The sequence below is a fragment of the Elgaria multicarinata genome, chromosome 3 (genome assembly GCF_023053635.1).
Source record: "Elgaria multicarinata webbii isolate HBS135686 ecotype San Diego chromosome 3, rElgMul1.1.pri, whole genome shotgun sequence".
NCBI classification, from domain to species: Eukaryota; Metazoa; Chordata; class Lepidosauria; order Squamata; family Anguidae; genus Elgaria; species Elgaria multicarinata.
The window spans coordinates 822,452-885,534 of record NC_086173.1 but is presented as its reverse complement, the minus strand read 5'-3'; the positions used below and the strand labels follow the sequence as shown (position 1 = coordinate 885,534).

General features: G+C 41.6%; 1 protein-coding gene across 5 annotated transcripts; it reads left to right on the top strand.

Annotated features, from left to right (window-relative positions):
* Positions 1 to 15,470: 15,470 nt before the first annotated feature.
* POSTN (periostin) lies at positions 15,471 to 61,791 on the top strand. 5 transcript variants are annotated; one of them, XM_063118994.1, is made up of 25 exons: positions 15,471 to 15,625; positions 18,165 to 18,263; positions 24,241 to 24,305; positions 24,921 to 25,078; positions 26,940 to 27,104; positions 28,296 to 28,442; positions 29,271 to 29,412; positions 31,042 to 31,254; positions 31,479 to 31,613; positions 32,003 to 32,151; positions 33,306 to 33,442; positions 37,624 to 37,754; positions 39,092 to 39,222; positions 39,474 to 39,576; positions 40,665 to 40,732; positions 41,743 to 41,788; positions 43,124 to 43,204; positions 48,676 to 48,732; positions 50,708 to 50,803; positions 51,522 to 51,611; positions 52,340 to 52,420; positions 53,736 to 53,816; positions 57,066 to 57,152; positions 58,361 to 58,402; positions 59,731 to 61,791. In XM_063118994.1, the coding sequence occupies exons 1-25, from the start codon at positions 15,501 to 15,503 to the stop codon at positions 59,799 to 59,801; spliced, it is 2,700 nt and encodes an 899-aa protein (XP_062975064.1). In that variant the 5' UTR covers positions 15,471 to 15,500; the 3' UTR covers positions 59,802 to 61,791. The 5 variants fall into 5 exon arrangements, with proteins under 5 accessions (XP_062975064.1, XP_062975066.1, XP_062975065.1 ...); XM_063118996.1 differs by lacking the exon at positions 51,522 to 51,611; XM_063118995.1 differs by lacking the exon at positions 53,736 to 53,816.
* Positions 61,792 to 63,083: the final 1,292 nt, after the last annotated feature.

Genomic DNA, 63,083 nt, shown 5'->3' with positions numbered 1-63,083 from the left:
GAGACCCATTCCCCCCTTTTTTTGGCTTAGGTACCAATTATTTTTATTCACTCTTGCTCTCTTTTCTCCATTACAATATTTATTAATAATATTTTGCCAACTTTTTATCTCGGTTTCTGATATTTTTATAGGTAGCATCCTAAATACAAAATTAATTTTAGCTAATATCTTCATTTTTATCAAAGCTATTCTCCCAAACCAAGATAAATTTAATCTTTTATATTTCTCCAATTTCTCTAGTACCTCCTTCTTTAACCTCGTTAAATTTTCCCTTTCTAAATTCTCTAGATTTTTTGTAATTTTAATTCCCAAATATTTAATCTCGTTCTTAACTTTCAATTCCATTCCCTTAAATTCCCAATCCTTTTCTTCCTTCTTAGTATAGTTAAACAACATCATCTCTGATTTAGACCAATTTATTTTTAACCCTGTAATTTCCTCAAATTCCCTCAACTGATATTTAATTCTTTCTAATTTTCTTAATGGATTCTTAATGGTCAATAAAGTATCATCCGCAAACATGTTTAGCTTTATTTCCCTTACCTCTCCAATTCCTTCTAATTCTTTATCCTCCCTTAGTGCCTTCGCCAAAACTTCCATAACCATTACAAAAAGGACCGGCGAGAGCGGACATCCTTGTCTTGTTCCTCTGGCTAGTCGTATCTTTTCAGTAAGTCCGTCATTTACCACCACTACCGCCGTATTTTGGGAATATAGCTGTTCTATTACATTTTTAAATTTATTTCCAAATCCCAATTTATCTATAATACTCTTTAGTGCCTGCCAGCTCACACAATCAAAAGCTTTAAAAATATCTAATGCCATAATACCTGCCTTAATATTTGCTTTTTTTATTACATTTATTACATTTAAAACTCTACCCACTAAATTATGCATATGTCTTCCTACCACAAACCCACATTGATCTGCTCCTATATATTCTGCCAAAAATTTATTTAGTCGTTTGGCCATAATAGATGTAAAAATTTTAGCATCCTGATTTATTAAAGAAATAGGTCTATAAGAATCGGGATTAGTCAAATCTTTATCTGGTTTTGGGATCAGAATTATCACTGAATGTTCCCATGATTCAGGTATCTTCTCTCCTGATAATATCCTATTATAAAGTTCCATTAATTTTGGAACTAAACAATCTTTGAAGACCTTATAATATTCTGGACCCAAACCATCTGCTCCTGGTGATTTACCCACTTTTAACTTATCAATAACCTCTTCAACTTCTCTTTGAGTTATTACTGACTCCATTAACTCCTTATATTCTGATTTTATTTCCTTCTTTATAAACCTTCCAATATACTCCTCCACCTTTTCTTGTTGAATTTCTTTACCCTTGTACAATTCCTGATAAAATTCCTGAAAATTTTTTATTTTAGCTTTCATTGCATGACAATAATTCCCTCGGCTATCTTTCAACGTTTCTATCCCATTCCTCCCTTTTTCTTTTTGTGTGAGCTTGGCAAGCAACCTCGAGTTCTTATCACTGTTTTCAAAATATTCCCTTTTCATATACATTAAATTCTTTTGAATCTCTTCTATAAGGGCCATGCTCTGTTAATCAAACTAGGCTACATTGCTAATACAAGGTAAGGTGAATACAATTCATACATCACAGCTTACATTTGACACGGATTGGTTGAAAGTTTTTCCTTTCTTTTTGTTACCAGTTCCTGTACCACTGTGGCTAAGCCAGCACAGTCCAGAAACAGCCATAGGTGGTGTACCAGCTGAAGCTGGTAAAAGCCATTGGAGATTACCTGAGCCTCAAGTGACAAAGGTGAATCCCGGAGTGCCCCCAAAGTATGCACCTGTTACTTCAGGGAGAGTGCAACCCCATCCAGAACTGGCAACTGACCTATTTCCTGGACCTGTGACCCACTCACCTACCATGCTTCCTTTGTGCCAAGATTCAAACTCAGTTCACTGACCTTCATCCAGCCCAGCAGTGCATTCCAGCACTGGTCCAGAGCCTGCACACCCATACTTGATACATATGTTTTGGAGAAACAGAGCAGGGTGCTATCTGCATACTGATGACACCTCATTCCAAATCCCCAGGTGACTGCTACCATTGGTTTCACATAAATGTTGAATAGGGATGGCTGTACCTGCTTACCATGTGCAGTGAACATGTCCAATCCCTCACTGAGCTGCCATTTCATAAAAATGGTGGCTCTGTTGTGTCTCCATTTGGGATAGAGGAGGAAGGCTGAACAGCTGAGCCTGAGAGAGTTTGGGGAGGGGCCCATCACAGGAGCTAGCTGCAGTCCAATGCAGCTGGGCTCACTCAGGCATCAGCAGCACGATATAAGAAAAGCCTGAGATGCTGGGGGTTTGCTGACAGCTATTGTCATTTTGGTGTTCTGTCTCAGTCGTGTACCTGCCAGCTCCTTGATCTTGTTTGGACTGTATCTGACCCTGAAGCAACCTCAACTATTCTTCTGTGCGTTCCTGTAGCCAGTATTGTTTACCTTGGCTCCGGATGTATACTTTTGGCATACCGACCTTGGACTGTTTATTGACGATTCTAGCCACTGCTTATCTCGCAACTCCTGTGATTTGCAACAGGCTTATTTTTTTATGTAAAGGCCCATTTATGCAAATGGCAGCTGTAAAACACCATCTAGACAAATTTACAGGTGTAAAATTGGACTGTTTACACCTGTATTTTTGTGTAGCTAGCTCCTTTATGGCCCCATCTTGCATAAATGAGTCCTTACATAAAAGAACGAGCTGCCATTTTTATGCAAAATGATGGCACGGTGGACCAGTGGGGACCATCATGCTTGCATTATTCAGCACGTGCCATGACATCCCTAGTGTTGAATAGCACTGGGGATAAAATCGTGCCCGAAGTGTCAGGGGACCGGTTTGCACTCTCCCAACATTTCTCTCTGAGACCACCCTGTAGATAGGAAGTACAGTGCCCCCAATACTCACCCGTCAAAGCCAGTCTAAGAGGATACCAGGGCCGATGGTATCAAACGGCACAGAGAGATTGAGAAAGAGGAGCAAGGTAGCTCTCCTTCTATCCCTTCCTTGATGAAGGTCATCCAATGATTAAAGCTTATTTTCCCAGTTCTGATATATCAAGAAACTGGTTTTCCAGACATTTTGCATTCCAGTGCATGAGACAAGGGAGGAGGGAGCATGAAGGCCAATGCTGGTTCTCAGTCTAAGGCCACAGCTAGACCAAAGGTTTATCCTGGGATCATCCAGGGTTCGCCCCTGCCTGAGCACTGGATCCCCTGTGTGTCACCTAGATGAACAGGTTTGACCCCTGGATGATCCAGGGATAAACCTTAGGTCTAGCTATGGCCCAATAAACCATGGTTTATTAGACCAAGATCTTAACTAAAGAGTTAAGAAAGCAGCAGGATTATTACACCTGATATTGTCAGAGTGCCTCTTCTTTCACCTCCATTTGATAACAACAAAAGCAAAAACTAGAGAGAGTGGAAAAGCAATTCCACCTTATATGTGTTTTGTGGGCAGCTTTATTAAAGCCTTTCAAAGTACAATGGCTACACCTGAAAATCTCTAAAGGCTGAAAGAAATTCTTTGAGCTCTACACTTAAACAGAGAAAGCCAGAAGGTAAACATCTCCAGTCTCCTGCTTGAATCCCTTGCTCTACTCCCGCTAGAATTAATTGATTCTTTAGCTGTGTTACTGCTTCACTTGGGCTCAGAAAGGAACAGTAGTTGAGTCCTATAAGGACTTATGACGATAAGGAGCGACTTTCCCTCTGCAAGAGCATCACCTACTGTCAGTCTAAGAGGCAACATTTGCTTATAATTTTTTATGTTGGGATTATGACTAGTTTTTGCCCTGTACAAGGTTAGCACATACACAAAGATGATTAACTGAAACGACATGCTACTTTCTCGGCAAATGCAACAAACCCGAGCCTGCTGTCTTCTTTAGAAACCAGTTTTATCAAAAGCTATCATCAACACTTCATCAAAGCCAGAACTTTAGTTTGGTTTCTTCTTAGGCTAATCTCTCTCTTTTGTGATCTGCAATGCTACTCAGTAAATGTCGTTTTGTATCCAAATAACTGAAAGTATAATCTAATAGAAAGATGCTTAAGAACAATGTTTTCCAAAAAGAGAAACATGGAGGGGGGCAGACTTGGGTCTGTATGTGCAATATTTGCATACATGATTCTTGGCTGTGTGTAGCATGTTCATGCGTGTGTTTGCTTCTGCCGTGCTCCTTTTTGTTGCTATGAATGTCTAGGGGATGCAGAGGCCTAGTGCAAACACAGGCAGGGGGCAGGATCACTTACAAATAAATGCAGCAGCGTGCAAGATCATGCCACACACCAACACAAAGAGGAGAATACCATACACAAACACAAGAGTATGCCACTTGCAAACATACATAGCAGTACCCTGGTGTAATAATTAGGACGAGGGGCTAAGCACAGGGGGAATGCCTTTCCTTCATCACCAACAATGCAGTTTTTGCAGGGAGCATTCCAGGTAGATGACAAAGCAGGGTGCATTTGCATGGAGTGTTCTACTCCAATTCAAGTAGATGTGAGTAGAACTTGCTGCGAACTGAGGAAGCCGGGGTCAGGCTGTGCAGCTCCAAGCCCTTACTCAAGCACGTGTGTGCCCTTTGGGGGCTTAAATCAGTGCTATCTGCTGAAGTCCATGGCAGCAGTGACAAGGAATGCCTTTGATCACCAAAAGATGATACCCCCAGCACCAGCCCTATTTGGAACACTTAGACCAGTGGTTCCCAAAGTGGGCGGTACTGCCCCCTTGGGGGCGGTGGGATTGCATAGGGGGGCATTAAGAGGCAAGGGGTGGCAGGGGGCGCTAAGAGGCAAAGGGGCGGAAGGGGGGCGCTTGAGGTGGTCTTTTCCGAGAAGCGCCTCTCCAGAAGGTCTTAAAACCCAGGGACATTTTTATGGGAGAAGGTAGTTTGGTCCCAAGCCATATAGGGGAAGAATCCACACATGTATTAATACCGTTTAAGAAGAGCCCTTTTAATGGTGAATTGAAATGTTTCAAAAGCACCAAAACGCTAATGAAGAGACATACCTTGCTTGGTGTGCCCCGCCACGCTGGCTGCAAAACAGAGGCGTTGGCTTTCTTTTCCCTCTCTCCCTCAGCAAGCCTGTGGGGGTGCTTCAGATTTTGAATAAATATTCAATTAACTGTTACTGTTTTGAATTTTATTGTTATTATCTTCCTTAGTGGTTCGTTGAAAACGGCTATTCTGAATAATGATTTTTATAGTGTAGGGTAGGGGGCACTGGGCATGAGTTTGTGGAACCAAGAGGGCGGTGACCTGAAAAAGTTTGGGAACCACTGACTTAGACCAAACCATGGTCACTCTATGGACTCAAATTTCTTACAATTTGGTCTGCAAATTCCATGCTTGCCCAGCACCTGCAGATTCCATAGACATATAGCTTTCCCTCCAATTTCCAGTTTCTGAAATGTATTATTAGATAGTGGCAGGGGAGTGCTTGGATTGGCTGTGTGAGAGTGGGAGGAGCTAGAGAAATGTAGCTTTATATACAGACAGTTAAGGGAGTGAGAGAGGGTGTGGATAATGATTCTGTGAAGTGAAGGGTAGAAGTGGGATAGAGAGAAGTGGATGGTTATATGAGGGAAGAGTAGGATTATTTGAGAGAAGTGGATGATGATATGAGAATAAAGACAAACCTGTTCTACATAGCATCTTAATGTTAAAATAACTAAAATAAAGAACAAGTGAGACATTCAATGTATCTGAAATAAACTTCACTCACTCCTACTTTTGTAGCTTTTGCTGTACTGGCCGCCTTGAGGCCCAGTATTAGGCAAAAGGCGGGATACAAATATAATAATAATAATAATAATAATAATAATAATAATAATAATAATAATAATCTGTGTGATACAGTCTCCCCTTCCCTCAAATATCTTGTCTGACTGCATTTGCTGGAAGTGGATGCTGTTAATGGGGCTTGCTGCCAGCTGGCTGGCTTTTTAATTTTTAATTTTTAATTTTAAAATATATATTTTAAAAATTGTGTGGTTGTCACAAGTTTCTCTACTCTAACATTAGGGTGGGTGTTGTGGGTGGTGGACACTACCTCGCCCATTCACACTTTATTTATTTATTACTTTATTTATTTATTTAGTACTATCTTTAAAGTACAACTTAAACAAATGTTTACATCTGTGTAAGTTTTAAAGATAACGACATCAACATTGGCACAGTAATAGATATTAAGGAGAGCTTTAAGCATACCAAATTTGAAATGGATTGGGTCATCCGTTGATTTTTTAATGATTTTTTACATTTCCCCCCTTAAACCCTTTTCCTGGTATGCAAAGGATCTTAGGAGCGCTGCCGCCCGGGGTGTGATTTAGCTAACAACAATGACAGTTTTACACTGTAGGGGATAATTCAAGGGAAACAGGTACGTGGGATAAAGCCTTTAGAGAAAACAAAACTGACAGATTCGTCCATCCCTAACCTTACTTAAAAGAAGTTGAGCAAAAAAATATTTACAAGATTTTCCCCACTAGAGGTCACCAGAGAAATGCAAGTAGCAACTGGTGAAAATTAGTGAGGATAACACAAGACTTTTTAATCTTAGCACTGATCCAAAGATATTTTTACATCAGCTGTGTCATAGCGATTTGAGGGGGGAGGGTGAAAGGGAGCCCAAAAATTAGTGGTTAACAATCCTCATTAATTTTCAGAGGAAAGGGCTTGCTAGGAGCAGTGGTGGTCTCCCCTGTCCTTCTAGATTTCAAGAGCCAGTGTGGTGTAGTAGCTGAAGAGTCAGTAGATCTGGGTTCTAGTCCCCACTTGGCCATGGAAACCCACTCGGTGACTTTGGGCCAGTCACAGACTCTCAGCCCAACCTACCTCACAGGGTTGTTGTTGAGCCCCATCACACCAGCGGTTTAACACACTCTCGCCATGTCTGGTATCTGGTATTGCAGTGCAGGACTCACACGATGTTGTCCCTGTCCTACATCAATCTCGCCGCTTTTCTTCCATTTTGCATATTATTTTGGTGCAGAGAAAGTCTGGCTTATTTTCCCCAAGCAGATTTAATGTGTCCTTAAGCCTCCATGTATTGCTGTCCTCTCACTTTTTCCTTTGTTGGGGGCCTGTGCTTTGAGTGGAGCCTTGCTGATGAGAGAGAAGGGCAAGAAGGTTCTCCTCCTCCTCCTCCTCCTCCTCCTCCTCCTCTAGCATGCCATGTCACAAATGGACTTGTACTTAGTTGGTTGAATGGACTTTTTACTGCTCCAACCCCACCCTCATGGCTCGCAAAAAATGGAGCACAGCCAATGAAGTGTTAAATTAGTAGATCACTAAACAACAAAGCCAGAGCGACCGGGGGGGGGGGAGGAGGAGGAGGAAGGAGCCCACATCCCTGGGGACCCCAGCAGATCTCTATTTTATGAACTGGAATATTCGTGTGCTTTGCATGAACAAAGCACACGAATATAGATCCTCCACAAATTCAAACAGGTGGAATTTCGCATTGGTGGAGTATCAGGAGACTGGTTTGAAGGGATTTTTAAAAAAACAAATAATCTTTAAAATAGCTCCTTAAGAGCTATCACCATGCCAAGTTTCATCTCTTTATCTTATTTTTTTTATTATTATTATTTATTACATTTTTATACCGCCCAATAGCCGAAGCTCTCTGGGCGGTTCACAAAACATAATTTTTATCTTTAAAAATTATGCAAATGCTGGAAGTTTGGTTAGCCACAGATGTCAATATCAAAGCTACCCCTCACCCCACTCAGCCTCTTCCAAATATGGAGAGAGACTTACTTCTGAGTAAACACATATAGAACTGATTTTTAATAGTGTGGTCACTCAGAAGCTTTTTTTTTAAAGACTGAAACAGCAAACTGGAAAGAAGTGCTCTGCAATGCTATGCTTACTTCTAAGGTCTTATTTCTGTTCTGAGTAAACAGAAGTAAACTTCTAAGACTCTCTCTGTTCAATGGAGTTTACTCAAAGGTAAGCATGCATCAGATTTTAGTATGACTTGTATGTAAATGCAGTTGAAATCAATGGGAATTACTCTTAGGTAAGGGAATCAAGCCCAGGCAATAAATGAGCTCCATTGAACACACACAGACACACACACACCTCTGATTCTGCCTTAATCCACTCCTGCACAGAATCAAAGTGGTGTGTATGTGTGTTAATGGGTAGGAAAGACTGGGGGGGGGATTAAAAATTCCTTAAAAATCAAGAGATGAACTGATCTGGTTCAACCTTGGCATGCCTAATGCCCTACTTAAGAGCTATCATGGTCCCAAGTTTCATCTCCTTATCTTTAAAAATGAGGGAGCTGTAAGCATTTTGGTTAATTCCCATAGGAGTTCCAATGAGCATGGGGGAAGGCTGCCACTTGATCACAATGTCCATCAATAACAAGAACCTGTGAACTGGAGGGGGAAGGAGAAGGGGCGGGGTGGGGTGGGGCAGGCGCAATAGCAGCGGGAGAGCAAACAAGTGAAAAGAGAGTTCACCAGTATAGCTACGATTGTGAAAAGGAGGATTGCTTGCTGCGCTTATGAAACGGAAGTAAAAAATGTGGAGGCAAATCAGGGGGGGAAATACGTGTGATGGGGCTCATTGTGAGGATACAATGGAGAGGAGGAGGATTATGTACGCCTCCTTGGGTTCCCTGGAGGAAAAAAAGTGGCATATAAATGCAATAATAAATAAATTAGCTAAATAAATAGATAAATAAAAGGTTTTTAAAAACCTGGTAATTTAGCAGATGCTGCAAGCAGTGGTGATGACTGTCGTATTGTAAACTGTTTCCTGACATCTCCCATTGGTTACATCACAATGCTCAGCTCCCAATAGAAGCAGCAGCGCCAGTTAAATGACCATTAAAAATAAAAAAAGCCAGCTCCCCAAGTAAGCTCTCCCCCCACAAATAAATTAGACTTGCCATAAGAGCTCCGGCTATTGGGCGGTATAGAAATGTAATAAATAAATAATAAATAAATAAGTAAATAAATAAATATGTTTAGAAAGGGCAATGAAGTTATTTCAGCATGTTATGAAGTCTTGCTGAAGTAATTTCTGTGAAAGTTTAATTTTTTAAAAAATGCCATTCAAGGGGATCTTAAGGCAAAGATTAAAACAAATAAAGCTGTAATATTTAATTGCAGATGCGCGTAGGTTTGTAGTATAGGTTTGTAAATTAGTCGCCACTTGAGCGGTGGTGCTTCGACACTTGTTTCTTTAGAACTCTGCAGCATCGCAGTTGCAAGGTGAGCGCTGCAAGTCCCCACGGCCGGAAGGCGTGTGGGCTTTCCAGGTAGCGCCGGCAGCCATTGAGCTGTCCCCCTGCCCTCTGCCCGGCCTTCTTGCGCACCCCCTTGACCTACTGTGAAACGTCATCCACCCCCAGAATACCCCCAGCTTTGATGCGAAACATGGTCACCACCAACAGATGGCGGGAAGTTGGTGACCTCACAGGAAAAGGAAAAGCTGCAATAAGTTGCCGGGGGGGGGGGATTTATCCCTGGATCGTCGAGGGGTCAAACCTGTTCATCTAGGTGGCACACAGGGGATCCAGTGCTCAGGCAGGGGCGAACCCTGGATGGTCCCAGGATAAACCTTCGGTCTAGCTGTGGCCTTAGCCAGCAGCTATCCACACATCTCAACCACACAGTTTGTCTTTGGCCATGGCTAGACAAGGGGTAGTGGGAAAGGGGACAAAAGCACCAATGACAATAGAAGAAAAAAGGGAGATGTGTCCTCTGGTGCTAAGTAAGGTTTAAAATACTTAATAATGATTTCTTCAATAAAAAATGATATGTAAATTCAAATAAGACAGATTGACGCGTACACTAGCTTGACGTTTTGGGCCCTTAGGTCTTTCATCAGGAGCTGCAAACAAATCATACAATCGATCAGAAAACATCTCTTTAAAAATAGACATACTTTTTACATATTATCTTCAATATACAATACAAAGAACAACACTCATACAAGCAAACGCCTTTCAGCGATCAGTTTTTAATCGACCCATCTTTCTCAAAGGGTTCCACTGCCATGAACCCAGGGAGCCTATACTATAACTCCAATATTTTTAATGTGCTGTGTAAGCTTACGTATAACCATAACTCCCCGGCCCATAGATTATCTACTCGCCAAATGGAAAAAGCTTCCTTGTGACAACAGAGCAAGAGATTTATTGTGTCTGAAATTTTCATTGTTCCACATTCATTAGGACAAAATTTATGGTATAACTGGATGTATATCTGTTAAAAGTCTAATTTAGAATGTAATTAAGGAGTATTGAGATCTTAGGGCCTTAACATGAGTGATAACAGGATCACTACCCTATTTGACATTCTGAGATAAGTAGTAGCTGTTTATCCCTGAGTTACATAGTTACTATCTTTTACAGTTTAAACAGTTCTTCTGAGGACAATACAGAAAAAGAGATTCTACATTTTTTGGATAAACGAATTTTGACGACGATACAGGTCAGTCTTTGCTATGTTTGTCTCTGTGGGAGAGCAGAGAACTAGGAGAAACTGACAGCTAAGAACTATTTATTAAGGGAAGCTTTTTTCATTTGGCGAGTAGATAACCTATGGGCCGGGGAGTTATGGTTATACGTAAGCTTACACAGCACATTAAAAATATTGGACTTATAGTGTAGGCTCCCTGGGTTCATAGCAGTGGAATCCTTTGAGAAAGATAGGTCGATTAAAAACTGATCGCTGAAAGGCGTTTGCTTGCATGAGTGTTGTTCTTTGTTTGTATTGTATATTGAAGATAATTTGTAAAAAGTATGTCTATTTTTAAAGAGATGTTTTCTGATTTGTATGATTTTTTTGCAGCTTCTGATGAAGGACCTAAGGGCCCAAAATGTCGAGCTAGTGTAAGTATCAATCTGTCTTATTTGAATTTACATATCATTTTTATTGAAGAAATCATTATTAAATATTTTAAACCTTACTTAGCACCAGAGTACACATCTCCCTTTTTCTTCTATAGACGAGGGGGTAGTAGATTTTATGATCGTGAGATCATCGCCCTGGTCTACACGCGGTGCGCGACATTGCAGCCGCCATTTTGATTTTTTTTTAAAAAGGGAAATGAGCGCACGGGCACTCGAATGCTAGGTAAGTTTAGAAACAACAACAAATCCCCTGACCCCACCCCTAATGGGCACAGAACTCCTGGGATGCTCTGTGCTCTGTGCCTGGGTCCCGGATCCTCGCAGTTTCTCATAAGGAGCCGGGACAACCTGTGACACCTGCCCAAACATTCCACAGTCTTGGGATCATCCCGAGACCGCGGAAAAAGCAGGATGAAAGGGGAGGGTGAAATCCCGGGCCAAGGGAGGGATCATCCCTCCCTGCTCCCAGGATCCTCTGTGCATCATGTGGACGCACAGGGATGATCCCGGGACGCACAGGGATGATCCTGGTCTATCCATAGCCTTTGCCTCCCCCATTTCTTTTTTGCTAAACTGTTATGCTTATATGACAAGAGTCTTGTGGCAACTTTATTCTGGAATAAGCTTTTGTGGACACTCTCATCGACAGATCTATATCTAGATAGATAGATATACATGCTTCATATTGAGGAGGGAAAGAACTTGTGATTTTTAAAAATTTGAATGCTGGCGAAAATGAAACTGATAGATTGCACTTCCCTACTTGACAGGTAGTTTTTTTATTTGTTTGATTGTTTTGTTTTGTTTTGTTTTAGAAGTAAAGCACACAACAGTCAGTTTCCATGTATGTATTTTTATTGTATTTGTAGATTTAAACTTTTTTTCTTCTTCTTGTGACAAATGTGCATCTTGTCTAGGGACAAATGTGCATTTAGATGCAAACTTTCCCCTTTTTCTGGTAATCAGAAATTATCACAGATCTGCACTGTTCACAAACTCCTCTGGACAGTCTGAAACGTGTGACTGCATGAAAACATAACGTGTGAATGGCAACAAGATTAAATTTGCTTTTCATTTTCATGAGACAATTCTCTGATCTAGCCATTCTTAATGTCTCTTTCATCTCTAAGGGCCAAGTGGGACATGTCAGCGTTCAAGCAATTAGCACATTGTGGGGGAGGTAATCTGGATCAGAATTAGTTTATATTACTATTTGTATACATAACTGGCAACTACATAAACCAGTAAGAACAAAGATACACTGGGAAGCTGCAATTCCCCATGTTCACAGTTTGTTTGGAGATATGTACCCAGGGCTGGTGCCAGACTATTTTGCGCCCTAGGCAAGGCGAGCTCTGGGCGCGGGTGGGGAGGGGGCTACCTCACAGTGGTGTGTGTGAGGGGATGTCCCTTGTGCTGACCCAAAGCTTATTGGGGGTGCAGCCCCACCCCTTATTCTGAGGGGCAGCCCGTGGGCACCACTTCTTCCACGCCTCCCCGAGGGCCGCCACCCCCAACTCTGAAAGGCCAGCCCGTCCAAGCCTCCTTTGGGGCGCAGCAGCAAGGCCGGGCACGCCATTTGTGCCCCTGACCGAGCAGCTGCTGCTGTGCCTCTGCACACCCTGTGAGGAGGAGCTGCGAACGAGCCCTGGCTGGCGGGGTGGGTGGGGTGGGGGGTGGGGGGTGGTCTCTGCCCCGCAGTCCCCACTCGGTCTCCAGCAGCTGCAGCCCTCAACTTCACCTCTGACTTTTGGATTAATAGACCCAAGGATTTGGGTAACTATGAATCTCTTTATGCTTTTAGACTTTGGGACTTAGAATTATTTTCTGAGGTTGGGACTTAGAATATTTTAGACTTTGGGACTTGGAATTATTTCCAAGTCTTGGATTTTCTCTTTCACTCTAACTACTTGCTTTTATTCTTCACATGCCTAGAGGAACTTAGCAATGCTTCAAAATAGCTTTTCGATTCAAATAGTCTGCAGGAGAATAGGGAGGGTTGATTACTATGTTTTAGTATAGTCTAATGTGTTTTAGTTTAGCTTTAAACTGTAAGTAGTAAACAGAAGCGGATAAGGGGGAGTCATAACAATGCTAGAAGCTCAAGCTGTTATCTTATTAGTTAAGTTTGTAATACCTGCTTTGGCAACTGCAATTCTTTTAATTAATCTTGTATTTGCATTTCATTCTTTTTTCTTGTAACCACAGAGAGAGAGATTGTGGCACCACACCACTTGTTTAATTTTGCAATTTTTACAATAAATAGATTCTTATTTACAATCATGTCTGTGGTGATGCTTGTCAGTTGGGAGTAAATTTTTGTCTGCTTGGATTAGCACTGGTTACCCACCGGGGTGTTCTGGACCCATTTGGTGTAGGTTCTGAGGTTAAAAATGACCAAATTTACCTTGGTGCATTGGCCGGGAATCAAACCTTCCATGTGGCAGGCGAGAATTCTACCACCGAACCACCAGTGAAGGGCAGTTAAAGCAGATGATATTCATATGCATGGGGTAGGTTCTGAGGTTAAAAAGGACCAAATTTACAGTCATGTGTCCTCCTTTATATAGGATAACTCTCTACTTGAAGGGCTGCTAGAGGACTGCCCTCTATTTTGAAGATATCCTCTATCTGATGTTCAAGTCTGGTATAAAGATAAAGAACCATGAAGCGGGAGAACTGGGCCTTGAAGTATCTTCACAGCAGATTGAGCATGTCACACAATTCTCCACTATGGTGACATGTTCTGTATTTTTATTTAAATTAGAATACTCATTTCTAAATTTCCATCTGTACGTATAAACTAGAATATGCAAATAGGTGTCATTTGTTTTGATTATGCATTTCCTCTTCTGGTGATTCACATGGCCACCCTATTGCTCAGTTTCCACCACTGACCAGCAGGAGAAGGTGGGAGAATGAGCACTCATCCAATGGTGGTGTCCTTGCTTCCTCTGACTTGCTCATTCTTCTGCCCACCTGATGGGAGAGGGTGAGGCAAGAGGAAGCTGAGGTTTATCCCACTTCAACTTTTTAAGGTAGATTAGTTAGGAGGGGTGTGTGTGTTAGTAATCCCGTACACATAATGAAAGAAATTTCCTTGCGACCTGGAGACCTTTCTCCCCTGACATGAAGACCATGAACACCTGTAAAGAAATGCTGTTTCTGCCTCTCAGTTTCTCAATGGCCTTGATGAAATAAATCACACAATCTTCTTTGTCATAATCTTATCTGGATACTGTGGAGATCCATTATTGATCTATAAGTCTTGGCTGTTTAAAATGCATATCTTAGGGCTGGATCCAGATTTACACAGCAAGTGGTGTTCCCACCTTTCCTTCTCACAGCAGACCCTCTCTAGACCCTTGAAAAAGCTACACAGAGAGTCAGGAGACCATGTAGAACGGGGTGACCTATAGGAGGGGGGTCCCCAAAGATTGGGCAAGAGACCTTCTGTGAGTGGAGCCTTTCTCGTGTGGAAACTACCTTCCTCTTGTGGAAGGTAGTTCCTGGATCCAACCCTAGGTGTTTATTGCCCGTGTTGAAATATACTCATGAATATTTGTATTAGGGGTATTTCATATGTTGAATGAAACCATGTGGGGAAACTTTTCCTAGACCATACCATATCAGGCTGAGGGGGGAGGAGTGGGGTCACGTGATGAATGCTCCCTTGTGAAAAGACATTCCGCACACATAGAAAAACACTATGCTGAAGCCTTTCCTTGCTGATTTTCTATGTATATAACCCCCCTTCTGCAGCCTGAAATGTTACAGGAAAAGATTTACCTTGATCCTGCTGAATATGTTATATTTTTAAGTTACAATTTTCCTGACAGTGCAGGCAGTACTTTATGGGAGTACTGAAAACTATTTACAAGCAGGTAGTGTTGTATGCCTTGCTGGAGGCTGAGACCAAGACGCAGCTCTCACAAAGAGTAGATAAAGAGGTAAACCTTTTTCTGGATCTTAGCACTTCCGATGGCAGGCAGAGGCTTGCCTGGTTGAATGCTCCTCCATTGAAAAACGTTTCTGCTCATAGAAAATAAGCATGTTAGGGAACAGACGGACATCTAGCTTTCTGTGTGCAGGAGATTGTGTGTGTGTATTTAGGAGAAGTATCCCCTCGTGTGCTCATGAGACTCTAGAAACAGGCTTGCTGTCTTTTACGAAAACTTAGCATCTTAAAGTCTAATTAAATCCTAAGGGTACTGCTATAAAGAATAGTCTGTCCGTTTACAACATAAAGAATGTCTTGCAATAGTTAATAAAATGCTTTCTATGGCTGTTTTAAATATTCACTGAACCCTTAGAAACATGATACATTCTATACATATATTCTTATGGACATGAAAAAAGGGAGAAGCTCCAACATTGAGGGTTGTTGTGTTCCACATTCGTGCAGGACTGGTTAAAACTATTTCTGGGAGGGTGGTTCGAAGTCTCAGGTTGATACATTTCCCCCTCCCATCGTGCTGTAGCATGTATATAAACTTGGAGCTCTCTGGAGCCTTTTGCCAGTTCTCGTCTCAGATTAGTCAGGAGCAACAGAGAGACGAGAGGATGGAGCTCCCTTTGATTGCCACAGTCTTCATTTTTTTCCTATCAGCCTTTCATCCTGCAGAATCTTCTACTGCTCATTATGACAAGATTTTGTCCCACAGCCGGATCAGGGCACGTGATCAAGGGTAAGTTCAAAGTTTATTTCCATAATATTCGTAACTGGTGTTTTCAATGGAACGATGCTGGCCGCACCAAAAGCTATTGTTTACCAAAACTAGAATGTTCCAATGATGAGGGCATTGTGTGTGATCTTACAGATATATTTGTTGTGTTTCTAAAACACCCCTTTTAAGGAAAAAATGTACAAGCTTGTTAATTAGGTAAAGCAGCTGACTGCTGAAACAAAATAACATCAGGAAATAAATATAAAACATGTTTTTCTTTTGACATCCTTGAGGACTTAGACTGTGCTAGGGTTCAACCGATCTCAGCTCAGGCATCTGGTTTGAATGTTAGGGTTTAACCATAAAACACATGAAGAGATTCATAAAGAGATCCATGTGTTCCCAAGGAAGTTCAGAGTACATTTCCCTTACCATAGAGTCAGTAAGAGTGCACATCCATTAGAGGCTGCCAGATTAAAGGACAGCATTTCCACACAAGCATGAGTCCTGGCACCTTAATTTCAGATTCACAATAAGTTACTCATTGAGCTATCCACTTGGCATAGTTCAGACTAAATTAGTTGACTTCTAAATCTGTTATGTGCTCAAATGCGCTATAATATGCTTATGAATTCTTTTTATTTATTTGTTTTGCATTGCAAATGAACCACTTAAGTAAGCTCTGTAATGATAATAACATTGGTTAATAATGTATATCAAATGCTTAAGAGATATTCTGCCCAATTAAAAATGGTATGTTTGAATAATCCAGTTCATTATAAATGAATTGTGTCTACTGTATATGCACACACACACATGAAATGGTGAAACATTAATGATAAAAGGTTTTGCAAAAGTAAATAATGCTTAAAAATTAAATGCATTCTCATCTAAAATATTCCCTAATACTATTGTTTGAACGTGTAATAACAGAAAAACAGAAAACACCACCATGCAGCAGACAGTTGTCCTGCACAAATTTTATGGTACTGGATGGGAGCCACACAAGGGTACTTGTTCAAGGACCCTTGTGTGGGTGTCAGTGATGCTTGCTCAGGAAGAAAATTTCTCACTGAGTCGTGCCCATGTTGTGGAATTTAACCTGTGAAGATCCTTCTTCTCAAACCAAAAGAAGGATTTGTTATTTTTAGCCAAAAGGTTGCATTGTTTCTCCCCTATTTCTCATTTAGTTATGGTATGTGAGTATTTACTTAGGTACTCTTGTGGTATTCCAAACAGTGGCAATCAAAAATAATATATCAAAATACAGAAGATGAGAGTTTCCTGTGAGAAGGCAGAGGAAACAAAATATTTACCTTTCTCCCATAGCCACACACGCACATCCAATCTGTAAGATAAGTTATGTAGCTGTGAGCAATATAACACCAAACAGGGTAAAAACCTCGTTCCATTTGTGCCAGGAAAAAGTGGTTGCCATTTCTAATAATGAAGATTGTAGAGAGGCATAATAGCTTAGGAGCCTCTGTTTGTGAAAGCAAGACCAGGTCTCAGAAGTTCCCGCTTCTCTAAGTCTGCAAAGCAGGCAGGTCGCACCCTCAAAATGAACAGAACGATTCCCAGTGAGCAGAGCTGCTGGGGGCAATTGACCTGTTGACTAAAGGTTTGTATGAGAGCTGAAGGTGGAATCACAGAAGCATTGTTTAACTTCACACAATGCAACAACCTATACTCAAGATTGAGTGTGGGTTATCATTGAACCATGGCTTGTTGTTGACCCATAGGTAGTTGTGAGAACCCAGGCATGCTAACAAACCATGGTTTGTTAGCCACAAACCATCCCCAAGAAGAGAACCTATGCTTTGTTGGGTTGTGAACTGTGGGTTATTTGTGGTTAAGAAACCATGGTTTGTTAGCACGGCTGGGTTCACACAACACAAGAACCCATGTTTCAACAACAACCTGTGGTTCAACGATAACCCACACTCAAACTTGAATATGGTTGTCATGTTGTGTGAACCCAGCCATTGTTGCCTGTGACATATATACACTTGTTTCTTTCATTCTGTTATTGTATGTGGTCAAATAGGTTCTGCAGGTTTTTGAAGCACTACAAAACCCATAGTGTGATAAATGTGCCCACTACAAGCAACAATGGCTGTTATTGTACTATCAAACAAACTAATGTCTGACTCCAGCCTTTGCCATTTAAGTGTGAGTGAGTCTCAGTGAGCAGGAATCAAACTAAACTTAAGTAAGAGTTGGAAAGTGAAAGGAGTCCACGCAGGCTACAATTCCTTCTCTGGGAACAAGGGCCAAGTCGGTGTCATAGCAAAGGTTGTTAGCAAATGTGGTTACACTGTAGCCCCAAAGGAAGCCTCGTCCTGCTCATTTCTCAGTAGGAGGAACCTTGCAAGCCTGGTCTGTCCAAGTAAGACTTTACGCCCTTGACTTATATTTTCATGGAGTCCCATCAATTTTAATAAATGACTATGTAGGAAATGGATTCCTGGTGTGGCCTTGCAAAGCTTTGCTGTTTATGATGTGTCCGTCAAAGAAGCACAAAGGGCTTTTTATATTGACCTTTTCTCTCCGCTCCCAGCCCAAACGTCTGCGCTCTCCAGCAAGTTATGGGAACCAACAAGAAATACTTCAGCACATGCAGGAACTGGTACCAGGGAGCCATCTGTGGGAAGAAAGCGTAAGTGCCGCGTCTTCTGTGACTGCTAAGCCTGAGTGGCCAACCGGTGGCATGGGTGCCCCAAGCGCGGTAGCCAGCAAGGGTTTATGGCACCATCTGGATGGAAGTGAGAAGGCCTGGGGGCCTGGGGTCTCTGGCAAAGAGCCAAGCCTGTAGAATGGCCCCTGTGTTACTGTTTGCTCGCTGGCTCAGAAACCTAGAGGCAAAATTATACCAGGGCATGGAGGGGCCTGCCTTTGCCACCTGCCGTCTGCACGAAACTGACATTGCCCCATACTTTGAACTTGACTTGTGGCACCTTTGCCAAAACTGTTGGCCACCACTTCTATGGTAGCCTACTTGTTGTTGTTGTTGTTGTGTATCTTTCCTTTTTGCTGCTGTGTACATTTTAGTATATTTAAAGTACATTTCAGCAATTAACTTTTAACCTAGATAACTCAGAATGTTTTATTAGTGCAGAGCTAACAAATTCCCAATCGATTTCTCCTGATCCTATTCCACCACTGCATAATTCAGAATCTGGTTACAAAACCTCCTGACCAAGAACAGGATCGTGCGGACACTGCGGTTACATGGCCTAGGAAATGTGTGTGATGTAGATTCAGGTGTGCCTGGGATTTTGCTGGAGGGTCCAGCGCGAACAAGGGGTTGTCTGTCTGTGCAGGGGATGTCATCTTATAGATGTTCTGGGAGGAAGATAATAGGTACAGGAGGCAGCCACCTTCATCAAAACTGCCTATAACGCCCATCTAGGGTGATAATTACATGAGCTCTGAGGTTTGTATTGGGCCCAGCATTCCGCGTCCTTAGAAGAACATGGGTAGTTTTGACTGTTGTTGTTTCATTAGAACTACAACACAAGTTTCTGGTCCCTGTGCCTGCTAGGATAGGCTTGGAAGTGGACAAGAAATGACTGACAGTATCCTTCCATTTCTTAGAAGGCCTCAATATCCTGTATAGTTCCATACCTTAAAAAAAACCAGGATAAAGAGAAATACTCAAATATATGTCATTTGTGTAGAGATGACAGATACAAACTTGTATGAGAATCGAATGTGGGTATATAATTCTGAATCATTACCTTTTTATCACAGAATATTCATAGCCCTTTAATTTCAGCCATACATCCCTGGGGGGGGGAAAACACCTGCTGTCTTGCCCAACTGAAACACAGCTCTCCTCAAATGACCAGAGCACTGTTGTACTTTGAGGAAATGCATTATATTGCTGCTAGTGATAGGATTCTTATATGGCTGCCACATTTGTCTTCTACAAAGAACACAATCCAGAAAACTGCAAGACTCTTAGTGATATGAAGGGCTCCATCACACCAGGGTTTTAGCACACTCTTATCTGTTATGCAGCACAGTACTCACATGACGCCGTGTCTGTCCTGTCACCCCGCCTCTTCCCCTCCATTTTCTGTGTTTTCCTAGAGCAGGGAAAGTTCTGTTTATTTCCTCCACATGGGATTAAAGCGCTCTTCCGCCACTGTGAATTGCTGTCCTCACACCATGTCCTTTGTTAGGAGTGTGTGCTTTGAAGGGAGGTCTTGCTGATGAAAGAGGAGGGCAGTGCGGTTCTCCTTCACCAGCATGCTGACTTGTACTGAGTCAGTTGAAGGGACTTTTGCTGCTCCAACTCCACCCTCATTACCTGAAGAAATGGCACCCAGCCAATGTAACGTTGGCCCTGCTCAGAAGACACCTTAAACCATAGCTTTAACCATGGTGGTTAAGCCAGAAAGCAGGGCCGTGTTCAGAAGACACCTTAAACCATGGCTTTAACCATGGTGAATAAGGCTTTTTGCCCTTTTCCACCATGGTTAAACCAATGGTTTAAGGTGTCTTCTGGGGCCAATGTAAAACTAAATAGGGGTGTGCAGAGCAGGTCTTTGCTGCCATGAAATTACAGTCAATGGGAATTAACCAAAATGCTTACAGCTCCCTCATTTTTATTTATTTATTTATTTATATTTATTTTATTTATTAATTACATTTATATACCACTCCACAGCCAAAGCTTTCTGGGTGGTTTACAACAGTTAAAAATGGTAAACATTAAAAAGTATACAAAATTTTAAAAGCCATCAGAAACATAAAAACAACAGTATAAAACAACAGTATCCATTTAAAAACAACAATTCTGAGGTCCATTAAAAACAAACTTAACGTTGTTAAATGCTGTTAAAATGCCTGGGAGAAGAGAAAAGTCTTGACCTGGTGCCGAAAAGATAAAAATGTTGGCGCCAGGCAAGCCTCATCGGGGAGATCATTCCACAGTTGGGGGGCCACCACCGAGAAGGCCCTCTCCCTTGTTGCCATCCTCCAAGCCTCCCTCGGAGTAGGCATTCGGAGGAGGACCTTAGATGTTGAGCGCACTGTACCAGTAGGTTCATGTCGGGAGAGGTGTTCCAACAGGTATTGCGGTCCCAAGCCATTTTTGAGGATAAAGAGACGAAACTTGGCACCACCATGGTAGCTCTTAAGTAGGGCTTTAGCCATGCCAGGTTTGAAGCATATCTATTCATCCCTCAATATTTAGATTTTTTTAAAGTTTGAGATTTTTAAAATGTTTTTTAAAAAAATCGCTGTCATTTTTAAAGATAACAAGACAAAATTTGGCGCCATGATAACTCTTAAGTAGGGTTTTAGGCATGCCAAATTTGAATGAGATCCCTTCATTGGTTGATTTTTTTTTTTACAATTTCCCCCCTCAAACCATTCACCTGCATAAACACACACACACACACCTCTGATTCTGCTTTAATCCACTCCTGTGCATTTATAAAGCGAGACTTCATCCTTCATAAATACGCAGGGGTGGATTAACACAGAAGCTGTAAGCATTTTGGTGACGTCGATCATGTCACCAACATGCGTGGGTCTGGGATTTTCCAGAGTTACCTACAAAGATGTTTATTGTTTCTTTGGGGCTTTGGCTGGGACTTTTGGGTGCAGTGATCCTATGTTGTTAAGTGTTATTGATTGGGATTGGGAGAGGGAGATAAAATAAATGGGGTGTGGAGCGTGAAAACAGGCGATGTGCTGAGATCTTTAAAAGTGGAAGAAGGGACAGGGGCAGCCTTGGCGATGCTTTTCCAGCAAGGCATGAGGGGGAAAGAGTGTGGAAGTTGGGAAGCTGCCTTGACGTTAACCAAAGAGGTGGTGAAGAAAGTCACCCCCGTGCTGTCAGGAGGACTCCCTGCCCAGCTTAAAGTCCTCCTCGCTCCCCCCTCCCAAGCACTTCCCAAACACTTTGGGGACTTCTGCGACATAAGGTAGTCCTGCCTGTGACTCCCCAAACTTTAACCATTGTGATCACTCCGAAGTTGGGAATGCTCTGTATAAATAAATGAATCAGTTCCCGAGTGGAGGCGCCCACATCCATCACCTGACAAGAACCAATGAACTGGAGTGGGAAGGAGCTGGGGTGGGGTGAGGCAGGTGCAATAGTGGGAGAGCAAACAAATGAAAAGAGAGTCCCCCAGTATTGCCACAATCGTGAAAGGGACTAGTGCTTGTCCCGCTAATGAAGCTGAGGTCAAAATCGGGGGGGTGTACCAGGGAAAAAAAGTAGGTGTGATGGAACTTAGAAGTATAAAGAGTGAACTTTTTAAGTCCAAAGGGTAAGTGCTATGTTGCATGATCCAAGCCCCTCTCCCATATGTGGGTGGAATTTGGAACAAATGAACAATAGTGAGAGCACAGGAGCCTGCTGCCTTTTCTCCAGGCGCTGCCTTCTTTTGTGAGACAAGAGGATGAGAGAACTTAGGGGTACCCAGCAGGATTCAGCGTTAACACTCCCCCCTAAAACACCTTTTCCTTTTGCAGGGGGAGAACGGTGAGCAAGATGGCTAAGCTGTTTGTAGGCTGCTCTGCTTCAGAACATTTTCCATTTAGCATCTCAATAGGTTTAAATGTGTTGGGGGCTTATAGTTGTGCACATAGCTGGGAAGCAGACGGAGTCAAGCAAAAAGATATTGAGGGCCCAGTATTACCATGGATGCTTGCAAAGGCTGAGATTCCAGCCACCTCTTGGAACCCGTCCTTCTCCCAAAACCGCCCCCGCTTTTCAAATACATGTCATGCGTTGGCTTTCTGGTTGCGCTGAACTGTGAGGGAACATGTGGTTTTGCATATTCGAAGCCAAAGCTGGCTGGAATCCCTCCAGTCTCCCAGAGGAAGCGGGTTACGTGTTTAAAGGAACATGATCATCTAAAATACACTGGAAGAACATTTTAGCTGTAGCTGTTACACACTGGCAAGTTTTACGGCTCATCTGCATTAAATTTGCGTTCACGTGATTTTGCTTTTTCACTGGATATGATGAAGAAAGGGAGTAAAAAGCAGAGGTGCTTGCAATTCTGCCTCCGCTGCCCACCTCGCTGCCACCCCAGTCCCATCTCCATAAACAGATGCCGTGCTGTAAGAGCGCGGCCCCGCTCCTCCTCGTCCCTTCTTCCTAATGTTGATGGTTTCCTCTGTTTGTTTGTTTGTTTTTAAAAATGTTTTTGCCTGCTCCTCATAAACTGGCAAAACCAAAGAGGTTCCTTACAGTTCAGGAGCTTCTAGTTCCATTTGTTACAAAAACAAACAAACAAAACATAAAAATGTAAACAATTAAATTCAATTTGTAATAATTGCTTGAATACACTGTACTTTTAATATACCAAATGTGATAATTTTATGCCAAACCAACTTGGACATAGTTACTTTTTATGTTCCTAAAGTAACAAAGTGACTTTCAATCTGTAAAAAGTGCTACTATTGCATTTTCCCCAATTTCCCTGAAAACTGTTTTTCCCCATGGCTTCAAAATTTCCAGACATTTTACATCTTTTACTCTGACATTGTAGTAATTCCAGGCCCTTCCTCAGCCCGGCAGGTGGTTCTTTGCTTATTCTATGCATCTAGTAGGGATTAAAATTCATTTAGATGGCATTGTAATGTGAACTGACTTAATTTCCATTAATACATGAACCAGAATGTAATTATTCTCTAGTTTTGAAGCTCCTCTGAGTTTTTCAATCTACTTCTATTATAAAGGGGGTATATTATGAAAAACTGCATACAAAAAGGGATATATTCAGGAAATGTGCATGCAAAAATGTGTATATTAGGGGGGAAATATATACATAATGTGCTCAAATTTTCATGCATACTTTTTAAAAAAGCATCTGCAGACTGATGCAAAAATGGGACAGAATGAACTTGTACTTGAGAAAATGCCAAAGTTACAGGAAGTGAAACAGCTAAATCCATCCCTAATTGATTCCAGGTATGTGTTTTATCTAGAGTGACCAGATACAAAAGAGGGCAGGGCTCCTGCAGCTTTAACTGTTGTGATGAAGAACAAGAGAATTTCACCAGGTGCTGCATGCATACAAATGACACCTATTGAAATTCTCTTTTCTATACAACTGTTAAAGATACAGGAGCCCTGTCCTCCTTTCCATATGGTCACCCTAAGCTCAGTTTAAAGTAATGGTTCTATCATTTAGAGTGCTAAAAGTCTGGGAGCCAGGTGAGTTTTGGACCATCTATTCCCACATGATCCTGTCTACCAGTTAAGATCAGCATCATAGGTTCTACTCTTGGACACATCATTACAAGAAAATAAACAGATGGGGTACTTAAGACTGAGGTTTCTCAGTAGTGGCACCATGATTGATCTCCTTATCTGTGAAGATCCACAGCCCCCTCCTCTTTTATTCTTTGGGCAATTTCTGAATGCTTTTTTATTATTTCAGCTGGCTTTTAGTATTTGACTTCAGTCTCTAAATTGTTAACTGCTTTTAATTTGACTACAGGCTGTTAAAACTGTCTACATTTATTGTTGTTTTCTTGTGTTTTCTTGTATATTTATAATTATTGCAAGCTACTTTGAGTCTATTTTAATAACAAGAGGAACTAACAACAAAACAAGGAGACAATAACTGGGGAAATGAAATGATATCTCTGCTGTTGTTCTGCAGAACCGTCTTATATGAATGCTGCCCTGGCTACATGAAGATGGAAGGCGAGCGAGGCTGCCCTGCAGGTAGTGCCACGGAACGACACGGCCAAGTGGCCACGTGCCACATATTCCCTGCATTTGTTCTAAAACCGGGGGCCTGAGGGGGAGAGGAGATCCATGTGGAGGGTCTTTCATGTTATGTTAGGAAACATTACCTGATGGAAAATTTGCATGTAAAAACTGGGTACTTCTCTATTATTATTATTTTAAGGATATGGGCATGATCTATAAATGTAAGTGGTGTAATATCTAATATGAAGGATGACGATGATGATGATGATTTATATACCGCCCCATAGCCAAAGCTCTCTGGGCGTTTTACAAAGATTAAGGGAATCCTGTACTGAAGTACATGTTTAGTACATCTGAGTAGACCCAATCAAATGTGAAGCAGCTAATAGCACCTCAGTTTCCATAGCCTCCTTAGAGAAAATGCCAACCAAGTTGAGGTGGAACATTCCTTTCCTTTGAACACCGTTTTAGCTCCATAGTTTGTATACTGCTACAAATTTTATCACATGCTAAATTTAGGGGAACAAAAACAAGCAGTACTTAGTTCAACAAATCCCATTAATAATTTCCACTGGTACCAGGTACATGAACAGACGGTACGGTGTGCTTGTTCCTTTTCTTTTTCAGTTGCTCCCATAGATCATGTCTTCGGCACATTGGGCATTGTGGGAGCTACCTCCACCCAACAATACTCTGACCTGTCAAAACTGAGAGAAGAGATTGAAGGACATGGCTCTTATACATTCTTTGCACCAAGCAATGAAGCCTGGGATCTTTTGGATCGTGTAACTATATCAATATAGATTTTAAAAGTGTTATAAATGATTTTGCTACATATAAACCAAATTAATGGGGCGGGGAATTAACACTCGGCTGCTGAATATGGTACTTAGAACTACTCTGGTTAGTTGAATTTAAAGGAGGGGGCGGGGAACTAACCATATCCAATTTACCAGTATTAAGTGTTGCAGGAATAAAATTAGGTGGTTGGGGAAAAACACTGAAAGATGGGTTTTTATAGTAACATTCAGGAGATGTTGCCGACACTGAAAACTTGAATCAAGTCAAAGGCTCAGGCAACAAAACTTGCCTTGTTAATAGTTTAGGTTTCAGTTGAAGTAGTGTGTTCATTTTGAACACGTGTTAGAAGCTTTTGAAGAAACCAGGGGCGGGGGGGGGGGAATTCAGAGAAAGCAAACGGTCTAAGGCTGGGGTCATACATTCCCTGGAAAGGGTCCTTGATATATTTGGTAGGGGATCATGAGTGCTTAAATGGCCCCACCATATCTCCGGCTCAACGTGTACACATATGTGTATCTTACCAGTAATACTTTCTCTTAGGAAAAGGGTGAAACAATTACTTTAACCGTATGACTGTGTCACATACTAAGGCTCTTTCTACACCATACGGGTGTAGAGGTAGGGAGGGGGAGGATCTCACAATGTTTTGCTCGTGAGATCCTCCCCTTAGTCCAAACGTGCGCACAACATCCCGGGAGGAAGGAGGGATGTCGTGCCCGCCTTTTTTTTCTACCACAAGATGAGCTCCCGCTCCCCCCCTGCCACCCCCGATGGGTATGGAGCACCTGAAGAGCTATGTGCCCTGTGCCTGTTTCCCAACTCCTCACGTTTACTTGTGAGGAGGTGGGATGAAGACCACACACCTCCCACAGTCTTGGGATGATCCTGAGACCGCAGGAAGAATTGGGTTTTTCCAGGGGTAAATAATCCCAGGGAAAACCCATGCTCACCCCCCTTGCTCCCGGGAGCCCCCGTGCATCATTTGAAGTCACAGGGACTCGTCCGTGACCAGTCCGGATTTTCAGGCTGGTATAGAAACAACCCAAGTTGGAAGTATGGCGGAGGCATGTGAGAATTTATTTTTCCTTACTATTTCATGCAGAATGCCCATTTCGGATTGAGACTGAAAGCTTCATCCCACCTACCTGCTTCCCTCAGATTATCCCTGTAGCGCTATGCTTTCACGGTTGTTGTTGTTTTTGCTACCCAGCGACAGTAATCCTTTGCATACCAGGAAGTGAGTTTAAGGGGAGAAATGTAAAAAATCATTAAAAAATCAACGGATGACCCAATTCAATTCAAATTTGGTATGCTTAAAGCTCTCCCTAATATCTATTACTGTGCCAATTTTGGTGTCTTTATCTTTAAAGCTTACGCAGATGTAAGCATTTCTTTAAAATCCTGCTCCTGCACCCCAGCGGCGGCTTGGAAGATACGCTCAAAAAGTAGGGGCTAAGTACAGTGAATCTTTTTGCTTTATTGCACAATTAAGGCAGGATGCCTGGGAGTACTTCACAATCAAAGCAGGTTATAAGGTGGAAAACTTCTGAGTCCTTTGCATGCAATTCGCAGTGATTGCCATAAAGCTCTGAATGGTGTGTGAGAGGAGCCTGAGAGAACTAGGTGCTCTCAGACTGATTTCAAAATCCCTCCTTCAGTGATCAGCTCAGACCTCTGACATGAGTGATCTGCCCCTTCCCCCAGCAACACAGTTGGGGGGCGGGGGAGGAGAGAGAAAGAAAGGGGTGTGGCAGAAAGAGAGGATGTGGGGGGGGGAAGCTCTGCTGCCTATCTGGCTGCCTGGAATCCTGTCTTTGGAAAGGCTGACGGAATCTTTTCCCCCAGGAAATCCACAGTGGCCTGATTGAGAATGTGAACATCGAACTGTACAACGCCCTCCATAACCACATGGTAAACAAACGCATGCTGACAAAGGACCTTAGGAACGGCATGTCTCTGGTGTCTATGTACAATGATCAAAAGCTGCATATAAATCACTATCCCAATGGCGTAAGTTTGTTCAGTTTTTTTATCTATATGTAGAACCGTGAACTTTAGACGTTAGGGTAATGCAGGGGACAACATGTGGCATGTATGTTATAAATATGGCTTTGCAAAAAGCTATAAACTTCAACATTCTTGATAGAATTTCATTTTTATAAACATCACGTTGGATCTGGACTTCAGTTACTTGAATTTAAGTCCCACTGAAATCAATATGAAAAGTTATTAGTGACTATTTAAAATATTAATACGCTGCCTGTTATGAACAAGTTACAAAAATTACTACTAAAATAACAATACAATACATACAAACCAACCAGCAGATGAAAGTGCAATTAAAAGTCAGATTTTAATATACGTAACATAAATGTTTTAAAATGCCTAAGTAAATAAACACAGTGCTTTAAAAGACATCAGAATTGGGGGATTCTACACGTCGTACTGAGGGCGCTTCCATGCGCCCCCAGTGCGCCCCCAAAGCGATCGTGTAGCTTGCCTGGCGAAGAGATGAGGAAGAGGCGTCCTTGCCGCCACCGCCACCCACCTACCTCCTCGCCGGCCGGGTTGGAGAGCGGAGCCGGCGAGGAGGTAGGTGGGTGGCGGTGGCGGTGGCAGTGGCGGCGGCAAGGACGCCTCTTCCTCGTCTCTTCGCCAGGCAAGCTACACGATCACTTTGGGGGCGCACTGGGGGCGCATAGAAGCGCCCTCAGTACGACGTGTAGAATCCCTCTTGGTGCTAGGCAAAGCCTCATTGGAGCACCGTGACTGAAAAGGCTCTGGCACTTCTTGCAACACGTCTCACCACTTTTGGAGGTGGTATTTGGATAAGGGTATTGGCCGATGCCTCCGTTTGCAGGAAGGTTGAATCCCACTGATTCCAGCTAAAAAGTAATCTGGATCTAACTCATTAAAATCCTCAACGTTACTAATCCTCAACCATCCACTAATGTGAATTGAAAAGCAACTGAAAATTAACCAGTACAAATTCCATTGCAAAAACGTGTATTAGCTACATTGTTTCCACAACATTTTATAGTGACATTGCATGTCTCAAAAAAAATTATATGAAGAATAAAAACGAAGAAACACGCAACGCTTCCTGGGTCATCCTTTGGATGCCAGTAGGAAAAGACAAGGGAGCCAAATTTATAGCAAGTTCTGTGCTTAATATTTTCTTGCACCATTCTTCAAATATAGGTTGTTACCGTTAACTGTGCCAGAATCATCCATGGCAACCAGATTGCTACGAATGGTGTTGTTCACGTCATCGACCGTGTGCTGACCCCAGTTGGAAATACCATTCGGGACTTCATTGAAGCAGAAGATGACCTCTCATCTCTCGGGGTAAGCGTTCTATTTTCTTCATAATTAAGAATCTCCTTTAGTCATATATACAGATGTAGCTGTGTTAAATGTAAGAAGGACGCAGCTGAACACCAAAATAAACTGAGGATGAATTGATGTGATAAGATAGGAATCACTGTTCAAAGATGTAGCTATGAAACTTTTCAGAGTTTCATAGAATTATAAAATAGCAGAGTTGGAAGGGGCCTACAAGGACATCGAGTCCAACCACCTGCTCAATGCAGGAATCCACCCTAAAGCATCCCTGACAGACTAGTCTTTATGGCTGCCTTAAACTCAGAGAGAACAAAGCAGAAGTGTATTTTGGAATGTGGATGGAGATTATTTGACAATCTTTCAGTGGGATCATGAAAAAAACACCTTTGTGGAGCAGATGCAGATAAGGACCCAGCACAAGCCAGTTGCCAGCAAACTGCTTTTGTGTTTGTTTTAAGAAAGGGTAACAAGCAGTGACTTTCAAAGTGCCCAGGACCAGAAGCCTTCCACAAAGATTAGCTACTTGTATTCCCTTCTTTTCAAACTCTGCACTTGTTGAAGACTTGAAAGTAATGGGCCACATTGACATCTAGTGGAGCCACCTAGTGAATGAAACTACAGAAGGAGTTGTTAGGCTATGTAGACGGCGTGTGTAGTTGGGCTGCAGGGCCGTTTTAAAACTCAGAATAGCCCGAATGTTCATTTCAGCACCCGCCCCCTGCGTTTCACTGCACCCTGTGTCAGTGTCATTGTTGCCAAATTGCTTTTCCATACCTAGCATGTTGATGTCTTGTCAGATGCTCTTAATCAGGGCTCCCATTTGTTTCCTAGGCTGCTGCGGTTGCGTCAGGTGTGATGGAAACTCTTGGGAAGCCTGGCCATTATACCGTCTTCGCTCCTACCAATGAAGCGTTTGAGAAACTTCCACGTGGAATCTTGCAAAGGATCATGGGTGACAAGGTGGCTTCTGAAGGTATTTCAGTAAATTTTGTGTAGGAGGGGAAAAAAAGTTTTATCATGGGCAGTTGCTTATATCAGACCTGTTGTTATTAATAGGAATAAGAAAAGATTAAATTATCCAAGCACCACCACTTTATAGGAGTGAGAATTTTTCTTGCTTCCTATTACATAAAAAGAAAAAGAAAGAAGGGTTCTCAAGGGAATCATGCTAAGCTTTAATAACAGAATGGCTCACTTCAGACAACACATTTCTCAATGATGGTTTTAGAAGTCCACAGTGGAGTTTTTACACCACCGTTGAGAAATGTGTTGTCTGGCAGGGAAACTCCACACAACGGTGGAAGTTTTTTCAGAAAATGCTCCACGCAGAATATCAATGCTGTGCAAAGGAGAGTCCCTATACAACCGATATGCTGAGTGGTGCTTTCTGTTGTGTTGAGTAGACTTTTCCCACTGGCTACAGAGTTCTCTGGCAAGAGCGGCAAAAGGAGGGAGTGCCGCTCTAGGAGAGCCACCAGGATTGTTTTTCACATCAATGGCTGATGTGATACCATGGGGGTGGGGGGACCAGGGGAGGAGAGAGGGGCAGAGTAATTGTCAATCAAATCCTGCATTGAATTTTACTCAACTCCACAGTAGCCCACAGTCAAACAATGGTGGTTTTTAGAACATGTTGTGTGATGAGTACCCCCTAAAAACTCAACGCAAAGATCATCTCTCCTCGAAGCTTGACACCATCTATTATGAACATGAGTTAATAAGAACAAGTATTTTAAATATGTTTGATTCAAAATCACATCCCTATTCAAACTGTTTTAATTTGATATTATGTCATACTCTTACAATGTCAGTTTCCCCCACACACACACACACACCAATCTCTAAGGATGTATGTGTAAATCATTTGATTATTCTTTTACACAGGGGGTAAAAGGATGTTCTCTTATGAACAAGTTATATTGAAATGAACTACACAAAAACACTGTCATGAAACATATTATTGATAAGGAAAAAGAAAGAAAATGGGAAGAAGTTTTGTCTTATACACACATGGCAGATTTTGTATTCAAGCTTTGTTGAATTGGGAAATAAATTGAAAAGAGGAAAGTGTCAGGAGCAGAACTCCTTTATCCTCAGGATCCCATGGAAGAGAAGCTAAAAGGAAGAAGTAAAGGAAAATGAAAGCAAAGTAATAGTGACTCAACAGGTCAACAGATGGTGTGATGGTGCTAAGACCAGAAAAAGCAAATCCTCCTCTACTGGTGCACCAACTACCTTATACCTCATCAGTTTTCCCACTCAGCTGATGTATTTATTTACTTATAAATAAAAGACATTTGATTTTTTAAAAAAATAATTAAGAATGTTGTATGTTGCATTCCTGCCTGCAAATACATCCATTAGTAAAGATGCAATATCCTAAATACACTGAGTGGGGAGTTAATTGAACACAGTGGGACTTATTTACAAGCAAAGATAGATAGGATTGCACTGTTAATAGCTTTAAGCATATTTATTAGATAGTTTTCTCTGGCTGGCAAAACAAATGACCTACCATGTTACATTAGGTGCACATGAATTACATATTTTCTCAAGTATTTTCTCTGAGCACATGGGTCTTGTTGTTCTTTCCCCTGTCCAGCTCTGATAAAGTTCCACGTTTTGAATACTCTTCAGTGTTCTGAAGCTATCATGGGTGGTGCCACCTTTGAAACCTTAGAAGGCAACACAGTTGAAGTTGGCTGTGATGGGGAAAGCCTGACAATCAATGGAGTCAAAATGGTAAACCGAAAAGACATCGTGACAAGTAATGGCGTCATTCACCTTGTAGACCAAGTGCTTATTCCTGACTCTGGTGAGCAACACATGGATGACCTCTTCTCTCGTTAACACTAATATTGACTGACCACTGGCTTAGACCAGCAGCTAGTTTGATCTTTATTTCTATAAAAGAAAGAACCCATTTATAGCCTGCATTGTAAAGTCCTATCTATCTTGCTGTGGAAAATATTTGTCTGCAAGTGAGAATTTTGGAGCAAAAACCTAACATTTGTCCACATATGCCTTTCTCAATTTCAGCTAAGCAAGTTATTGATCTTGCTGGTCCCCAACAAGGTACTTTCAAAGACTTGGTGGCTCAGCTCGGTTTGGCGGCATCTCTAAAGCCAGAAGAAGAATACACCCTGCTAGCTCCATTGAATGGGGCTTTTTCAGGTAAACTGGCCAATCAAATTTGTAGTGTTAAATCAAGAAATATGTCATCCTTTTGTACATTTTTTTAAAAAATTATTTCTGTATCTGCGAAGCTGCACAGGAGCAGATAATAAAAAGTGGGGGAGGAACGGGCAGCCAGAGGGAGGTCAGAGGGAGGCAAGGTAGTTCAGGCACGCTGTGTTCCTCTCCTCATCTTCCTTTGGCTTCCTTGGTCCTCCCCGATCCACCATCAAATGGCCTCTGTGATTCAGATTTCTGAATCCAAGGCCCAAGGCTTGCACAGCCCTAACATTTTCATTGTTTTTGATATTATCATGATATATTACAGAGGCATCAGATAACACAAAAGAAAACCTAATGTTGGCATTATGTTCTGTCCAAATGGTTAGATGACACTTTACGTATGGATGAGCGAGTCCTCAAACTGATTCTGCAGAACCACATTTTGAATGTGAAAGTTGGCCTGAATGACCTCTACAATGGACAGTTCTTGGAGACGTTGGGAGGAAAGAAGCTCAGGGTATTTGTGTATCGTACAGTAAGTGAAATTAAAATTCTGGAAAATATTTGTGATAGTAAAAGACTACAACATTCTGAAACTGTTAAAAATGGTGACAAGATTGCTTCCCAAGTTAATGTTAAAACCTCACTATGGCTTATTAAAAACATTAAGGCTGCAATCTTACAAACATTTAGGTGGGATTAAACCCCATAGAACATGGAACTTACTTCTGAGTAAACAAGCATAGGATTGCATTGTAAAATAATGACCAGGGCATTAAAATTGAGCAGGGGGTTGGACTCGATGGCCTTGTAGGCCCCTTCCAACTCTGCTATTCTATGATTCTATGATTCGATGAAAATTCAGTTCTTGTTATAGTTGTCTCCAGCAAATTTACAATTAAATATTTGCTAATTGAGATCCTGTAAGTGCTGGGTTTGAAATATTCTCAGAGTATATATTCCAATATGTTTAGTGGGATAAATTCTCTTCTTGGGGAACTGGAGTAATTTATGTTTCCAAATTCAATGAAATTGGAATGTGATTGACTGATTAATACCACCTTCTGGAAGCCAGCCAAAGCAATTTACAAAAAGTTCAGAAAACAAAAAAACAAAAAATATAAATACAACCATAGTAAAACATAAAAAGACATTTAAAACCCTAATAACAATTTAAAAAGCCGAGTGAAAAGACACAATATTAGATGCTGGGGGTGTTTAACTCAATTTTAAAATATTATAAACTCTGTCCTATAAATCAAAATGCATTGAAACATTTTGGTGACTTCTCTGTGGTGTCTTGATAGTTTGATAAAAGGCTCCTTGCTTCGTAACCCCTCCTTTGAAAGCCACCAGAGGTCCAAATGTTGCGCCCCCAAAGCAAGCCCCTTGGCCCTAGACAAGCAAAGGCAGTGAGAGATTTCCTCTCCTTTGTGCCCAGCCAGGAAAACTCTGTCCCATTCAAATTGCTGGGATGTAATATTCAAGGCACATTTTGTATGACTAACAGAGAAAATACCATATTTAGACATATCTGTTCCGCTAAAGAGTAGAAACAAATCGCTTGCAAGGAATCTGGATGAATTACATTTTACTCATTACAAAGTCTGGGGAGGTGTGATCATCAAGGTGTGGGTGTTGCATCTTTTCCCACTCTTATGTTATTTGTATTTAATTTTTCATTGCTAGGCTGTGTGTGTTGAGAATTCATGCATGATCCGAGGAAGCAAGGAGGGAAGAAATGGATTTATTCATATTTTCAGGGAAATAATCGAACCAGCAGACAAAACTCTACATGAAGTATTGAGATCTGATAAACGATTCAGGTAGGCCAAGATTTTTAACCATATCAAAACTGACACTTTACAGAAATATAAGATCTGGGTTCTATTGGGAGATGCCAAGGATCATTCTGAAGTTTGACATTTCTGAGTTTCAGGGTTTTTTACATTATACAGTAAAAAATCATATAAAAATGCAACGAAATACCCACCGTTTCTTGATTGGGTGGTTCATGACATCAATTTTAGAGAATATGTATAGAAAATACGTTAGAATTGAGGGAACAAAAACTGAAACAGTCTTTTAAAAAGGAAAATACATAGAAGGGAGAGTTCCCATTGTAATGCTGTACTGATGAGAGGATTGCCCTGTCAATGTAACTCTTGAAGATGAAGGAGCTCTCTCAGTGCCTGCAGTTTAAAACACTAAACATACATTATCTCTAAAATTTACTTTGGCATTCTCATCACCTAGATACATGGCCATAAATGGTAGTGATGATCAGGAAATGGTATGACAGCACTAAATCAAAGCTAGAGGCAAGACTGCAAATTTACACAGAAATATAATGTTGTCCAGAGAAGGCGGGCTAGCAGGACTGCATCATTTCTGCATTTGCACATTTTCCAGCCAGAAATGTTAGATGGTATTTCTTGGCTATGAACAACTCAATTAAGCTTGGAAACACTGAAGCCGTTCCCCAAGCTATTGACTTAACTTGAAGTGCAGTTGACTTAAATCCTAGGAAGTCAGGTTTTGTATGAAATTATATTTCACATATAATTGAAACAGCCGACAGAAAGCTCTGGCGTGGGCTGGTCCATGAAGTCACGAAGAGTCGGAAGCGACTGAACGAATAAACAACAACAACATATTTCACATTACCCACTGCAGAATCTGATGCCTCTCCCCTTTGACACCAAATTTTTCTTCAATAGTTTAGATAGCAAAACAGGGTAGAACAAGCATGGTGTAATGGTTAGAGTGTCAGACTAGGCCTGGGAAAACCTGGGTTCAAATCTTCATTCAGCCACTGGGTGCCCTTGGGGCAGATCTACACATTATGTCAGATCATTATGATCCTATCATGGTAAGGCTATAGCCCTCTGGCACATGTATCCACACAATGACATTCGTTGTGCTATTTTGGATAATGTGTAAGAAAAAGCAGGAAGTAACAGTAAAGAATGAAAGTGGTATGCAGAACGTATAATGTGCCACAACAGTTAGCCATGCACTTCAATACTGTTGTAAAGCAGTAGTGTAGATCTAAGCCATGTCTTATCATAATCTATCTCACAGGATTGTTGTGATGATAAAATGTGTTAGGGAAGAACGTAAGTGTGTCTCCCTGAGCTCCTTGGAGGAATGACAGATGTACATGTGTAATGGAGTGTACACAAGGAAGGGCAAATGAGTCAGGGCACAGCAGTCATAAACATCTGTCCTGTTCTCCAGAATGACAAGAAGAACAGTGGCAAGATTAGTGAAACTGTGGAAGGGACACCACCAAATTCCATAATCAGGACAACTGGGATGACTAAAATTACAATGTGACATATTCACCTCAAAGTGCAAGAAGAACTTCTTTTTCATCCCTGAGTTTTCCTTCTTTTTCTCCATTCTACCTCATGGAAGGATGTTGTGGAGGCATCTTGGAGATTCTGACATGGGTTTTAGTGATCTTTCCACGCTCTGTTTAGGGTGCAAAACACTTCAAGTACTAAAAGATAATTCATGAAATAGGGACCTCTTTTATTTATTTATTTAGGTTATTTATATACCGCTGCCCATTGAAAAATTTCAGAGCGGTGTACAAGGTAAAATGAAAATAAAAACAGAATAAAACAGTTAAAACAAAATTTAAAAAGAAGCAAAAACAGAAATCCAAGGCTGCATGTTAAAAATATAAAATCTTAATGAAACACACAAATATCTGCTGAAACCCAAGCCTGCTGATACGTCCCTCTTGCACGTGTATGATGTATAAGGGTTGGATAAGGGCCAGCATTCAGAGAATTGAGCATGTTATTATCATATAAATTACTGGCCATGGGGACAGGCATTGTAAGTGGAATTAATATAATGCTATATTAATTCCACTTCCAGCTGGTTGGGGAAAAGAAAAGCATGGTCCATTGTGTGGAAATCCAGATCTACACTACTGCTTTAAAGCACTTTATAATGGTTTTGACAACTGTATATGCAGGTGTCCTGGGCCCCAACAGTTGTCAAAACTGTTATAAAGTGCTTTAAAGCAGTAGTGTAGCTCCTACCCAGGTCATGTAAGTCCAGGTTATGTTATTCTACAAGATCAACTGCACATGATGGTCTTGTAGATAACTTCAGAAATGTTTCCTGCCCTATTATATGCCAACTTTGATTCCTTCACCTACCCGTGTCAACCTAGGCAATTCCAAGCTACTCACCAAGAAGGAATTCTAACTAGCCCAGATCATAGAAATAAAATGAAGATTTTTGCATCTAAAACAGGGAGATTATATTTTCAGAGTCTCCTTGTTCATATCTCATCCATGTGTCCCACCTGAATGGTATATTACTAAACTATAATCAGTATAATTTAGTAGTATGTGGACACACATAGTCTCTCTCAACACACACACTTGCAGTGCTTTCTTTTTCTCTAGACTTAGACCACAATATATTAAAAGCATTAAACAGAAATGTTTCATATGTCTGAAACAGTCCAATAGATTTCAATCATGTTTATTACCTTAAGAACATAGGAAGAGCCATGTTGGATCAGACCAAGGGTCCATCTAGCCCAGCACTCTGTTCACACAGTGGCCAACCAGCTGTTGACCAGGCAACAGGACATGGTACAACAGCACCCTCCCACTCATGTTCCCCAGCAACTGGTGTACATAGCTTACTGCCTCTGATAGTGGAGGTAGCACATAAAGACTAATAACCATTCATAGAATCATAGAATAGTAGAGTTGGAAGGGGCCTAAAAGGCCATCAAGTCCAACCACCTGCTCGATGCAGGAATCCACCCTAAAGCATACCTGACAGATGGTTGTCCAGCTGCCTCTTGAATGCCTCTAGTGTGGGAGACCCCACAACCTTCCTAGGTAACTGGTTCCATTGTCGTACTGCTCTAACAGTCAGGAAGTTTTTCCTGATGTCCAGCCGGAATCTGACTTCCTGTAACTTCAGCTAGTTATTCCGTGTCCTGCACTCTGGGATGATCGAAAAGAGGTCCTGGCCCTCCTCTGTATGACAACCTTTTAAGTATTTGAAGAGTGCTATCCTGTCTCCCCTCAATCTTCTCTTCTCCAGAAACAACATGCCCAGTTGTTTCAGTCTCTCTTCATAGGGCTTTGTTTCCAGACCCCTGATCATCCTTACCTTACAAAGGAACAATGGCATTTGGCTCACCATGGGCTCATCTACACCAAGCAGGATATTCCACTATGAAAGCGGTATGAAAGTGGTATATAAGAGGCAGGAGCCACACTACTGGTTTATAGCGGTATTGAAGTGCTCTGGTAACTGTTGGGGCCCATTGACACATACCATATACCGCTTTCATACTGTTATATCCTGCTTGGTGTAGATGTGTCCTGGGCCCCAACACTTGTCAGTGTACTTCAGTACCACTATAAAGCAGTAGTGTGGCTCTTGCCTTTTATATACCACTTTCATACCGCTTTCGTAGTGGAATGTGCTGCTTGGTGTAGATGAACCCCTGCAGATTATGACTGCAAAACCAGTCATCTCCGTCACTATTGGGGAGGTGTCTATTGCTGCAGAGGACAGGTGTATGGCATGAGGGAAGGGGCCTGGCACAGAGCTATCAGTTGCTCTGCCTTCTACCCAACCTTACTATAGATGATCAGTGCAATTTTGTGCATGTCTACACAGAAGTAAATCCCACTGTGTTCCAGGAAAATATGTGTAGCATTGCATTCTCAAGCTGGTTTAATAGTCGTTCTCTCTTCCTGTGAAACTCTGGTATGACAGAGGCTAGATTATTAACAGAATTCTTAGCACTCTCACCAAACTATGACTCTTATGATTCTCTGGCAGTTCTCATGACAGTTACACTGGTGTTGATAGAGTTCATCTTATGGATTTGCCTTTCAAGGCACACTCTAGTTTTCTGCCTGTGTGCCACTCCATTTTAACATTCTATCAAATGTTCATACCTTCGTGGCAAAAATAGCTGGTTTCTTATGTTGTGCTTTGTTTTCCTTCTCAGCACATTCCTCAGCCTGGTGAAGGCTGCAGACCTAGAAGAGGTTCTGTCCCAACCTGGCGACTGGACTTTATTTGTACCAACTAATGATGCTTTTAAAGGCTTGACTGATCAAGAGAAAGAGACCTTAAAAAGTAAGTAGGTCTCAAAGGGTGGAGAAGAACAGTGGTTTCATTGCTTTTCATATAAGTATTAGCACCTACAAAACTTGTGGCCTTTCTACAGTATTCTTTTCAGTGTTGTGTGAGTGACTTACATGATTTCTCTTGGCCACCTTAGTGTCTAAAACGGTGAGCGAAAGAGTTAGAGATGTCTCTTTCACTGTTGGATTGTAACCACTTCATGTATCTGAAGAGGTGGACTGTGGCTCACAAAAGTTGTTTTACTTGGACTTTAGATGTCACAAGAAACTTTGTTGCCCCCCCACTCCCAACACAGGGTTTGAGGTTCAGCCAGGTCTGCAAAAGCAGGCCCGGTACAGTTGATTGCTCTGTGTGAGGAAACACTTACTGGAAATGGGTGGACTGCAGCAAGATGAGAGAAGAATCCTTCCCACTTGGCTTATGCTTGCCGTGTAATGAGCCGTAAATACACACACACATTATGTCCTAGGGTTCTAGGGAGGGCTAGGGATGTCAGAGGAATACGATTGCAGGATGGACCTTTAGTCCGCTCAGGCTTGATGGACCAATTGTCTGACTCAGTATTAGGAAGCTTCTTCTGTTCCTTTAACTCTAGTGGAAGTCATCTAGCACAATGGAACTTTCTCCCTTTTGCCTCCCCCCCTGTAATCCTCCACATACCACTGTTCCCTATTGAGCTACCTGCACTGCCATCAGGAAGACAGTTCAGGTGGGGACACAACTTGGTCCCATCCCTTGACACTGGGCAAGTGTCTGTGGTACCCTAGCAGAGCTTGTTCTCAGCTGAACTATGTCCCCGTCTGCAACACGTTTAAGGACTCTTATGCCATTTCTCACCCCAACATGCAGCCCCCAGAACCTGGTAGCTGAAAGTGGGGAGTGTAAGTTTTAAAAGCTCCTTTTCACATGATTCAGGCTTCCTGTTTTTCATACTTCTTGGCTAACGTACAAAGCAGAAACACATAGAGCTTTCCCAGGGTGAGATCTATGAACTCCAGATGCAACTCTAGTTCATAATCTCTTGAATTACTCACAGATTATTGTGCTCTCTATGGAACTGTGAATCCTGATATAGATAATACTATTGTTATTGGTGATAATTTTTAACTTTTCCCAGATTGAAGGAGTCCCTGATCTCGTCAGAGGTTCTTCATCCTAATTTCAGTCTGGTTCACCTTTTGGATGTGTAAAGAAACCAGAATTTGAATTTAAGGGTTGTGTGGTTAAAATTAATCAGGTCCTCTATAACATTTGCCCATGGAAACAGAATACTGGGCTTGGTGAGTCCTTGATCCAACAGTGCTTGTGTCCTTGTTTTCCTTCCCCAGGGGACCAAAATGCTCTCAGGAATATTCTGCTTTATCATTTGACACGAGGAGTTTTCATTGGAAATGGATTTGAACCTGGTGTGACCAACATTCTTAGAACTATCCAGGGTGGCAAACTGTACTTGAAAGTGGTGAGTAGTGAGAGTTGCAGCTTGGCAAGTATTATTAACCCTGTCTTTAAAACAATTTTTTATGAATTGACTGATCATTATGTATCGGAACAGCCCAATGGGGAGCACTCCAAAACTCAGGATGTGCAAAACCCATCCAAGAAATTCATCTTATAATGGGGATTCTACTATATAAAATACTAGACATTATGAAAACATTTTTTAACTGTATGGAGAAGTATTTCTTCTCATATTTATCATTTTATTCATAGATAAATAACACTCTTCTGGTGAATGAATTGCAATCAAAAGAATCTGATCTGATGGCAACCAATGGTGTAATCCATGTCATAGACAAGCTCCTGTATCCTGCAGGTGGGCTGTGGATTAGTATAACATATTCATGCGTAGCGCTTAAGCCATTTACCACATAGTTGGCCACTGTTGTAATGTATATTGCAATAACAAGAGAAGCTAGTTTTGTGTAGCATCTGACCATGAGGTAAGTTGATGTTTAACACTCATCCACACAATGGTAATTTATAAGTATTTATCTGTTAGCACCGAGTGGTGACCGTAGGCAGAGGTGGGGTGGAGTGAGAGGAGAGGTTCCATGGTGGACATCTCTGGTGCTCAGGGGCCAAGTGAACTTCATGGTTCACTTCTGGCTTCACCTCTTAATGGCCAGCAGCACCCGTTGACATCTGCCAGTAAGGGCTTGGGGTCCTTAATTGCCTTTCAGTGGTTAAGTCCAATGTTCCACTCCCCTTAACACTGTATAAGCCACCACAACATCCACAGCAGAGCTAATCAAAGATCTGAGGAAGCCAGAATACGGTTAAGAAAAAGAGCCGGAAATGTGCTGCCACATTCTACTGATAATGTGATTCACTTGCGGTCATGTGTATACTACTGGAAGTTGGCAAGCAGCAACTTGGCAAATGGCCATTGGCAGCGTCAGAGAGACCCCTTGAATGCCCATGTGTGTATGTCTGGGAGCAGGGTGGGGCTATTACACAATGGAGAGATAATTACTCCTGATAGCTTTTTGTCAAAACTTTTTACTACAAATGAAAGAGCATTTAGCTATCTTATCCATGCCAAAATTGCTTTAACTTTAAGGACAGAAGTATTTGAAAACCCCAATATTTATGATTACAATTACACTGAGGAAATGTGCTCTACTTGAAATCTTTATAACTTTTGCTGTCGAACCCCCTTCCCCCATCTTCCAAGATAAGTTACTCATATATAGGGAATAGCCACAACATTTGGCTAATTTTCAATTCTGAACAAGCGAGAATGTGACATATTTAGGAAAAGCATCTTGATGGGCGAAATACAGTGGATTTAATAAGTAGGTGGGTGGTGGGTGTAAATTATTTTTATCCCACAATTCCATTAAATGCTCAAGAAAGCAGCTTAAAAGAATAAAGCTCTTATTGTTTTAATATGTTTTGTAGATGTGCCTGTTGGAAATGATCAACTCCTCACAATTCTCAAAAAACTGATTAAGTACATTCAGATCAAGGTATGATAATTTGATTGTCCATTGAGATAGACCTAGACTGAAGTGCAGAACAAATTGATGGGATAATTTACTCCTGTCAACAACATTTCATTTGAGGCAAAAAAAAAAAATGTTTGTCCTAGGAATTATAGGGATGTCGATCTTAAATAAGATGTGGGGATAAAAAAATACAATAATAGAAGCTCAGCTAAAATGTATACTGTAGGTTAGGAATGGTAGTACCAATTTCAAGAGGTTGCCTGCATGGTTAACTAGTGATGTCAACTAAGCAATTATAGAAAAGAGGGCTTCCTTCAGAAAATGGAAGTCTTGCCCAAGTGAGGAAAACAAAAGGGATCACAAGCTTGCACAAGGTTATGCAAGCAGACTATAAGAGATGCAAGAGATGCATTTTGAAGAGCATATTGCTAACAATATCAAGGCGAACAATAACGAATTCCTTAAATATATCAGAAGCAGGAAACCCACTAGGGAAGCAGTTGGACTGCTGGATGATAGTGGAATTAAGGGAGTACTAAAGGAGGACAGGGAGATTGCAGAGAAGTTGAATGAATTCTTTGCATTGGTGTTCACTGCATAAGATATAGGAGAGATACCTGTGCCTGAATGGATGTCTTCAAGAAGGGAGTCTGAGGAACTGAGGTAAATGGTGGTGACAAAAGATGTAATCCTCAACCTTATTGACAAATTAAAAGCAAGTAAATCACCAGGCCTGAATGGTATCCACCCTAGAGTTCTCAAAGAACCCAAATATTAAATTGCTGATCTTCTAACCAAAGTATGCAACATCTCCCTAAGGTCAGCTTCTATACCAGTAGACTTGTCTACTTCCTAATGTTTGTCTGCCTTTACAATGAACGTTGTAAATTAACACATATGGTGAGATCAAAACAATATTTATCCCGACTCAAGTCACAGGAGATAGAATTGAACCTATTGATGAATTGTAACACAGCATTTTTTATTTGTTGTATTTACATTAAATATAACTCTTGTTTCTTTCTCCCCAGTATGTCCGTGGCAGCACATTCAAAGAGATTCCACTGACATTTTACAGTAAGTGTTTCTAAAAGTAACAGGGACACTCATGTGGCATTGGAGAGGGGGAACTCAGTGGCCATCGTGGATAGTCAAATGACTATGGATATCTGTAATAATTTCACTCTAAATTTGATATAAATGGTGCTGGGTCTCCTTTGTCACAAAGAAGGGTGTGATTCCCATTGGGCAGGCACAGGGAACCCAGCAAAAGTGGTCAGGGCCCCTATGCTGGTGGTGAGCAAGCCAATGCCAAAACCAGGCAGGGCTAAAGCCAAAAGTACACGCCCTTCATGCTCTTACAACTGAGCAGTGTGAGGATGGAGAAGATCATGCAATTTAAACTCCCTCTCCCCCATGATGTCTCCCCACTGCACTGGTTAGCTGATCAGTAACAGCTGAACATCAGTGAAAAGGGACTCTGACCCCTTTCCTCCACTCCTCAGCTGTGCAGTGCAGGAGCAGAGGTTGATGGTGAGGGAAGGTTGAAATCTCCCCTCTCTGTGATCTCCTCCCTCTACCCATGCTGCTCAGGGAGACCCCCTTCATCTTTCCTGTTCGGAAAGCTGGGGGGGTGGGCAAAGGAAACCTCTTGGAACCACCACTTCAAGGCACACCAGGTGCCTTAAGGCAGCAGTTCTTGATTGAGCCCTGAGGGATGGGGCTTCAGGGAGGGAGAAGAGCCTCAGCAGGCCATATGGAGATGTCCGGCCAGAGATTCCCCCCCCCCCCGGCCCAGGGCTTCATTAGAGTCATAGAATCATAGAATAGCAGAGTTGGAAGGAGCCTACAAGGCCATCGGAGGGGGTTGGACTCAATGGCCTTGTAGGCCCCTTCCAACTCTGCTATTCTATGATTCTATGATTCTAATGAAGCTCTGGGCCGGGGGGTCAGGAATCTCTGGCCTGGACATCTCCATATGGCCTGTTTAGTATGAGGCAGGCTACATGGAGGGACTGAAAGCTCCATCCGACGAGCATTTTACTGCACGTCGGATAGCTCACCCATAGTGCCGCCTGCCTCTCATGCTCCTTCCGCCCCTTCTGGCCTTCATAGCACCACAAAAAACCCCAGAAAAAGTCTGGTTGCTGCTTTCTCCTACCAGACTGAATGGGCCTCATTACTTCCTGTTTTCAGGAAGCGACGTCGGAGCAACGACAGACAAGGGACAGGAGACGGGTGTTTTGACCTAGGTGTGATGGGGCTTTCTGTGTTACGCAGGGGGTATTAGTATAAAAATATGCTCATTCTGAGCTTTGAAAGAGCATTACCAATGCTGCTTAAAAGGGGACAGTATAGATTTTGTGTTTTCAAAGTCAGTTTTTGCAATCTCTCACTTTCTATGCTTTTCAGCCACCCGAATTATTACTAAAGTTGTGGATCCCAATATTAAAGTAATTGAGAGCAGCTTTGAGCCCATCATCAGGAAAGAAGGTAAAAGTGATTGACCTAGCTACCCAGCTCATGTCCATACATTTGGGGAAGGAGGGAGCATGGGAGGAGGCCCGCAGAGGTCTGGTTGTGGGACGACATTCAGTATTCACACATTCACGGCTTCAGATTTATTTATTTATTTATTAATTTATTACATTTTTATACCACCCAATAGTCGAAGCTCTCTGGGCAGTTCACAAAAATTAAAACCATGAAAAGCATAAAAACAACCAACAATTTAAAAATACGAATACAAAATACAATATAAAAAGCACAACAAGGATTAAAACCAGACAGCAAAAATTGATAAAGGTTAAAATATGGAATTAAAACAGTAAAGTTTAAATTTAAGTTAAATTAAGTGTTAAAATGCTGAGAAAATAAAAGGCTTCAGCTGGCGACGAAAGGAGTACACTGTAGGTGCCAAGCGAACCTCTCTGGGGAGCTCATTCCAAAGCCGGGGTGCCACAGCAGAGAAGGCCCTCCTCCTAGTAGCCACCTGCCTCACTTCCTTTGGCAGGGGCTCGCAGAGAAGGACCCCTGAGGATGATCTTAAGGTCCAGGCAGGCATATATGGGAGGAGGCGTTCCTTCAAATAACCTGGCCCCAAGCCATTTAGGGCTTTGAATGTTAGTACCAGCACTTTGAATCGGGCCCAGACCTGGACTGGCAGCCAATGAAGTTGTAGAAGGACTGGCGTGATATGGTCTCGCAGGTCAGTCCCTGATAATAGGTGGGCTGCCCTGTTTTGTACCAGCTGAAGCTTCTGGACCGTTTTCAAAGGCAGCCCCACGTATAACGCATTGCAGTAATCCAAACGAGAGGTTATCAGAGCATGGATAACTGTAGCTAGGCTATCTCTGTCCAGATAAGGGTGTAGTTGGTATATCAACCTAAGCTGATAAAAGGTGCTCTTTGCCACTGAGTTCACCTGTGCCTCAAGTGACAGTTCTGGATCCAAGAGCACCCCCAAACTACAGACCCGATCCTTTAGGGAGAGTGCAACCCCGTCCAGGACAGGGCAAACATCACCTCGCCGGACAGATGAACCACCCACTAACAGTACCTCCGTCTTGTCTGGATTGAGTCTCAGTTTGTTAGCCCTCATCCAGTCCATTACCGTGCCCAGGCACTGGTTCAGAACAGCCACTGCCTCACCTGGGTTTGATGAAAAGGAAAGGTAGAGCTGGGTATCATCCGCATATTGATGACACCTCAGTCCACATCTCCGGATAACCTCCCCAGCGGCTTCATGTATATGTTAAACAGCATAGGGGATAAAATAGAGCCCTGTGGAACCCCATGGCTTAGGAGCCACGGCACAGAGCAATAATCCCCCAGCACCACCTTCTGGAATCGGCCATACAAGTAGGAGCGGAACCACTGCAACGCAGTACTTCCAACTCCCAGCTCAGACAACCTATCCAGAAGGATACCATGGTCGATGGTATCGAAGGCCGCTGAGAGGTCCAGGAGAACCAACAGAGTCTCACTCCCCCTGTCTCTCTCCCAGCAGAGGTCATCCCACAGGGTGACCAAGGCAGTTTCCATTCCAAAACCAGGCCTGAAACCCGATTGAAATGGATCTTGATAATCCGTTTCATTCAAGAGTGCCTGGAGTTGTCCTGCAACTACCCACTCAAGCACCTTGCCCAGGAAAGGGATGTTCGCCACCGGCCTATAGTTTTTAGCATTTTCCCAGTCCAGGTTTGGTTTTTTTAGGAGTGGTCTGATTACTGCTTCTTTTAAAGAGGCCAGCACCACTCCCTCTCTCAAGGAGGCATTTACAACCTCCGTAAAGGCGATCCCTCCTTATTTGATGTAATAAGCCATGAAGGACAAGGGTCAAGCACACAGGTGGTCAACCAGACTTGGCCAAGCATCTTGTCCACATCCTCAGGCCTCAATAACTGAAACTCATCCAATAAACCTGGCCCAGACGGCGCTCTGAATGCCTCTACTAGTGGAGCTGCATTAAGCGTGGTGTCCAACTCAAGATGAATCTGAGCGACTTTATCTTCAAAGTGCTGTGCAAACTCGTCACAGTGTGCTACCGAGGGTTCAACTGTCTCATGCCCTGGCCTAGAGTGTAATAGGCCATGAACCACCCGGAAAAGCTCCTCTGGACAACACTGTGAAGATGCAATGCTGGTGGAAAAGAACTGTCTCTTTGCCACCCTCACCGCCACAGTGTAGGCTTGATAATGAGCTCCAACCAGTGTTCGATCAGACCCAGCACGAGTTTTCCTCCACTTGCGTTCTAGCCGTCTCCCCTCTTGCTTCATTGCCCTCAGCTCAGTTGTATACCAAGGAGCTGACCGGGCTCTGCTCAGAGGGAGAGGACGCTTGGGCGCGATCGTGTCAACTGCCCGAGTCATCTCTGTATTCCACAGAGCGACCTGGGCTTCGACAGGAGCACCGGCCATATCAGCAGGAAAATCCCCCAGAGCCCTCTGGAATCCATCGGAGTCCATTAGCCTCCGGGGGTGGACCATTTTAATAGGCCCCCCACCCTTGCAGAGGGGAAAGGCCACCGAGAGTCTAAACCTCAGTAGGAAGTGATTCGACCATGACAAGGGAGAGGATGTTAGCTCCCCCACTTTCAGATCACATCCTCCTGTCCAGTTGAGAAAACCAGATCAAGCGTGTGTCCTTTTACATGCATTGGGCCAGTGACATGTTGAGATTGCCCCATGGTTGTCATGGCAGCCATGAAGTCCTGAGCCGCTCCGGATTCAGCAGACTCGGCGTGGAAGTTGAGATCCCCCAGAACCACCATCCTGGGGGTCCTCAACACCAGGTCCGAGACAACCTCCATCAATAGCGGGGTGGACAGAACACCAACAGAATCCCTAATCTGTCTCGAGTACCCGATACAAACACTCAAGACCAGCACTCAAATGAACAGGAAGCCTAGAGAGGGAGATTGTATTTCTATAGACCACGGCAACCCCCCCTCCCCGGCCCTCAAATCTGTGCTGGTGCTGCACCGAGTACCCAGGAGGGCAGAGCTGGGGGAGAGTAACCCCTCCCAGTTCACCCACCCAGGACTCAGTGATGCATACCAGGTCAGCCCCTTCAACCACAATCAGATCATGGATGAGAGAGATTTTGTTTTGGACTGACCTGGCATTCAGCAGCAGCAGCAGCAGCAGCAGCACCAGACCCGAGAGCAAGCTGCTAAGGTCGCCAGGAACTATCCGGTTGGGGGAAGAACCAGAACAGGGGATAGCTGTAAGGAATCTAGCCCCTCTTCTCCTCATCTGGCCTGTACCTCCCCCTACCCATGACCACAGTTATGCGGGCGTCCCCATATCCCGCAGAGCGCCCCAGGCACATAGTAAAAGTTGATTAAACGGGGTTGGTTTGTTTGTTTGTTTTTGCAAATTGCTGCTAGTTGCTGGTTGGCTGGTGATCTCCAGGCAGGCTCAAGCAGTAGAGCGGCTCCTCTGTGCAACGCAAAGTGCGGCGCCAAGTGTGCACTGAGCACCGCACTCTGCACGTCGTCAAGGCGCTGCCTCTGACAGGCTGGAGCGTTTACCTGCAAGGAAGGCAGAGCACCTGGTCAGCAGGTGTTCAACAGGTGGGGGGAAGAGACTGCAGAGAACAGGCCCCTGCAGCCTCAGCTCTTCCCTCCCCACACCAAACACATTCCACTCCCATCAGTGAAATTTGAAACAAATGCGGGGGGGGGGTGTCTCCCCAGGCAAAAGATCATAAATATTTCAAGATTAAGATAAATTTAGATATGAATGCTGAAATTTTGGTGAATTCCCCACATTTCCTAGGTTGACAGATTTTACCTAAATCAATTCAAAGTATATTTTGAGGTTTACCTTTGGGCTAAATAAATAGGCAACGACTTTCAAAGGAAGTGAAAAAGAGTGTTCATACCCCAAATGACAATACTTAACAATTTCACTCCTGAGTATAACCTCTCAGGATCCTTTAAATTAAAACCTTTCCCTGGAATTCAATGTGCCTCTTTATAGGTCTACCAATGGAAAGAATGCAGGGAAGCGTTACCAATACAAGATCATGCAGGATTCACCCTGGATTCTAGAAGTGGAATTCAGGGTGGGCTTAATATAACTGTTGTCTCCCAAACCTCAAAGAGCAAACACATCTCAGAATTGGGCTTTCTTAAGATTTTCTTAAGGCTTTCTTGAGAATAAAACAGTTTTTCTAGCACCCTGAGACATGTTTTCTCTTTGTGTATTTCTAGTGGATACTTTCCAGTTTGTTCATAGTCACCGTCTCCTAAACCTGGAGATATTTGTAATGCCCTGTGCTGAAAAGCAAAACGTGATGGGCATTGGGGCAGCCCATAAAAGGGGGCTTAGAGAGCTAGAGATGAATGTACAACATTTTAATAAAACAATTACTTGTTACACTTCAGGATGACTTTATTACCAGGGATTTGATCTGTCCTGTTCCACAGCTAATGGCAAAGCAATGACTCATGTTTGGTAATGCCAGGTTTATAGATTACAAAAGCAACTCCCTTGTGGGGATGAAATAAGCACAGAAAATAGTGAGTACTGATGATTACTCCCCCTCCATGCAGCCAACTCTTCACTGGCTGCCAGACTAGTAACCCTACCTCTGGCTTCACCCCAGGGTATGATTTATGCTGGAAAGGCTTAACATTGCTTACAATCCCACAATGATGAGTCGACAACAGTGTTCTTCAGAAACCAAATTTCAGCCCTTCGCCACATGCCAATGATTGCAACTGTGGCAACCCCAAAAGAACACAGTAGCATTTTTTAAAACTGACTCCCCAAATGTGTGGAGACCAAAATATAACTTTGGCCAGGAAAAGTGTCAGGAAGCCATATTCTGAGTATTCATATAAAATTAAGAGTTACTGTTCTCTTCTAAACTGATTTCTTTTGGTGGAAAATGGTATAATGGGACTTCTTAGCAAACCATGGGCTTCGGATAGAGGTCTAGTTATTCTTTGAGTAGGTCCACTAACATCCTTGGGGCGTCAGTTAACCATGATTAATGTAAGTCCCATTCATTTCAGTGGGTCTACTCTTAATCTAACTAAAACTAGCTCCAACCCTATATATGCAATGTATTTTGGACACAAGTCTGTATCCATGGAAGAGACTTTACAAATACCATGAATAATGATGGTGGATATGATCCAAGTAAGTTGTGCACTTTTAAGTGCCATTGAATTCAATAGGAAAGTTGTGCCTGTACTTAAAGCTGCAATCCTATACCCATTTGCCCATTCAACTTGGTGTGATTTACTTCTGAGTAGATATGTATAGGACTACCAAATTCAGTGGACAAGTGCTTATATTTGGTTAGATTATGCCCATAACTCCCCACCCCACCCCGGCCAAGTTTGTTGCATGATCTCTAAAATTATGTTTGGATAATGAAGTCTATTCGAGCTCAAATGTATTTTTAAAAGCTGAAACTTTCAAATGTTTTTTAATCATTGCTTGTTGTAGATGTTAAAAAGATAACAAGAGTAGTTGGTGGCACAACAGTTCGAAAAGAGATTGAAGGTAAGCACCGTATAAATTTAATTTTAACTTTGCTGTTTTAACTTTGCTGTTTTAAATTTGTATTTCTGCACTACTGCTGGTTTTATCCTGGTTGTGCTTTTATATTGTATTTTACATCATGTTTTTATACTGTTTGTTTTATATTTGAATGGTTTTAATTTTTGTGAACCGCCCAAGGCTATTGGGTGGTATAGAAATGCAATAAATAAATAAATGAGGCCAAATGGCAACTATTTGGGTTACAGTGGAGGTGGGCAAATGTGTGGCCTTCCAGATGTTTTGGGCTACATCGCTCTTGAGCCCAGGCCAGCATAGCCAGTGGTGAGGGGAATTATAAGACCAAACCTCTGGAGGTCTACAATTTACCCACCCCAGACTTACAATAATATCTAGCTGTGAACGTAAAGTTTTTCACAAAATGTTTTAATGTAGTGCCAACATGAAATCCAAACTGCTGAAAAATCATTGAGCAAAGGGCCACTCAAGGCCTCCCAAAGCATCTCTCAAGACAGTGGTCTTGTACTTATTTTGAGCTGCGATGGGGGACAACCTCCTTCTATACTTCTTACTGATGCTACCTTAATAGCTGCTGTCATTTTGATTTGAATATCGCATCAAGTTACCAGTCCATAACCATTGAATTTAAAACAGCAGCAAGAGGGCAGTGGCAGCAGGTGCAGATTAGAAATGGCAAAACCCTGAATCTGCCCACATAACTTTTGCTAGCAGACCTCCTTCAATTCCCATATGCTAAGACTTCTGCAGTCCCAGGTAATGCACAGCATGCCAGATTACACATGTATATGGATGCAAACCAATGCAGACATATGTCAGTATGTCAGCAACAATGCATATAGGCAACCCAACCCAAAACCTTTGCATCAGTCACTATCTACACCAAATTATTTAAGGTTGTTAAAACACAAAGGGATTGTGAAGAGCTCCAAAGGGATCTCTCCAAGCTGGGAGAGCGGGCGTCCAAATGTTCAATGTAAGCAAGTGTTAAGGTGATGCATGTTGGGACAACCCCCCCTCCCCCAATTTCAAGTATTACCTGATGGGATCTGAGCTGGCGGTGATCAAAAGAGAAAGAGATCTTGGGATTGTGGTGGACAGCTCGATGAAAATGTCAACCCAGTGTGCAGCCTCTGTTAAGAGGGCATGTTAGGATTATAAGAAAAGGAATTAAGAATAAAACTGCTAGTATCATACTGACCATACTTAGAATACTGTGTACAGTTCTGGTCACTAAATCTAAAAAAGAATATTATAGAGTTGGAAAAAGTGCAGAAAAGGACAACTAAAATGATTAAGGGGCTGGAGCATTTCCCTTATGAGGGAAGGTTACAACAACTGGGATTGTTTAGGAGAGACATGATAAGAGGTGTACAAAATTATGCATGGTGTGGAGAATGTGGATAGGGAAACATTTTTCTCCCTCTCTCAAAATACTAGAACGCAGGGCCATCCCATGAAGCTGAGTGGTGGGAGATTCAGGACTAATAAAAGGAAGGACTTCTTCACACAGCGCATAGTTAAATGATGGAACTCACTGCCACAAGATGTAGTGATGGACACCTATTTGGATGGCTTTAAAAGGGGGTTGGATCAATTCCTGGAGGCGAAGGCCATCAATGGCTACTAGCCCTGAAGGTTGTGTGCTATCTCCAGTATTTGAGGCAGAAGCCTGTGTGCACCAGTTGCTAGGGAACATGGGTGGGAGGGTGCTGTTGCACCATGTCCTGCTTTGTTGGCCACTGTGTGAACAGAGTGCTGGACTCGGTGGACCCTTGGTCTGATCCAGCAGGTCACTTCTTATGTTCTTCACTGCGTCATCCTAAAGTTTTCGTGCTGGTCCCAGAGGCCTTAGGATTTGCCCTGAAGTTGATTATAAACTATTAATTTGTAGATGTGTGTTCATTGCAGATACTTTGAAAATTATGCAATATATCAATTTTGAAATAATACTTTGCAGTGCCATCCATTACAAAGTTCACCAAAGTGATCGAAGGGGAACCAGAATTTAAGCTGGTCAGGGAAGGCGAAACAGTAACTAAAGTGATTCACGGAGGTGAATATGTCTCACGGGCTAGACATTACTAACTAGACTGATTTGAAAGAGGCAGTTAAAATTTCAGATCTCCTGCAACACAAGAGAGTGATTCTGTTAGCTGCTGGATTGGCTTTTAGCATGTGTTGTAATGATGTATTACACCGCAATGTTTCATTATTAAACTATTTGCCTCTCTTTTCCTTCTTATTAATGCCAGTAAAAGAAAACAAATGTGATGTACTTTGCATGTTGAAATGCTGCTGTTTCTTAATATTTTTCATGCCTGCATCCTGAATTGTAGCCATGAGATGAAATGTGGACAAACAGTTTTGCCAAATGTTTTCATTTCTTCATGTTCCAACATAGCCATGAGAAACTTTTTATATTGTTGTCATCAGGATTGTGAATCTGAAAAACAACTCCCAGTCTACCTTTAAAAAAGAACCTGATCTAGTCTGATTTAAAAACAAAAAACAAAAACACACACATCATAATGTTCATAGCTTGTGAATATTTGACCTTGACAAAACTGGCATGCTTGGAAATGAAAATGGCCCGATTTCCATTTTTCTTCATGTAACTGTTGAGTGAAAAACTTGGATCTAACCATTTCTAACATCTAACTTTCCTGCCCGTGTTCTGAACTTAAAATCCCTTGGCTGCTTAGGGAGATGTCAAAAACCATCCATTGAGTTGTCCATTATCTTGCATCTAACATTTAAAAACATCTTTATAGAGCCTATAATTAAAAAATACACGAAAATAATTGATGGCTATCCTGTGGAAGTGACCGAAAAAGAAGTGACCGAAGAAAGAATCATTCAAGGTAAACCATGTCAAGCGTATGCACAGTTTTAAAAACTCAAATTTTATACAAAAATGGAGGGAGAACATACACCGTTCCTATGGAACCCACTTCTGATTCTGGAATATTTGAGACTAGTTGCCAGCAATAAAACAAACCATAGACTGACCATACCTTAATTCCTGAGGAAAGGTCTTATGAGGAGGAGTAAGATTAAGAAGCTCTCAGACGTCCAGTTTAAATACTCTTGAGCAGTCCTGCTCCCTCCTTATCTTTTAAATCTGCCACTATGTCCACAGCTTCCATTATTGCCACATTTCATGAGCCTCTTGTTCGTTGTTTTACTGCATAGTTGTTGTTTTTCATAGCATTTCCAAACCATATAATCAAATTCTGATGAAGCTGTAAAAAGTCAGCCTTTGGGAGGAATGTGGTAGTGAATTTGGTTGGACCTCGACAGCACTTCATATAAGCGCTTCCATTGCAACACATTTCACCTTCCCAATCCTCACTCTTCCCTTTGTTAAAAGCTCTGTGTCGTTCACACCACCCACCAGACATGCCGCTCTCCTGTAAGTGCCACTAAACACAGCAAGGCTTCCTCTAGGCCCTTATTCAATGCCTGACTGTGATCATAATAAAAATGATCTTCCTTTTCGAATGAATAACACGGCAGTGAGAACTGTAGAGAAGAAATTCTAAAGTTAGGATTTTTATTTTTATTTTCAACTGAGTCCTTTTCACTTCAGGTCCTGAACTGAAATATACCCGAATCACTACAGGTGGTGGAGCAGATACTGAGGAGACCCTTAAGAAATTGCTGGAAGAAGGTTAGTATTCCTCTTTGACAAGTTCAAGTGCTTTAGGGCGGATTCCTGCATTGAGCAGGGGGTTGGACTCTATGGCCTTGTAGGCCCCTTCCAACTCTGCGATTCTATGAATTCTAAGTATGGTAGGATGACCATATTTTGGAAACCAAAAAGGAGGACAACATGGTCGCCACGTTAAAATTATTTTAAAATAATAATTTTAAAACCTCAAACATTTTTTAAAAATCCTAAAACTCAATGGATGGACAGATCTGTTTCAAACTTGGCATAGCTAAAGTCCTTGTTAAGAGCAATCATGGTACCAAGTTTCATCCCTTTATCTTTAAAAATGACAATTTTAAAAATAATTACTTTAAAACCTCAATTTTTAAAAAAATCCTAAAAAATCAATGGATGAACAGAACTGTTTCAAATTTGGTATGACTAAAGCCCTTCCTAAGAGCTACCATTGTGCCAAGTTTCATGTCTTTAGCTTAAAAATGACGGAGTTATAAGCATTTTTGTTAATTCCCATTAGAGCTGCTCTTTGGAAAAATCCGAATTTCCCCTCCCCCTCCCAGATTTGTCATCAAAAACCCGGACAAATCCGGGCAAATCCAGTCATATGGTCACCCTAAAGTATGGACTGCATTGAGGCATGTTAATTGTTTTAGTAGCTACATAGTGACTGTTTTAATGGGTCCGTAGCAACCACACAACAGAAGTCTAGAATACTCAATGCTGCACCTGGTAGTGTTTACATCTGAGCTTTTGATCATGTTAGTAATATGCAAAAGATTTCTAAGGAACTATATGTGTGTGAGAGAGTTTTACAGAGAATGGCTATAATGTGATTAATGCTGACCTTGATTGTTCTCTCAAGTAAATTTTGTGAATGTTGAAAACTCAGGAGACAACTCTTGTATTGGCAAGGCACCCAAAAAATCAGAGAAATATATGTCTATTTTCAGATATCAGCAAAATGCACCTGCAATTGTTGATATTCCGTATTGACATTCACATATTCTGTTTCACGGAAGGCATATTTAAGGTGTGCTGAAATTATATTTTCTTGTAATCCATCTCACATTCAATAAATACCTCGTTAATACTTTAATTCCTGCTCAAGTGAAACTGCTAATATTTATTACACACTAGGAACACACCTCAACCATTGCTTTCTTTTAATGAAAACAACCAGATATTTGGCATGATGCTTATTATGGTAATAGATGGATTGTGTAATTATAAAGTGTGCTTGCTAAATGTGCTGTAGTTGCAAGTTCTCAGTGTCCTGTAGCAATCAATTTCATGCCATGAACATGTGTCCTATCAGAGGTTACCAAAGTGACCAAACTCATTGAAGGTGATGGTCATTTACTTGAAGATGAAGAAATCAAAAGACTCCTCCAGGGAGGTTAGTGAGTGCAAGACAACTAACCTCAACACAATGAGTTCTGAGAATTGACAAACTGATCTCTCAACTTTTTAAAGACTGATTTAGTTATGCAAAAATCTATGGAACAAAAACAAAGACTTGAGTATGAGATGTTTACTTTTCAGCATTCAAGTATCCATATCAGAGAAAAATAAAAATTTGTATGTATGTGTGCTCAGTCTTTAAACAGTTTCAAATGAGCAATGAAGATTTATTTCTGATATAAATAGACAATAAATGCTGAACTTTAACAAGCGCTTGCAAAGTATATAAAGTGGGAAAAGTCTATTGCATTATTCGTTAAAAATGAATATTCATTGCTCTTAAGTTATGTTTAGCATCTTTAGGCATGTTTAGCATCAAAGGCATGTTTAGCATCTTTCTTTTGAAATGGCTGCAGGTAATATGCATTAACTTTAATAATTGTAATTGTCTTCAGTAGTACAGTACAGTACAATGCACTCATCTTTATACTGTGCAGGTTGATGCAAACTCATTTCATCTCATAAATCAGGGGAAGCATCAGGAGCCAATCCTATCAGGTTGAACAACTGTCACAGTCAGTGCAATAATATCATGACTTAGTACCATTGGCCAAACACATCCAACCTATGGATGCAGTGTTCCATGTAAAATTGCAGATGCCATTACCAGATGTGGCATTGCAAGATCATGGAAAACTGTTATGTGGCACAAAGGTTTGGTACAAATGAGGAATGATTGTGTGGAACTGGAGAATGATTCATACATGCGGCATCCTCAAAATATGTAATAGGCAGCCATTTTGGCACTGAGACGATCCCATGTGTATGAGGGGTGGGTGTAATGGACTGTCGACTCCCAACAAGTCCAGTAAAACAAATCCACTGTAACTGTGTCTCATAGGATGCCACTATAGATACATCGGTCTGTGCTGATTTGCACCCTGCCCCAGCCATGCATACTTGTAGGATGAGGATTTCATCATCATATGATTGCCAGCTTCGTTGGCCAACAGCATTTGCACATAATAAATCACTGCATCATGTAAAGTGGAGTTGCACTGTATTGCCAGAAATGGTGTTTTGCATCTTAACAACCTGTTCTTCTCCAATAAATAATCAAAAGAAACTGAAGTGCAACTTAAAAAAATATACTGCCTATGAAATTAATCTCTATTCATCCGTTGGGAATGTTTTTGCTTGTTGTGTAGATTACAACTATCTGGGATATATGAATAGTGAAGGAAAAAAGAATTCAAGTATTTTGGCAAAGTTTACCATAGCCCTGAGTTTTAAACCCCAAACTACTTATTTTATTCTTGTTTCAGTTGAAGTGAATCCACATCACCTTAGCTTCAGTTATGATTAACCAAGTGACAGATTTGAAAGGCAGTGAAGTAGATCACAGTCAACTGATTCTTCATTGGTCCAGATCATGAAATCCCTCTCAGGCAAAATTCATCAGAAGAACGCCACCTGCACAAGAACTGCATAAAGAGCAGAGAGAGAGCAGAGCAGAGCAGATGTCTGCTTAATTTAATAGAACTGTAAGATCAGGTGTTAAAAGGGGGCACACAGACATACAGGACAGGACTAGAGATGTAAAAGTTCCAGAAATGTTGAGGCCATGCGGGGGGCGGGCATCCTCCCCTCCATGGTTTTTTCCTAGGGAAAAATACTATTTTGTAAAAATGGAAAAATAAGCAATACTTCTTTTTTTTTAGAGTTCTTTACAGCTGTAAAGTCACTTTGTTGCTTTAAGACAGCGTTTCTTAACCTGGTGCCCACAGATATTTTGGACTTCAGCTCCCATCGGCCTCAGGCACCATGGCTAATGATCAGGAATGCTGGGCACCGTAGTCCAAAACCAGGGCACCAGGTTGGGGAGGGCTGCTTTAGGAATATAAAGCATCCTTTATGTTCCTAAAGTTATGCTAGGCGTAACTTTGTTTGCTCATAAAAATATAATTATATTTTAAAACTTTTAAATGTAAACTCAATAAATTTGTAATTACATTCTGAATGGATTAGAACTATGTTAAATGACTGCTGCATCATCAGAAAGACAAGGACTCTGTAGAATAAAACCCAAACTATAAGGAATGCACAATGGTGACTCTCAATGGTTGGGAAACTGAGCAGAAATGTCAATCAGTAACATTATTGTATTTATTTATTTATTACCTGCCTCTCCCTCTGGATCGAGGCGGGAACAACACTAAATAAAATATAATACATAAAATTAGTTAAAAGAGCATATAAAACCAATGCAATATTAAAATAACAGTTACAGCATCTTAAAATTCTTAGTGATGGGACGCAGGCTTTGCATGCCAGAGATACCAGCTTCCATTGAAAAGCATCTCAGGTAGCAGAATTGAAAAATGCCCACCCACCCCCCCGCCTGAGAATGCAGAGATCCTCTGCCTGTCAAATAGACAGCAGTGGGGCTAAGTGGACCAGTGGCCAATGAAACACTTCCATGTGTTCAACTACTGAGTCTCAGAGCACTCGCAGTAACTGGAAACTCTGCCATCCATCCCGAAATGCTGTAAAATGAACCATTGAATTCTTTTCTTCTCCTTGCTTATGCACAACTACTAAAAGCACTGTCCTTGATTGAATGAATCAGTTGAACAGATATATTTGCCTTCATTGTTGTATTTTAGTTTTCTCATTTTACCAGGCTTCTTCCACTGGATGCCCATGTAATACTTTGAAACTTGAGAAGCTGTGCACGCCCGCCTGCACGTCCAACCACACCCATACATGCGTTTGGTGCTGCAATAATGATAGCCATTTTGGACAGCATCTAGATCTTTCCTTTTCCCAGTCCAAAATGCCCAAAGCCATGAAATAAAATTCTTCCCTTGCCTAAATTATTTTATTTTAGCATTTTAACATTTTTAATCTTTGTAAACTGCCCAGAAAGCTTCAGCTATGGGGTGGTACAGAAATGCAATAAATAAATAGAGCAAAGCACCAAGCACTAATATCATTGCACTGTGAACCAGAGACATTCTGTGCACCATTGTGTGCACCAGGTCTTGGTGATGCTTCACTGTCAGCCCTAGAACAGCCCTCATTGTGTCACTTCTAAGAAAATCTCTTGGAGTTTACCCATGGCTCCTTGAATACAGATGCACCCATCCACAGCTCTTTAAGATATTTCACATCTGGTTCCCTTCCCTCTCAAAAATGCTACCAAGATAACTGATGTTTTTGTTTTTTTTAATACGTACCATAGCTGGATCTGAGTACACCAAGGTTACTAAAGTAATTGAGGGAGAGCCACAGATTATCGAGACAGAAATAAAGAAAATTCGTCTGGAAGGTTAGTTATACAGTTACATGAACCATCCTCACAGCCACCCATAGTTGTAGGAGAAGCTTTATCATTACTTGCATGGAAATCAGTTAGAGCCAGAGATAGAACGGACAGAGTTTCTGATCCCACTCGCTTGTACCCAGTGGCTTTATGTGGCTTTGTTACATGGAATGTCTGTTCTGTTCACCAGGTAAAAGTAGCAGTGCTTTGTATAGTTATGACTTAGTCACTGAACAATGTAACTGGTCATGAACAAAATATTTCTCTATGTCATGTTCTAAATACAATATAAGGAATGAGTGAAGGAAATGCCAAATTCTACTGGAAATAGGTCTCACTTGGATCATATTTATAAATTCAGAACTGGGGATCCTATTGCATATGTAGAACACCCGTTCAAATACTTAGGTGTTGCATAAATCCAAGCAAACTAAAGACTCAGGAACTATTATCCAGAATGGGTGTGTGAGGACTATGTGAAATTCCACAGTGCCTTCACATATTTCTAGACTAGTTGATATACCTGGCATTGCTCGGGTCCCTGAATAAGGTTTAACACGCTATTCATCTTTAAGGAGGGGACAGGCAGGGGAGAAAGAACTCTGGAGTACCTCTTCAGGGTAACCCAGGAACCAAGCTGCCCCTCACTGTGGCGGCCAGTCCCCTCGCCAGCTGCTGCTGTTCATGTTCATCCTCCTCGTCGCTCTCAGCCTTCCACTGCTGCAGTGGAGGCGGCTCAGCCTCCAGGACATCATCGACAAATGTTTAAATGCAAACATTTGCCTATATCTCACTGTGGTAATAATCCTGTGTCTTGGTGGTACTAATTCTGAATGCAGATAGGGGCTCACGTGATTGAATATTCCTTCCTGGGGTGGAGGTGGAAAGATGGCTTGCATGTCAGGAACAAGGCTAGGCAGGAGGGTGTTTCTGCTTGGCGCACTATTTTTCTATGCGCAAGGAAAGGAAATGTCACTATGCGCAGTGACATTTTATGGATTGTCACTGAATAAAGTTCATAAACAACACAGCAAACAAATTAGAATTGAAGTATATATAAAATTGGTCATGTCTTCAGTAGTCTAAAACTCAACATAACTGATTAAGTAATTCAACTTCAAAATATGTCAAAATTGTAATTTGGAAAACATGTTACTGTATTATTTGAAATGCCTTTGATATGACTGCAACACTTTTTTCTTTCCTTTTTTTAGAAACACCTGTAAAGAAAGTGCAAACATCCAGAAGGGTACAAGGTACAAAGAAGGCCCTAACATTTTTACCTCTAAAACAGCTTCAGTGCTTAATTGAAAATGATAAACACGTTCCAGTTCAACGCAGGCTGGGAGATCTTTTGTGTACAATCAAAGTTATGAAAGCTGGTGGTGTCAATAAGCATTTAGAATAGGGCTGCACAATCTGGCTCAGGCTGCATGCATACACACACATACATGTGTCACTTCGACTGTCACTGATGAAGGCAGAAGCTGAAACATTTGATAGAAATCAAAGAATATACATTGAAGAATATTAATGTTTTGCCAACTGCTTTATTAGACACACACACACCAGCAATCTGTATGCTGGTGTCTTCTCTCCACACCTTCTCCAGTGAACCTGATATAGATTGCTCTTTCCTTGCAACAGTTGGAACAAAGAGGATCTTGGGGAGGAAGTGGAGAGTACAGATAGTGAGGAATTCAGCAGTAGTGATGGGATACAGCCACCCTGAGGGGGAGGCACAGGTTTAGCACCCCTGATTTAGAGATAAAGAGTGTCTCTACATTAAGGGAAATTGCATTGTTTACTTTGGCATGATAGTTATGGGTTGCATTATATGGGAGGAGAGGGGCAACCACGTGCTTTCAATTGAATACTTCCCCTCTGTTCAGTTCCATTGAGACAGTGCCATCAAGTGGCAGAAGATCTTGCTGTTTCCCACCTATTACCACTTTAAAAGTGGTTCTTTTCATACTGGGATTTCCAGAGGATTCCACGGGAGACATTCTAGTCATTGATGATATGATGTAATCAATCTGAAAACTTCCATGAATGGCCAATCACAAGTGTGCAATAACTGCTTGTTTGGAGGAGCCCAAATTCATTCATGGCAGAAATATGTGAAATATGTAAATATACTGGGTTGAACATATACTTTCAATGAATGAAACAATACTGTACTATGGACAGAGCCATAAAAGAGCACAAAAGAACAGAGGGGTTTTGTGTCCCAGGTTACCCTTGTAAAGCAAGGGAGTGGGTGTGTTATCTATGGGAGAAGATCAGCTTAGCCCTTCCCTCACCCACCGATTCTCCCTCATAACTAGCTATCGAGAGACTTTTCTGTGATTTGCATGCCAGTTTATTACACTTAGGCATGGGCGGGAGGGGGTCGGTTTCCATAGGGAAGCATTAATTTCTGATGATGTGGTTTTATTGTTCCTATTGTATTTGTGTGGTAATTTTTCACACTCTTGTACACCGCCCTGCTATCCACAACAATGAAAGGTGGTTTAATTTTAAACAAATGCATAAATTCGTTACGGTTATAACATCAAGACATATTTTTTGGGGGGGTCAACAGGATCACCACGGAGAAGAACAAGGCTTGTCCGTCCTTCTGCGAGAAGACAGGATCCACAGAAAGTTGACTGAAGAGCTGACACTTTGAGAAAAGTATTAATAAAACAAATAGGTCAAAAGGGAAAACATTGTTTCACAGGGAAAAACATTTATTAAATGCTGTGCTCTCATTAACCACTAGACATAGCATCCTCTAAACCTATAAAATCACACAGGGAGTACATGTGGTAGAAGGCACTTCTTAAAAATATGCTTAATAATCAGGGATTCACTCAGAATGTGTCCATTTTCTATGAATTAGTACATCAATTAAGTTACATCCTACCTGGAAGTAAATAAAATTTTAAGTGGCAAAATATAAAACTATGTAAAGCTAGCATCTTTAGATCAGCAAAACCACAACATTTCAAGATTATCTCATTATGACTTCATCTGATTAAATATTAATGACATTAGATGTGATTATGGCACCAACAATGTTACCTTAAAAATGATAATAAATCGTAGGCGTTGGCATAAGGATCTTTGTTTTCATCCTTGAATAAAAACATTTGCCAGTGAATTGGATGGATTCTCTTTCCTGTGCTCTCCCAAAACTACCATCTGAAAATGCAAATGTTCAGGAATGTTACTGGTTTGGTTACATGTTGACTACTGTTCCAAACCAAAGCACACAGTAAAGTCATTTGCTCCCGTCTTGCACACCTTGCACATAGTAGCAGAGAGTGGCATATAAGGAACTCCTCTCAAACATGATCAGGACTTCCTGTTCACCTTTTAGAGGAGTTAGCGGAGTAAAGGATGGGGCGAGGTTGCCCAGCCATGATTCAGATTCTCCCTATGTTCAGCATTATGTATGTGGGGATGCTGAATGTGGGTTCTTCCCTCCCCTACAGTATTCTTTTTCTACATTAAGGAACTAGCCCTGAAGGATCATCTGCACAAAGAAACCTGTTTATGGATTGCCTTTGATGATCAGGCCAATGGGCTTAGAAGTAAGGTATGCTTCTTCCTATACATTTTGTACCTGAGTGCGGATACCCAAGTATTATAGACATGCATTTAACAATAACTGCTTTTCTTTAAATGTATAGATGTGAGGCCAAATCCTGTCTTGACAGCTACATCCATGTATTTTGCAGAGGAAAACAGTGATTGAAATGCATGTTCCCCACTCTCAACTGAAGTTTCTGATGCTTTGTATTTGGGTATCTGTACCTACAAAGCATGATGTGGCTATTAGTTTTATGGATATCAACAGAACCGGCTTTTAGGAATGATTATGGTTGATGCCATTTTCTTTGGTTGGAAGTATAAACTGGAGTTTTAGCCATCTTGAACTACAGCCAGCTGAACTGAAGGACCTGAATTCAAAGACAGAAGTACTACTGATTTCAGTAGGACTAAATCAACTTAAATTCAAAACTTTTGCTTGTCTACATTGTGGATTTGACCTCTGTCTGAAGACCTGTGTTTTATGGAATGTAAGTTAGTTCCTACTGAACTCAGTAGTATACTAGCACAAGTAAGCTCCATTGAATTCAATGGGTCTTATTTATGAGCCATTTTATTAAATCATCTAGATGAATCTAAATGTTGAAAATAAAAATGTATTGAGTATAGTATTTCTGTACAGAAGACCATTTCTGTGCCAAAGATAAGGTTTATAAAATGTTATCCTTCAAAAAATAAAAAATAAAACACCCATTATTTGAATCATTGAATTTTAGAAAACAGTCATTGAAATGAATGTAAAAACCTATTCCTGTTTGGGACAAAATATTTCATTTGAACTTGGTTTGTAAGCTTTTATATTAAAAAAATGCTCTGCTAATTTCTATTATTAATTTGGATTTGTTTGTAAATTGTTGTTTTTATAACTAGTTTATTAGCTTCTTCTGCCATATTTGTATGTCAACTATGTAAGAAACCTTGTGAAAGGAGTAACAAAATTTCAGCAAGGTGCCTTGATGTTTTGTTAGAAAGAATTCAGGGTGTGTCTTTATATTTCCATTTTGAAACAAATATTCATTAAATAAATTGGCTGAATTATTATGCTGTTTATTGGTAGTCATAATTTAATGAGAAAAATGCAAATCCCCCAGAATGATGGGATTTAAAAAAAAAAAAAAAAAAAAAAAAGCTTAGCTAAAGTGGTTTTCAAACTGTGTTCCCTGCACCTGGGTTCCTCAATGAGATCAGTAATTAAGGTTCTTTGAAATAGAGCTTGCCAGTCACTACCTAGAATATGCAGTCATAGGAGGGTATTGGATATGCTCTAGGACTGACTTCGAATCATAGAATAGTAGAGCTGGAAGGGGCCTACAAGGCCATCTAGTCCAATCCCCTGCTCAATGCAGGAATCTACCTCAAAGCATATCCGAGAGATGGTTGTCCAGCTGCCTCTTGAATGCCTCTAGTGTGGGAGAGCCCACCACCTCCCTAGGTCACTGATTCCGTTGTTGTACTGCTCTAACAGTGAGGAAGTTTTCCCCTGATGTCCAGCCGGAATCTGGCTTCCTGTAACTTGAGCCCTTTATTCCGTGTCTTGCACTTTGGGATGATCGAGAAGAGATCCTGGCCCTCCTCTATGACAACCTTTCAAGTATTTGAAGAGTGCTACCATGTCTCCCCTCAGCCTTCTCTTCTCAAGGCTAAACATGCCCAGTTCTTCCAGTCTCTCCTCATAGGGCTTTGTTTCCAGACTTTCACTTACATGGGGAAGTGTGAGGCCCACAGGCCTGGTTAGTGCCTTGTAAAAAATGAGTGTGTGCCCTGGGATGCCCCAGAATTCTCCACAACTCATAAAATTATGTGTGTGTGTTGGTGTTTCCCCCCCCATTTTTAAGGAAGCTTTTCCATATCAACCTGTCTTTCAAGGAGCTCACTGACTTTGTGTGTGTGTGTGTGTGTGTGTGTGTGTGTGAGAGAGAGAGAGAGAGAGAGAGAGAGGGAGAGAGAGAGAGAGAGAGTCTGCTGTATGTTGTGCACAAGCACTACACAATAATAAAACATACATTTATAAAATTCCATCAAAAAACAAGGCTTAAACCGATCTGCTTCAAACTTGGCATGGCTGAAGACCTACCATGGTGCTAATTTTCATGTCTTTACCTGTAATTTCATTACCCCCCCCCGAAACTTGGTTATTTGGAGTTTGAACTTCAAAATTTTCCCCAAAACAAGGGTTAAACCAATATGCTTCAACCATGGCATGTCTAAAGCCCTTCTTAAGAGCTACCATGGTGCTAAGTTTCATGTCTTTACCTTTAAAAATAACGGTGTAGTTTTTAAAAAAATTAATATTAAAACCTCAAACTTAAAAAAAATCCTAAAAATCAGGAGATGAACTGA

Excerpts from the sequence above, each read along its gene's own strand:
- POSTN (XM_063118994.1), top strand. The coding sequence starts at position 15,501 with ATGGAGCTCCCTTTGATTGCCACAGTCTTCATTTTTTTCCTATCAGCC. Across the intron at positions 18,264-24,240 it reads GCCATCTGTGGGAAGAAAGC|AACCGTCTTATATGAATGCT; the intron begins GTAAGTGCCGCG and ends GTTGTTCTGCAG. Across the intron at positions 31,614-32,002 it reads ATTGAATGGGGCTTTTTCAG|ATGACACTTTACGTATGGAT; the intron begins GTAAACTGGCCA and ends CCAAATGGTTAG.